Below are 72,089 nucleotides of genomic sequence, written 5' to 3' on the forward strand. Positions count from 1 at the left end.
CCAACCGATCGAGACGCTAACGATAAGAAATATCCTCAACATTGATATCATATTATTGATTCGAATTGAACTTATTTTCTATGCAGATGTTACTTAGAGATCTACAAGAAATTCCCGCAGCAACGCGCGGGGCATCAACTAGTTACTATAGTGCTTCTTATTACTGAAGATGAATCCTGAGTGACTGAATTTTTTTCACAACAATAATCATATTTTTTTGGATTGCTTGGCACTCCCATGCAAAGACAAATTTGTTCTCTTTCTTTCAGATCAGAAAGTCATTCTCACTGTCTCAAAAAATAAAGTCATTCTGCCAATGCATGATCCTAAATCTAGTTATCTTATATACATGCAAGTTTGTTGTTGTTGTTGCTGCTGCTGCTGTTGTTGCTGTTGTTGTTGTTGTTGTTGTTTCAAAATAGTCTGAGAAAACAAATACATAGATCCACCCAAAGCCACCTATTTGATGACCTATGTCGGCTGTACCGACCAGAAGTGCCTGACCTGGTGCCAAAGCACCATCTAATTTGGTGGCCTCCCACGACCGCCCGCCGGCGAATCAAGAGTACCAACTGGTTGAAACAGATGCTCGGCGTGCACCACATGCGCACGCTCTAGCCTCTGCCACCGCCATCTTCCGTTGTACCATCTTCAGGAGGGATGAATGCACCGGCGTTGCCAGGCCTCTCTGCCGTCAACCCACCACGACGCCAGACAACGCCATCCTCCTGCGCGAGTCCATGTACACACATCCGATGCCGATACTCCCCTGCGTCATGCCGAGATCCGCCGTCTTCAATGGGTTTACATGAGGAAAAGGGACTCCATGATCAGAAGTACTCTGTGGACGACACTCCGTGCCAGATTTTGAGACGACGTGTGATCCTAGGACCATGGAGACTTACTCCTACCCATTCATGGTTGGATCCATAGCATCGTCCAAAAATCCCCGAGCAGTGTCGTCCGTCTAGCAGCACTCCTCCATGATTGATGGGTGCACCTTGGCAGCTTCATCACATTTTGTTGTGCTTCCAAATGCAGTGAGTTGTGAATAGTTTCTAAACGGAATAGCTTCGCACACGACGTTCAGTGGGCGGCATGTGGGCGATGGCAGATCTCACGTTCACGTTCCTTAGTTATCCAGTGTCGTGCATCCATCAGCCTAAAAATCGTCTCCTGCGTAGCACTGCACGTTTCTAAATGTACTGAGCAGTAAAGACACTCATGAATCATCATGACTTGCTCTCCCGATGCCCAGTGCCACTGCGAATGTATTCTATAGCACCCCCTGGCCCCCAACACTGGTTTGCAGCCTACACTGGTTCTGCACACAAGATAAACCACATACACCACTACGAAGAAAACATCATGGGTGAGGTTGGACATTGGCATTATCGTCATCACTTCTTCTCGAGCAAGCGACTCTGAGTATCCCGCAAGCAAACAATGATGTGTCACTCAACATATTTCTCAGTTCAGCATAAATAATGCAAGATTTTTTCTGTAAGACCAGCAATTCAGTGCATTCTCCCCATGTTTCACAAGTCACTGACGTTTTGCACTTGCCTCTCATACACTTACTGTTAACAAGTACAATGCATGACAAAAAAAAAAGCTGATTTCAGTTTGGGAATAGGAGACATTGGGAAGACAACACTTGGTGGCAGCGGAAGAATTCAATATTCCTACACTTACGGAAAATATATACAGACACTTTACGGGTCCATCTCTGACTAATCCTTCCCGTGATTTTCAGTGGTGGGCCCTCCTATTCGACCAAATACCCAATCATAATTTTCCACGCCAGTACGTAGCTTCAACCCTGCAAAAAATTGTCCATAGCTCTAGCATCTCTCCGAAGAATTTGTAGTAAACGTTATGGTGGTCCCACACACTACCTTGAAGCCATTTGTATTCAAAGAATAATTTGAGACATTATCCACAACCGTTTTCAGTTTTAATTCGGATATGAATATTCACTTGCCATGTAGACATTTCTCAAATACAAATCACTGGAAAAATAGCACATTATAGCGTTCTGAGCAATGTGTCACTGAATAAATCAGTTTACAATGTTTGCCTAGCTAATAGCACACATATAGTTTATTTTAAGGGGGACACTATTTTGCTATAGAATGCTATTTTTTTCATTGACACAACTACATAATATTTTGGATTATCTACTACCCATTTCCACCCTCACGACTAAATAAACTAGTATTTTTAACAAACCACATAACTCGGGTATAAGAAGAGAGTACATCCAGATTTGGACCAATCAAGCAACCATGTCGCTCTTAACTTCTTTACTTATTTCATCCAGTCACATGGACTGATTACAACCATAATTTATGAAGATACTTTCATGCAAAGCATATCTCAATAAGTTGATCTATGATAAATGTTCTCAGCAACCACACCATCCAAGGCAATTTATATACCAGCACAGATCGAGTTTGTTTTATACATGTTTTGATGAGTCATTCAACACATTTCTCAATCAGCTGAAGCAATGCAAGAAGCTTTTCGGTAAGACCAGCAATCCAGCGTGTTCTCCCCATGTTTTAGAGCCACCAGGATTTCACACTTTCCTCTCACACGCCGTCATTGTTAGGCAAAACAATGCAAGACAAACAGAAAGAGCAAACAGATTTTGGTTCGAGAACGGGAGACGTCGGGAATGGAACACTTGGTGGTATATGAACAACTTGTAACGTCGTGGTGACCCAACCGGCAACCATAGAGCCCTGGACCACCACATGTGCGTGAGATGCACGACTATAACGTCCAGCCTGTCGAGGGGCAGTCACTGTCTTCGCTGCCACATCGATCATCCCCACCAGGGATTGAGCTGCTTCGTCAAGCTCTGTGCCACATGCACGAGGGTTGAGCATCTGGCCACGTTTGTCCACGCCGAGCTTGCAGTGTGCGCTCATGTGGCTCCGTCAACAAGTGTCCAAGGCATGTGAGCGACAGAACGCCTCATCAAGGGCAAGGCTCACTTGGCTACTCCCATTGATGTTGACTTTAGAGGGAAACAACCTACCTCATCCGTCTTCAGGAGATTTTGTGAATTCGTAGATTTTTTTTGAAAAGAAGGATAACCCCCGGCCTCCGCATGAGAATGATGCATGCAACCATTTTATTAAGAAAAAGATGTCCAACAAAGTACGAGGTCTAAAATCCGCTCACAAAATGAGCCTAACAAAATAAATAAAAGATGCCACAGCCGGCAAAAAAAAAAGTTCTTTTCAGATGCATTTCTTTTATTTGTTTTGTCAGTTCAGAACTATGCAAAGCTTCCTGTCGATCCTTCAATATTCTATTTTGGAATAAATAATGACAGACATATTAGACATGATGTTCTTTGCTGCCACAAATTGAGGTAGCTTGAATATATGTTCATCAATTCAAATCCAAGTACCATGCGTGAAAATATTGTTGATGTATAATTTTCCCGAGTGGATTATGCCACGATTTTGCATTCTCTACCCTCTCTGTAATAATTCTTGGTGATTGCTTGGTGCCATTGTATGGGATTTCATAGAATATTTTGCAAAAGTGTGCATTGTGCTGCGTAGTGAAACCAAGCTTAGTAAGGTGTTGGATTGTGATACTGAAACAAATGGTGGTCACTAGAACTTCCGTGCGTTTGCATTAGGAAAAGGAACTCCATAATTGATGGATGCACCTTGGTAGCTGCATTACATGTTTTTTGTGCTTCTAAATGCAGTGAGTTGTGAATTGTTTCAAAATGCAATGAGCAGTAACGACACTCATGATTGATGCACATTGGTAAGTCAGAATGACCAGCTCTCCCGACATCCAGCGCCTCACTGCATTTAGTCATTAGTACCCCTCTGAACCCCAACACTGGTTCGCAGCCTACCCTAATTGAATAAACTTGTGTCACTAGCACCTGAATCCTGATCACCGTAAGAAAGCCTAGTTTTGTTTATCTTTATCCTAGGCTATGTTACCTTCTGAATATGAACTTTTTTAAAGAAGGAAAATATTTTCTGCTTTCATAGATTAGAAGAAGAGTTGCCTTTGTATGGAATTGCAACATTGTGCTCTATCGTTCATGCTCAACTGTGGGCGCATCTCTTGTGTCAGGGTTCACGGAGGCGAAGCGGGGATGCTGAGGGACGGGGAAGGTGGAGTTCACGGTGTTCCTCTGCAACCCCAAGTTTGTCGGGACGTGCTCGAACACGACGACCTACGTGTTCTGGGACGCCGTCCACCCATCGGAGGTGGCCAACCAACTGATCACCAACACCCTCTTCGTCACCGGCAATGACCTCGTCACACAATAAATCACGCACTGGTCAGCTAACATCCTTACCGGTCGGAAGATGATGATGGCGTACGTACGCTTTTCAGGCGTCCTGAAGGGAACATAATGTGTACCCAGAACTCCCCTGCCAAGCGTGTCGGGTTACTTTCTCAGGCCGTGCCACTCACTATATCACCAGCGTTGTAGCTAGGGACTGGGACACATGGTTTATATTTAAGAGAAGCTCAAAGTTATGGGTGCATGGGGTTTATCCTCCAGCGACTGATTCCTATTTGGCGCCTTCTGCATCAGTTAATGTGCATTTCATTAATTGGGGCTGGAGGTGCTCCGACTTGGCCGGCCCATCTAAGGGTGCAACGAAGAGAGCTCTTCCTGGTTTTAGGATGCTTCGTAGCCATTTTTTTTTTCATTTTTTGATATGGTTTTGTTTGGTTTATTTTCTGGTTTTGAGCCACTCTCAAATAGCACACTATAGCGTTCTGAGCAATGTCTCACTGAATAAATCAGTGCACAATGTCTATTTTCAGGGTGACGCAATTTCGCTATAGCGTGCTATTTTTTTTAATTGACACAACTACATAATATTTTGCATTATCTACTACCCATTTCCACCCTCACCACTAACTAAATGACCAGTCTTTCTAACAAACCACATAATTAGTAATGCATCATCCTGCAACTAACTCATTAGTCACATTGCTTGCAAGGCTTATAGTGATAAGCATTACCGAGAGGGCCCAGAGATACCTCTCCGACATTCGGAGTGACAAATCCTAATCTCGATCTATGCCAACTCAACAAACACCATCGGAGACACATGTAGAGCATCTTTATAATCACCCAGTTATGTTGTGACGTTTGATAGCACACTAAGTGTTCCTCCGGTATTCGGGGGTTGCATAATCTCATAGTCATAGGAACATGTATAAGTCATGATGAAAGTAGTAGCAATAAACTAAATGATCATAGTACTAAGCTAACGGATGGGTCTTGTCCATCACATCATTCTCTAATGATGTGATCCCGTTCATCAAATGACAACACATGTCTATGGCTAGGAAACTTAACCATCTTTAATTAACGAGCTAGTCAAGTAGAGGCATACTAGGGACACTCTGTTTGTCTATGTATTCAGAGAAGTACTAGTTTCCGATTAATACAATTCTAGCATGAATAATAAACATTTATCATGATATAAGGAAATATAAATAACAACTTTATTATTGCCTTTAGGGCATATTTCCTTCATATATACATCCATGCACAAAGAAAAATCTCATGAAGTTGATCTATGATAAATGTTCTCAGCAACCACAACCTACAAAACTTCAAAGAAAAAAAGCCACCGCACCCTACACGGCTAACAATTTGTATACCAACACCAGAGTTTGTTATATACATGCTTGATGAGTCAGTCAATATATTTCTCAATTCAGCAGAAACAATGCAAGATTTTTTTTTGTAAGACCAGCAATTCAGTTTATTATCCCCATGTTTCAGAAGTCAGATCTTACACAGTTCCTCGTGCTCCGAGGCGCTCCCATGGGAGCCCTCGGGAGGAAAACCCTAGCGCGGCCCATGTCACCCCCTTCGCCTCAACCCCCTCCCCCGCCGCCGCCTGGGGCGTCGCCGGCCAAAGGCCGTGTGGCGTTGGCAGTGGCGGGGCGGCTCTCTCCCACACGCAGTTGGGGACTCCGCGGGGCGTTCCCCTCTGCCTGATGGCGCCGGGCGTCGGTCCGGCCCGGCCTTGGCTCCTTCTTCCCCTCCCGGTGTCCTTCAATGGCGCCGCCTCCTCCCCTTCGTGGTGGTGGGTGGCGGGGGATGCGGATCTGGGATCCTTACCCAGATCCGATGGATGGTGGGGGTTGGTGTTGGCAGTGGTGGTCGGCGGCCCAGGTGTGGTGGCGGCGAGTCTCGTGGCCTCTGGGCATCATGGAGGCGCCAGCGGCGGCGGGTGCTTAGCCTGGAGGTGGCGGCGGCCGTGCACGGGAGTTGGATTCCTTCGAACAGATCTGGGTGAAAACTTGCTTTCGGCAACTGCCAAGGTCGGCAGTGGCGGCGCTATCTGCATCGTTCCCTTCTTGAAGGCATCGCCGTGGAGAAGTTCAAGGCCACTCTCTGCTACCTCCGAGGGAAACCCTAGATCGGATGATCGGATGACGGCGGCGCTCTAGTGTCGTTTCCCCCTTTGGGGCGTCATTCTTGGAGGTGCACACGTGATCGAGGGACCAGAGGACGGATTCTTTGGTGGAGCGGTGCTTCATCTCACTCATTGATGGCGGCGGATCTCGGCGGCATGGCGCTGTGGTGACTCGGCGTCTGATGCGCGGAGATGGACTCGCGCAGGAGGGTGACGCGGCCTGCCGTCGTGGTGTCGTCGACGGCAGCTAGACCGGGCAAGGTACATGCAACAGTACAGTTCTAAAGATGGATTGGTGACAGGTGGCTGCGGTGGCCTCATACCCGGCACGCGTCCTGGTTGAGGAGTGCGCCGGACCGGTGGGTGCCCCATACCCGGCAGGCGTCCTGGATGGGACCTCAGGTCTTAGATGGTAGGTTTGGCTACGAGGTCTGTTTGGTATTAGGCCCGGACTATCAGCATCCCTTCATCAATTGGATAGGAGTAGCGACAAATGCTGCCTAGACGGTGGCTTTAGTCTTACTATTGTATTACTTTATAAGGTCTTGTGTGAACAATTAATAAAATGACTGCATGCATCGTCCAGATGCAGAGACCGGGGTATTCTTTCTTTTTTTTTAAATAAAAATAAAAAAATGTTTCAGAAGTCTGTGACGTTTTGCATTTCCCTCTTATACACTTATATTGTTAACCAAGACAATGCAGGACAAAAAGGCAGAGAAAACAGATTTCAGTTTAGACATAGGAGACGTCGGGAAGAGAACAGTTGGCAGGTGAAGAATTCACAGTAAGCGTTGTTGTGGCCACACACGGCACATTGAAGCCATTTGTATTCAAAAGATAAATCCAAATATTATCCATACGGTTTCCATTTTTAATTCAGATACGAATATTCACTTGCCATGTAGACATTTCCTCAAATACGAATACATAATATTTTGGATTATCTACTACCAATTCCACCCTTACGACTAAATAACTATTCTTTCGAACAAAGCACATAATTAGGCATAGAAGAGAGTGCATCCACGTGAGGACCAATCAACCAACCATGTCACTCTTTCCTTCTCTACTTATTTCATCCAGTCACATGGACTGATTACAACCATTATTTATGAAGATATTTCCATGCAAAACATATTTCAAGTTGATCTATGATAAATGTTCTCAGCAACCACAGTCTCCAGAGAAATTTATATACCAGCACTGATTGAGTTTGTTCTATACATGCTTGATCAGTCAATCAACGCATTTCTCAATCACCAGAAACACGCAAGAAAACATTCTATCAGACCAACAATCCAGTGTGTTCTCCCCATGTTTTAGAGCTACCGAGACTTCCCCTTTCCTCGCATACACCATTATTGTTTGTCAAGACAATGCAAGACAAAAACATAGAGCAAAGAGATTTCGGTTTGAGAACGGGAGACGTCGGGAAGGGAACATCTGGCCGAAAAAGAAAAAGTTGTAATGAATCACATGGAAGTATCTGGTGCAACGGGAGTGAGAGTAGCACGAAGCTTGGAAAATGTTGAGCAACCTCATACTGATGGTACTAGCAAGGAAACGACTGCACAGCTTACTGAAGAAACTAGTGCAAAAGCGATTAAGGCTGTAGAGAGTGAAGTTGAAAGCAGACAAAATGTGCAGGTTGATCTATGATAAATGTTCTGAACAATCACACTCTCCAGGGCTAGCAATTCATGTACCAGCACCGACCGAGTTTGTTCTATATAAGCTTCACGAGCCATTCAACTAGTTTCTCAGTTCCACAACTAGATTGGTGGAATCGTTGTTTATTGCTTGAGCCTCGAGGACATATATATATATATATATATATATATATATATATATATATATATATATATATATATATATATATATATATATGAGTACATGATCATCTTGGAGTACAAAGCAAGGCAGAATAAATCCTACGCTATCCTATGTTTTTTAAATAAACATGATACGCAATACTTTTTAACAAACCATAGAATTCGGGAATAGAAGAGGGTACATCCACGTTAGGTCCATCCAAGCAACCATGTCGCTGTTTCGTTCTACTACTTATTTCATTCAGTCACATGGACTGAATACAACCACTATTTATGAAGATCTTTCCGTGCAAAAATATCTCATGAGTTGATGTATGATAAATGTTCGCAACAACTACACCCTACACAACTCACACTATATATACTAGCACCGACCGAGTTTGTTCTATACACCCTTGACGAGTCATTCAACATATTTCTCAGCAGAAACAATACAAGATTTTTTTTGTAAGAATAGCAATCCAGTGTCTTCTCCCCATGTTTGGGAGTCACTGATGTTTGCACTTTCCTCTCATACACTGATTGTTAACCAAGACAATGCAAGGAAAAAAGAAAAAGGAAAGAGATTTCAGTTTGAGAACGGGAGACATCGGGAAGGGAACACTTGGTTTCAGCTACAGGATTAGTAATGAACGTTGTGGTGGGTGGTGGCCTTACGTGCCAACATGATGCCACGACTTTGTCCCTGGGCCAGCCTGGCGCGCACGCTGTCTTCTCTGCCATATTGATCTTCGCTAGCCGCAAACAACTTCTTCATCAAGCTGTACCAAGTAGCCATGTTTGTCTAGGTTAAGTTCGATGCACTAGCAAGGAAACCCCTTGTTAGCAGCATCCGATTATGCCCTCTAGCTTTAACTCGCACGCCGCCAGTGCGGCGCTGCTGGTAGCATAACACTAGCAGCATTTCGCCCAAACGCTGCTACTTATCGGCAAGTTAGCAGCGTTCCCACTCTAGACGCTGCTAGTTTCCTCTGACTTGGCGGCGCATAGGTCTGTAAGATGCCGCAGACGTGGAGAATCACTAGCAGCGTTTGATGGAAAGTTGTGCGCGGTGACTGCCTTTGGCAAGCTCTTCATCCTTAAGTTTCGAAACAATAGAAAACAAAGATCAAATGCGTAATTGAGTCTTTGGGTGATTGTCGTGGAGGACCAGAATGCAATTCTAGAGAGGAAACGTGTACATTCAGATTGTATCTAGTTGAATGTGGTGGTAGACTGTTGATGGTTGAACAATATCTTTGACAATACTCAAACTGCTGGTTTGTTGTCCTTGAGGCAGACCTGCACTCCAACCCTTACCGATGGAAAAGGATCAGTGAGTTGGGGGGACATGCTCTCTTTGTTGGCCAGCATGGCTCCAAGTCTCTGCCTGCTAGAGAATGCATTGGATCCCAGGAGGATTCCATGTACTTCATTTGTGACTATCCCCATCCAAAGTATTTTTCGAGTCCATTTCGTGACTCTGGTGTGTACAACATACGGAATGGTATGAACATGCCATTGATGTCTCAGACTGCAGCACCTGCACATGATGCTGGTCAGTGGTGCCTGACATGGTTTTTCCCTGCCGAACCTATGTGATCAGTCTGTCAGGGTGTTTGTTGTACTGAAGCTATTATGATCAGTGGGGTATGCAGATTCTCATATGTATGCCTAACTTGTTCTGCTGAAGCTTTGTGATCATGCCAGCATGGGTGCTGCCCATCTTTATCGTAGTGATATGTTATCGTGCAACTTAGGTTATTAGTTAGTATGATGATCAACCGTCCCGGTTCTGGCTATCTTTATCCTAGTGCTATGTTATGTACCGTTAATATGATGGTGCTTCATTTCCATGGGATGTATTCGGATGTGCAACTTCATCTTTCATTTGAGACTGATATGTACAACTTGAACAAGCTTTTCACCTCTGAAGGCGAACGAACTTGGTTGTGTCACTAACCCCTGAATCCTGGCCACTGTAAGCTTGCTTCTGCTTATCTTTATGCTACGTTGCCTTCTGACCATGGACCTTTTTTTTCAACTGAACAACCCCTTATTGACAAGAAACTATGGTTACATCGTTTATGAGTACAGGGATGATCACATCTGGTTATTCTTCCATCCAGCTATTACAAAGGGGTCTTCTAGTCGATTTAGCTAGTTCATGAGATACACAATTCTGTTCCCCATAACAATGTTCGAAAACCATATAGGGAAATTCAATAGCCATATGGTAGCAATCGTCAAAAATAACAACCACAACTCCTGAGGATTAATCTCCAGCCTTGATGGTTTCGTTGACCTCAAGATTATCAGACTAAATAATTAGTCAGTTGCACCAAAAGTTTCTCTGTGAATTCGCTCGTACAAACATCAAAGGTTTTCATGGATAAGTATAACCATTATCAAAAGGCTTTCACCCCGCTTTATACATAAAGCAATAACCACCAACAAACGGATCCGATACAAGCCACAACACATAACACGGGAACCACACTCACCCAGGGCCAGATACATAGGTGCCAAAGGGCTACAACAACACCACGCCGACAGACTCGATGTAGACTACAAGAGGAGACAGTAAGCATCACTACGGAGCCGCCGGAGCCCTTCCGAAGAGATCACGAAGGGGTGAAGTTGAAAATCGTCGAAGCCGTGCACTCCAAGACGGTGCCTACAGGAAGGGCACGACACCGTAGCGCCGGAACCGCCCGATCCAGAGATCGGATTTTCATCCGGAGCACGATAAAGGGAGGGAGCGACCACAACGGAGACTTCAGGAAGATGACGACGCCCACAAACGCCTGCCACCACGCCGCCCACATGGCCATGGCTCCTAGCCGCCCACACCTGAGCCGAGGCCTCAGCCCACGAGCACCGCGACTCCCACCACCTAGGACACCGCCTAGGAAACAAGACACCCGAAAGGACCTCCATGGCTGTAGGCGATGAGATGACCGGCAAGCTCCTCCGCCGACAGAGCCAAATCGATCAGGGAGTGGCCAGGTCGGAGAAGAGGGGAGGCGGGAGCGGACTACGTTGATGTCCGGCACCCCTGCTGGTGATGGGTGGCCCGACCGCATCGGCGCCACCCATGTCTCCCACCACCTCTCCAAACGTCAACCCTGACGCCCAACCCGAGCTCCCAGCTTGGACCAGCACCTGGCCCAAAACGGCCACCCACTCAATGGCGCGAGAAGCCAGACCGGTCACAACCTGCATCCACAAGAGAGACCAAGAGTATCCCCAAGGGACGCACGCAAACGGGACGACGCCGAAGAGCCCAGCCCCACTGCGCCATTGCCTGCACACCACCATGAGCCAAACCACGTGAGCCGGCCCATGTCACCCCCATGGGCTCCCACCATGCCGTGGCAACCCAAATCCACCGAGGAACACCACATCACCGGAAGCAGCCGCCTGCAGCAGCTGGCTATGCGCCGCCGCGGTCCATACCCAGCGCCATGACCATGCCCGGTCGTGGCCAGCCCCCCGCGCCGCCAACCAGAGGAGAGCCAAAAAATCCAGATCCTGATTTGGGCCCCCGCCGCCGCCAGGCCCGCACCACCGCCTCTGTCACCATGGGCGCATCCTGACAACCACAACATGTAGCCCTCCATGCCGGGGTAGCAGCCACCTGCGCCGCCGCCCACCACTGTTCGGAGAGGAGAGGAGGCCCCGCCGCCGCCCAAATCTGGCCAGGCTTTGCCCGCCAGCGAGCGCGGTGGCGGCAAGGAGAGAGGAGGAGGGGAGGGGGGCTAGGACCGGCGGCGGCAAGGGTTTCCCCTCATCGCTCGCGGGAGCCACGCGGGGTGGAGCTCTCTGTCTCATATGTGACCATTAGGATACCCATATCCACACTTGCTTTAAAATCCAAAACAGATTTCTATTTTTATTTACAGAATAATTCTGGATATTATCCACATTATTTCCATTATAATTCGGATGCAAATATTCGATTTCCATATAGACATTTTCTCGAATACCAATACCGATATGTCCGATTATCTACCTTCAATTTCCACCTTTACCTGTAAATGACTATTCTGCTTAACAAAGCATAGAGTTCGGGTATAGAGGACAGTACATCCACGTTAGGACCATCCAAGCAACCATGTCACTCTTTCCTTCTCTACTGATTTCACTCAGTCACATGGACTGATTACAACATTATTTATGAACATGTTTCCGTGTAAAACTATCTTATGAAGTTGATATATGATAAATGTTCTCAGCAACCACACCCTCCATGGCTAACAATTTATATACCAACACCGATCGAGTTTGTTCTATACACACTTGACAGTCGTTCAACATATTTCTTGTCAGCAGGAATAACGCAAGAAAAAGTTTTGTAAGACTAACACATCTAGAGTGTCTTCTCCCCATGTTTCATATTTACCGAAAAAGGCTTTCGCCCCACTTTATATATAAAGCAATACGGCTGAACCGATACAAATTGATGAGGGAACCTCTTACAAAGCAGATCAAAGATAAAACAAAATTACAAGAGTGCCCACATTCCATCAAGACACACCCGAAGCTACGAACTAGACGAGAGACCGCGCCTCCAAGAGAAACCACCGAACGTCGATGCAACACACACACCAAGTTGTCGCTGGAGAGGGCACCCCGCCCTCTCGCTCCGGACCGTGGAGCACCGATCCTGCCTGCAGAAAACCAAGGACCGAGAGCGATGCCCATGACGTCACGTGTAAAAGATAGGAAGGCAACAAGACCACCCAAGCCAGAGCCGAAGGAGCTTCGAGATAGGATCCGAGCTTGCCAGCCAATGTTGAAGAAATGCAACCGGAAGGCACCTAGGCTCCACGACGACGCCCCCAAGAGGGTGACGACGCAATACGCCGCCGTCGTCGAGACCGAAGATACGGCCAAGGGTTTTCACCCGGAGCACTGATGCGGGAGAGATGCCACAACGACGCCCCCAAGAGGGACACGACACCCACAGGCATCGCTGTCGTCGACGCCGAAGCGTTGAGATTTCACTCGGAGACTCTCTCGCGCCAAAGTACCACGGTCCAAGTCTGCCGCCACCAAAACAGGCCTCTGCACCACGACCATGATCCTAAGTCCTCAGATCGGCGCAGCCATCTGCGTGGCCAGATCTGGCATGACCCGGCCAGCCCACCCCTGGGCTGGGACGGGGGAGCAGCCGCACCGGCGCTGTGCAGAGGAACACCACGCCCCACGCGGACGCGAGGACGCCAGCCCCGCAGCCGGCGGCGCACCGACGGAACTTGGGAGGAGGAAGGAGCCCGAGATCCACTCCTGATGGAGCCTCCCCCGCCCAGCCGCGCCTCCGCCGCGACCAGCCGCCTGCACCACGGCCAAGCCCCGCCGCGCCACCGCGAAACGGCCGGAGCCGCGCCGCCTTGACGCACCAGACGAGCACCGCGCCGTCGCGAGATCCGGCGCCCCACGCCACCAAAGCCACGTGAAAGGGAGGGGAGGCCCCGCCGCCGCCGACGCCGCGCGGGCTTCGCCTGGCGGCGCTAGCCGGCGGCGGCGAGGAGGAAGAGGAGGAGGGGGTGGCTAGCGGTGGCGGCGGGTGGAGGGCGCCCGGGCCACTCGCGGGAGCAGCATGGGGCCAATACGTCTTCGTTGTCTTTCTTCCCCATGTTTCATATTCACCAAGGTTTTTGACACTAGTGTAGTATAAAAAACGCTCTTATATTGTGGTACGGATGGAGTATTTGCCAAATGAAGATATATTTGAACATCTCTACTCCTAATGGACGAGTTGGTTGAATAGTCCCCCCAGTTTCGTCTGGTTTTTCTTCGACTGGTTTTTTTCGTCCGTTTTTTCCATCAAATTACCCCCACCCCACGCCCACCCACCGAACCCCACCCACGCACGTAGCCAAAGAAACAGCACCCTGCCGCCGATCAGGATCGCCCTGACGCCCATCCCCATACCCCGTGATCAGGATCTGCGCAGCTGTGATCAGATCTGCGCAGCTGTGATCAGATCTGCGCAGCCGTGATCAGATCTGCGCACTCCACAGCGCCGCCGCCGCGGAACGACTCGACAGGGCCGCCGCCACGTTTCTGGATCGCTGGTAGTTTCTAGATCGCGGGGCGCCGCGGAACGTACGATCGCCCTGACGCCGATCCCCATACCCCGCTGCCGATCAGATCTGCGCAGCCGTCGTGCGATCTGCGCACTCCACAGCGCCGCTGCCGCGGAACGACTCGACAGGGCCGCCGCCACGTTTCTGGATCGCTGGCAGTTTCTAGATCGCGGGGCGCCGCGGAACGTGCGATCGGCGACGCTGTACGGTTTCAACCCCAGGTATGAACACACATGTCAATACTTCCGTGACCTAAAACGCCTCATATTAGTGTACAAAGGATCGCCCTCAATTTAGATAACATGAAAAATACTTTTAGTACTGAATCGGTTATCCTTCATAAAGAAAATATTAACAATCACTGAAACAGTACAGCATAGTTGCATCAATCAACACCACAACTTCATGTGCCCACGATATTTGAGGGTCAGAGCAGTCCTTGAGAGTAGTTTTCACTGGATTTTGACTGGATTCCAAAGTGATTTGGAATTTGGGATTAATACATGCCCGCGACAGCGCATTAGTAATGAAACAATTCTCGGAAAGAATCAGCAAAGTAGAACTTGTGAGGTTTCATTATGTCCCTCCAAACAACCTTGATGGACATCCTTGTCAGAATAGCACAACCGCATATGAATCAATTAACACAGCAATGGGAAGATAAAGAATTATTCTGAATAGCAAAGAATAGGTAAGTTCGCATGAAAATAGGTTACCTTTCTAAATTCTAAACCTGTACAATAGCAAGCTGCGCTTGTGATCTTCGACGGCCTTCATCTGCCTGCAGTCAGATGAACATGACATCTTAGCATCTTGGATTCTTAACATGTATCCAGCAGAGTCAGTTCGACATGTCTTTCTATTTTCATATATATAGCAAGAGTCATAAATCTGTAACAACCTGCCCTTATGGACTGAATTTCTGTACAATGGGAACAGGCCTTTAGTAATGTTGGTATTTCACGTGATCTGCTTGCAGAGTCAGTTTACAAGTTTTTGCGTGATACCTGAGTCTGTTGGACATGTCTTTTTTTAGTAGTTACATATGGGGACTCCACACAGCAAGCCAGCGGAACAGACGACTTCATCACATGTACCTCCAGGTATATGTTCACCTATAAATTGTGCTACACAAGTCAAACATATATATGTTCAACTATATATGTGTTGCAGGGCCGATGGAGGGGACAAGTGTTGACGACTCTAACGAAGGGATTATACCCGTAGCCGATGATGTTGACAAAATTTACCCACGTAGTCCAGGTATAAGGTTTATTTTTATCCTTTTTAGTTGAAAAATCATACCTAACAGACTTGGGCACACCCGATTCTAATGTATCAACATCTTTACTTCTAGGAGTCCATATTACTCCCTCCGAACGGATGATACTTGAGACCGATGGTGATAGCACATATGATACTCCAGGTATATATCAACCTCCTTGTATATGTTCAGCTACATATTTTGGTATGCATGTCAAACACCATCACAGGAGATGTTGCAGGCCCGATGGAGGGGCCAAATGGTGATGACTCTAATGAAGGGGTTATACCTGGAGCCGACGATGTTCACAAGAATTACCCAAGTAGTCCAGGTACTAAGGCTGTGCATATATACTGAGATTGCTTTTATGCTTTTTATGTGATAAATCAAACCTAACAGACTTGGGCAGAACCGATTCTAATAGATCAAGCGTGTGACTTGTAGGAGTCCATATTACTCACTCGGACAGGACGATACTTGAACAGGCTGATTGTGAAAGGACATATGTTCATCAACCTTCCCATCTGATTTCGGGTAAGTATTATGTTGTAGAAAGGTTAAGACCATGTGCCTACAACTTTGCCTTGTTTCGGTCCAATATATTGTTATGTTAACATGATGCAGACAACCCTCCAATCTCATTCCTATATAATGTAGATTCGTTGCCAGCTCTCAGTTATCTGACAAAATAACTAGCTAGCATGCAACGTGACAGTTGGCAAGAGAGGCCGCATAATGTTCCACGCCATCCTCACAGTGATATCACTAATGCAGATCAACCATCCTCTGTGGACCTTGACGAAAAAAGAGAGTTGATAAAAGCTCGGAGGCGAGCTGCTTATAGAAAGAAAAAAGAGGAGGCTACCGTCAAGCAACAAGAAGAAAATCTGTCTGCCCTTACGATATCAGGTAAGAATGCTTTATGGGAAGGCACTGCGATGATATTATATATACTCCCTCCATTCCACAATACAATGTTAATATCATTTCACATGCAGATATGTTGAATGTGGGTGGGTTACCTCTCGGTGATATCACTAATGTGTGTCAACCAACCACGGTGGACCTTGACCATAAAAAAGAGCAACTAAAGTCTCGGAGAAGAGCTGCTTATCGAAAGAAAAAAGAGGAGGCAACCAGCAAGCAAAAAGATGAAAATCTGACTGCCCTTACGATACCAGGTAAGGATGTTTATGTTTCAGCAATATGATGACCGTATGTATACTTTCTTAGTGAATAATGTAGGCGACATATGTTTCCTCACCCCAACCCCATGAATAATTGACCAAGAATAGAGAATAAAAATAATTGACCAATAGTTGACCAATGTGTTAACATACAATTCCTGATCATTTAGGTTCAATTCGATATATGGCAGACATACGACTTTTGAGTACATACATACTTTATGTATGGACACGGAGGGATTCTATAAAAAATAAACCCTAGATAAAGAAGTAGCTTCAACCAGCCATGTTACCTCTCGGTGAACAATGAAGACCCTAAACCCTCTGGGCAGATATGCAAAATGTTCCCATGTTACCTCTCAATGATACCAACCCAACTACATCCAGCTATACATCATTGTTTAACCTGACCGTGCAGATATGTAAAGTAAGCGTTTGTGTAGTACATGAAATCTTCTTAAACAATGAAGACCCTAAACCCTCCGTGCAGATATGCAAAATGTTCCCCTGCTACCTCTCGGTGATATCACTAATGGGTGTCAACCATTCTCGGTGGACCTTGACGAGAAAAAAGAGCAAATAAAGGCTCGGAGGAGAGCTGCTTATCGAAAGAAAAAAGAGGAGGCAGCCAGCAAGCAACTAGATGAAAAACAGCCTGATAAAGAACACAAGGGTGACTTAACAGACGAGCAAATTGAGCAGAGAAACGCGCGGAGGCGAGCAAGTTATCGGAAAAAAGTGGGTGACGGAACGATCGATCTTCAAGAAAAAATCAGAAGTTGCAAGAATGGCGCGTGCAACACCCTAAAACCATGACTGAGGATGAAAGGGGGTAGTCAAGTGCAAAGAGAAAGGCAAAGTATGCTGCAAAGAAAAACATGCCATGTGCTGAATCGATCGCAATGCCACGTCCAGATCTAACTAGCACATTGTCCAACCCTCACACACAGTGTCCGACTCTCACACTTTCAGCCCTCACGCAACAATTCGACGGTGAACAAATAGATCGTGCTCCTACGGTCAATGCGGCCCCCACATACATTCGCAACACCGAAACCGATGGTACATATCCTATCAACCATCATCTTTCATCATGTAATCATTCATGAGATATAAATAATGATGTATAGTGTTGTAGGTGCATACCTAAGCAGAACCTTCGGTGATGGTGCTGTAGATGGCGACCTCATCGAAATCAATGTGCACCTACAAAATGCCGACCAGCAAACCAGTGATCCGGTAACAATAGCGGATAATGGAGTGGACGAGCAGAGTCATGAGTCCAGAGCAGCGCCTAGGAGGAGAGAGCGAGCTTGCAAGGGTGGTATGGTGGCAAAGAAGCGTCAACAGAAAATTGTCAAGCAAAAAAAATGTACGCAGGTACCGCATGGTGAAAGGAATGTTCTACGCGATCGACGTAATGAAAAGTTTGCAGCTAGGGTGATGACCCCAACCGTCAGGTCCATCTCCATACCGAAAATGAGCTCAACTGGACAACCTACCGTAGTGGAAGCACATGGTGCCTCGACCTCATCTAGCACGCCGGAGTACACGATCAGAAGTGAAGGTAAAACTCCCATCCTTACTCTCCTTGCGTCCCTTGAGACTGAACCCTCATTTATTGGTTTCGCACCTGAGCAGACGACATGGACGCTTACCTTAGTCATCTCATGAATGATAATGTCAACCCTGATAGCCTCTTTGACGACGAGTATTACCTGTTTGCCGGTGTAGGTATGTACACCCACTTGAGCAACATCCACCCGTTTGAAATATCACACTAATTATAAACATTGTTTGCAGGCTCAGATCGTGATGACATGGAGCACGACGAATTGGAAGACTCAAGTCAGAATACCTATGTCGACCATGATCCATTGGACTATGTCTACTCAAACCTCCCAGACCACACACACATCCTGAAGCACGCCGCAAATTGCGATCACTGCAAGGCCAAGAAGTTTGTGTCTGAGGCCCCGGGATTCTGCTGTCACAGTGGGCAGATCCAGCTGAAGCAACCGGAGCCCGTCCCGGAGCTAATGAGGCTTTGGTCTAGCATGGATGCGGACTCAAGGCATTTTCGGGAGAACATACGGTTCTTCAACGGCCACTTCTCATTCACAACCCTCGGCGTCAGCCTTGATGAAAGCTACACAAACATGAAGTCTGGGGTGTACACGTTCCGGGCGCACGGCACCATCTACCACAACGTTCATTCCTTCGGGCCAACATCACGTCCAGATCATCTACAGTTGTACTTCTACGACGATGACCCAAGCCTAACCCATCGCAAGGCTGCCACCGAGCAATTAGACCAAGATGTCGTCAGAAAGTTAGTGGACATACTCAGGGAAAACCCGTACTCCTAGCAGTTTAGGAGTTTGGGTGCGCACAGGGACAACCTCGACGATTACAGGATAGACCTCAACACTGACCAGAGACTAGACCAACGGAAGTATAATAGACCTCTGTCATCTGAGGTCGCTGCAATTTGGGTGGAGGGCACTGACCTAGCAAAGAGGTTCGATCGTAGGATTACACTTTGCGGGAATGACAACCAGAGGCACAGTATACATGTGACGGCTGGCTCGTATGACCCTCTCTCTTACCCACTCTTCTACCCAAGGGGGGAGCTCGGTTGGCACCCGAAACTTCCTAAACGTGATGTCCCTTGGCCGGTTGTGCAACAACCAAGAGGTAGAGGTGATGATGATGATGATGAGGATGCAGGTAAGCCTTATGCATATTCTGTCGTTTAGATGAATTGTATACTTCTCATATGAATCCTAATGTCTGCGTTACTCATCCATGTGCAGAGGGGAATAGCAGGTTATGCGTCTCGGTGAGAGACTACTACTGTTACATGCTCCAGACACGACCTGGGATATTCAATCCCATACTCTGTGGAGCACGATTGCTCCAGCAATGGGGGGTGGACATGTACATCAAGATTGAGAGTTGTAGGTTGAAATGGTACAGGAAGAACTAGACAAAGATCCGTGCCGACCTGTATAAAGGAGTTGTTGATGCAATTACATCCGGGGAGACCCGGGCAAGCGCTGTTGGAGTAAGGATAGTGCTACCTGGAACGTACCCAGGTGGCGACCGCGACATGAAGCGGAGGCATATGGATGCCATGGCAATTGTCCATACCTACGGGAAGCCTGACATCTTCTTGACCATGACCTGCAACCCTAACTGGGAAGAGATAACGAATGAGTTGTTTCCTGGTCAGACAGCGCAAGACCGACCTGATCTTTTGGCTCGTGTGTTCCATGGCAAGCTAGAGGCTATGAAAGAGATGTTGTTCAAGAAGAATATCCTGGGTGTTGTTGTTGCACATGTATACGTAGTCGAGTTCCAAAAGAGGGGCCTCCCCCTCGCACACTTTTTGTTGATCATGGATTCTGCCTATAAGCTTGTCGTTCCAGATCAGTACGACTGACTCATTTCTGCCGAGCTCCCAGACAAGCAAAAGTATCCTGAACTCCACGCCTTGGTGGTGAAACATATGATGCATGGACCATGCGGTGCTCTCAACCCCAAAAATGTTTGCATGCAACAGAACGAGTGCAAGTGCAGATACCCGCAGTCGTTCAATGAAAACACGACACAGGGCAAGGACTCATACCCTGTTTATCGTCGTCGAGATAATGGTCGGCAGGCTAAGGTCCAGGGTAAAATGTTGGACAACAGATGGGTTGTGCCGTATAACCCTTACCTTCTGCGGATGTTCAATTGCCACATCAACGTTGAGGTTTGCTCCAGCATAAAGGCCGTCAAATACCTTTACAAGTACATATACAAGGGCCATGATAGGGCTTCTTTCAGGATCGACCAGCCCGACGCTGATGGTAACATTGATGAGATCAAAAAATACGTAGACGCGAGGTGGGTTACTCCTCCAGAGGCGATGTGGAGGATATTTGGCTTCCCCTTGTGTGCCAATGACCCGCCTGTACTACAGTTGCCTCTTCATCTCCCGAATATGCACAGGGTGGCATTCAATGAGCAAGCTCACTTGACCGACGTAGTCGCCTCCGAGAAAGCTTCCAAATCCATGTTGACAGAGTATTTCAAAGCTAACCAAAACCACCCGTGGGCTAGGAATATATTGTACAAGGATTTTCCTGGAAGGTTTACATGGCAGAAGGGTAAGAAGTATTGGAAAGAGCGGGTGGAGCGTTATCAGATAGGTCGAATTGTGTCTGCCAATCCTTCCGAGGGGGAGCGATACTATCTGTGTGTGCTGCTAAACCATGTTGCTGGCAAGACATCCTATGAGGACCTGCTCACCGTGGACGGTAGGCTATGCGGGAGCTTTAGAGAGGCTGCCGAAAGGTTGGGACTCATCGAGGCAGATAACACGCTCGACGACTGTCTTACCGAGGCAGAGCAGTGGGCGATGCCATGTTCGCTCAGGAGGCTCTTCGCAACAATTTTGGTGCACTGTGAGCCAGGCGACGTGCGTGGTTTATGGGATAGGCACTTCGAGCCTATGTCTGATGACTATCGGCGATCACACACATGCCGGATTGAGGTGGAACAGATGGTGTTGCTTGACATTAGGGGTATGTTGCAGTCCATGGGCAAAGACATAGCTGATTTCTCTCTTCCATGCATTGACGATGCATTCGACCCAACCGAGGGAGAGGCCAGAGAAGTGATCGAGGAATCCAACGTCGATTTTGACATCAACGACACTAAATTGGCTTCGTCGCTAAACTTGGAGCAGAGGGTTGCATACAACGAGATACTAGCTTCTGTTGAACGCGGTGATGGGGGTGTGTTCTTTGTTGATGGACCGGGAGGTACAGGGAAGACCTTCCTGTACAGGGCGCTGCTCGCCAAGGTTCGAAGCAAGGGAAACATCGCTATCGCTACCGCGACGTCAGGCGTCGCCGCTTCTATCATGCCTGGAGGCAGGACTGCCCAGTCGAGGTTCAAGATCCCATTGAGCTGCGATGATGGCGCCTCATGCACCTTCACGAAACAGAGTGGTACCGCCAAGCTACTGAGGATGGCCTCATTGATACTATGGGACGAGGCCACCATGACTAAGCGACAGGCGGTCGAGGCACTGGACAACAGCATGCGCGACATCATGGGAAGACGGGACCGACCCTTTGGAGGAAAAACTGTTGTGTTTGGCGGGGACTTCAGGCAGGTGCTTCCGGTCGTCAGGAGGGGGTCCCGGGATCAGATAATCGATGCAACCCTTCGAAGTTCACACCTCTGGAAGGGTATGCGCCAGCTAAGGCTCGTCACCAACATGAGGGCTCATAATGACACCTGGTTTCCGGATTACTTGCTAAGGGTAGGCAATGGCACCGAGGAAGTTGACGATCAAGGAAACATACGACTCCCTGAAGATATTTGTGTGCCGTCTACAGGCGAGGGTGACGACCTGGAGAAGCTGATTGACCATGTGTTTCCGAGACTAGATGACAACATGTCCGATCCGAATTACATGACTTCACACGCAATCCTCTCCACCACGAACGACAACGTCGAGAAGATAAACATACGCATGGTAGAGCGTTTTCGGGGAGAAGAAGTAATCTACCATAGCTTTGACAGTGCAGAAGACGACCCGTATGGCTACTACGCTCCCGAGTTCCTAAATGGATTGGCTCCCAACGGTCTGCCTCCGCATGCACTCAAACTGAAGCTCAACTGCCCCGTCATACTTCTGAGGAACATTGATCCGGCTAATGGTCTGTGTAACGGGACGAGGCTTGTGGTGCGAGGTTTCGAGAGGAACGCCATCGACGCAGAAATCGTGATCGGACAACACGCAGGTAGGAGGGTATTCCTTCCTCGAATACCCCTATGCCCGTCTGACAACGGCATGTTTCCATTCAAGTTCAAGAGGAAGCAATTTCCTGTAAGGCTTAGCTTTGCTATGACGATTAACAAGGCTCAAGGCCAGACGATTCCGATTGTTGGCGTGTACCTACCTAATCCTGTGTTCTCTCATGGTCAACTCTATGTCGCACTGTCTCGAGCCACCGCAAAGAGAAACATAAAGATCCTCATTGAGAAGGAGAAGGAGAAGGAGAATGCCAAGAAGCAAAGCGGTAAACCTAAGAAGCGAAAAAGACCTGCCTTGTCCTTACAAACCTCGATGAAGAACATCGTCTATAAGGAAGTCCTTACAGGCTGAAGTCCGCTCTTAAGAAGCTGGCGGGTTTTGAATAAGATAAAGGATTTACTCTTTTGCTACAGACAATTTAGTGCTCTTCCGTGTTCTTGTACAAATATTTATCTTTTGATGTTAGCAACTGATTATGTTTATTCAACAAGTCAAATATTAATAATATTGCCTCGGATTTGTGATTTTGCAAGTTGCCAATTTTTCCTGTATGTGACATTATTTCTCCTTTTGCCGGATTGCATGTATATTATTCTTTTGTTGTTTTGTAATTAATCATCTACTACATCTAAACTAGGCTTTGTTTTCCTACATAAGTATTGCACACTGCCTGGGTCACTCCGTTGTTGTAAAATTCACTGGAGTGTTCTACATTAGAGAAATATTTATGATGCGGCCCCAAAGCAGGCACAGTCAATGTTATTTATTTTTGTCCTGTATAGTCTCTTATTTGCCCCTTATTTGAATTTTATAATCCTGGCTTTTCAATACATATCTAAACAGACATGATGTGTTTCTAACTACTTAGTTGCAGGTTTGGCACAAGTAAACGGATGGATGCGTGTTGACATCTTCATGATCTCACAAATATTTCCAGTAGTATTATTTTCCTTTCATTGTGCCATATTCTGTCAGTTGCTTTTCCTATTGCGTGTATCTTGCAGATAAATAAGAGTTTTAATGAATTGTTGGAACCTGGACAGTACCACAATTTATAACCACCTATTATTCTGCCACGAAATGTCCATTTTATAGCATATCAGGTGCGCTTCTTTCTGTTCGTGCCTTCAAAATATCAAACCAGAGGACATCTATTAATATATTTTTGTAGCTCTGTTGCTTCCGATGGTACATGAGCTATCACTGTGGTTCATCTACTAATATATTTTTGTAGCTCTGTTTGCATGTGAACATTGTATACATGGCATGTACTAAGAAAGAACAGTATGTACATGTTGGTATATTTTTTTCTATGTCACAGACATCTGATCCTATCGTTCTCCCTATATGTCGTCCAAACACATCTATATGAACCTATATGTCGTAAAAGTGCATATGTACTTCTCAGTTCTTATAGAGAACGAAAACTGGGTGGCACGCATTATCAGAGTTGTGTATAATCATTTAGGGAAATGTCAAAAAGTAAAAATCCCGTGAATTGGGAATAGAGAAATTCAAGTAGGTAGGAAGTAATGACATACCAAATGATAAAGAATAGCACCACTGCAGCTACAAAATCGCAATCGTTTGCTCAAAGCTCTGAACTCAATTCACCCTGAAAAACATAGTCATCTGAAGTCAGACTGCATGATAGTCGGATGGGACAAAATCAATTGACTGTCTAAAACCTTCCATAGGGGACATACAAATATTTTGCGGTATATAGGTTCCTACTGACAGTTCAAGAAATGCAAACATATAGCACTATTATGTTAAATAGGTCACCCTAAACCATGCTATAGAGGCACCGTGGTCATGAGCCCAAGCATAATGACTACCCGTACCAAGCAAAAAATAGGACCTTGGAGATATGTAATGTAAAGTCAAAAATAATAATTATCATGCTTTCCTTTTGTTCCCTGAATCGATATTTTTAGAAAGCAAAATGGAAATACAAGGCACACATCATTAAGAAAGAGATGGTCATATTCTAATATTAACTCCTGCTCATTGTGGACGGAAGGCTATGTGGTAGAGCCAGCAGCCGACCAAAGCACCTGTATTAGGAGGGGATTTGTTACCTCGATGTGTTGATAAGGCAATGGATTGGTCATGTCCCACAGGATCACGCAGCGGACGTAGTCATTGACACATTGGGGAATCGGCTCGGGCTGGCCACTTCGTGGAAGCGACGGCGCGGCAGCACACTATGCTCGGCTGGGGTAAAGAACATCATGCGGTGAAATCTAATTATCTGGATGACATGATCTAATTACACAAAATAAGATATCTTAATGGTTTTGTTAACTCAGATTATAAATCATAAAATTTATAAGAGGTAGCAAATTGTAAAAGAGACAAAGTTCGACAAATCACCTCTTTTCGTTCCATAAATCAAGTGTTGTCCATATCATATAGCTTGGAGGATAATATCTGCCCATAGAAATGTTCAGAAAGAAGAAAAATGTTATTATCGACAAAATGAAATGTCGGAATGAAATATATTCAGAGCTCGAATGAAATCAGCAAAGTAAATAAACCCCTTTTCTTTAGATAATCAAAAAGGTCAGAGTAATGGACCACACATGACAATAACCAGCATAGTTAACTTCTACTATTTCATCTATCCCCAACGTATATATAACAAAATAGTATAGAGAGGTCGGATAGGACTGATATATTAACTTCCACATCAAAGATCTGTGTCAACACACACATCCGATTGACCTTGTCCAAGGCCAAAAGAACAGTAAGAAAATTGGGGAATGACAAGATAACTGATTTGAACATGCAGGACATTGTTACGTTCCTCACACGCAGAGGAACAGACTAACAATCAAGCAGGCAAGTAAATAAATATGAGGTAACAATATTATGTTTTTCGTTCAGCAGCTGGTCTGATAAAAAAAATAGTTGAAGAGTTAAGAAGAATATATATCCACTTGAGTGGTTCCTTGGCAGACGAACTTTTTTCATGGGGGTTGGCAAGCAAACTTAATTGTAAATGTAGGCAGCAATAGTATACAGTACCAAAGATATAACAGTGTCGATGTAGTAGTTGCGACTATATCTCATCTAACAACAATTCAAAGAGAAAAAACATGTATGTACGAGCTCACTAGGAAATCAAACCATTAGTCAACGTGGAGCACCATGAAAAGAGTAAACTTTAACTGAAGAATTGTTTGTTTTATTCTCACGTTGGTATTCTTCAGATCTGCATTAGGCCAAATTACCTTTTTTTAATCAATCTACCTTGCAAGTGAAGTGGACTTAACTTATGTTTACATGTAAAACTTAACATGTATTATGTTTAATTGGCTCTAGCAAATATTTCAAAAGCCCGTGGCAACCCTAATTCATGTTTATTTTTTGATGTTCTCTTTCTTGTTTGAACAAGGAAATGTAAGTAAATGTTATAGCTGGCACAAACTTGAATGAAGTGTTAATGCATTTGAAAAAAACAGTATTCAACATAGTTTTAAAAAAATCCCGTGTATAAGGAAATTTTAGAAGTGTTTTTGAAAAATGTACAATACGTGCATGTTAACTATTTTATTTGCTTCCTTTAAAAAAAATTCTAATCGGTTTATCACACATGAAATCTTAAGACAGGTTATCTTTTTTGTCTTGTAATAATATAGTAGGTTCTACTCACCGAATCACAAAATTGATCCCATTAATTAATATTTGATTGTGACCAAATCGGTCGATTTGTTTACCGATTTCGTATTCAGAGCTTCCTAGAAACGCTTATATATAGATCAACCGTTCCAGCGACCTTACCAGACCTCTCCATCCTCCTCTCACATGGCGTCATCCAACAGTTCAATTCACATGCTTCGTTGGCAGGAAGAAGAAAGTGAAGATTTCGGTGAACTGGAAGATCATGACGGCGCTACGCCGATGCGTCCCTTTGGTAAGGGTAACACACCAAAGCCAAAAAGGCTTAGGATGCATAATCACGTCGAGCCTATTAACCTGCCTATTAGTAGTAGATATCCCGTTACGAAAGTCGATAGGAAAGAAGGTTTGGGGGACGGTTGGGGTACTAGCAACGATCAAATTCTGCAGGCAACCAAGGAGAGCAACAAGCTGATGCAAACTCTCATAAAGAAGATCAATCAGTTGGAACATATGGTTGTGAAGCACATGCAAACATGCGAGAAGAAGACGGAAATGCCTTGAAAGGAGCAATCATGAGGAGTTATACAATATTCTTTACAGCTTTTTATGTTTTATGTTTCAACGCTCCTTAAGAGCATTTTGCATTGTAATCGATTTGGAGTCAAACTATGAAAGTATGAATAAAGAACAGATATTGTTTCATGCTTGCTTTCTTACTCTCTGTTTTTTATCTTCCCTTTGAGATTTGTCGCCGAACACGCTATTTTTTCTTTTTCTTATATGAATACGCGGTACAAATGCTGTAATCCGTACTTCCATCCAAATATTCTTTTTATTACAAATGGCACTTACTGCGTTTGTGCTATATTAACTAACTTACGTCACAAAACGCACAGGCTTCTCAATTAAGCATGCTGGTTTTGAAAGTGCGGCTGTTACTACACTGTGCATACAGAATCAAATTAAAAAAGAGACGCTAATTAAAAAAAGATCGAAGTTAGCTTTTCACGCGCATACTCAATTGTGCATGCAACCGCGACCAACGAATCAAGCCATCAAAGACCGACTGAACAAATTATTACTATTGCTAATAACTTTGATTTAATTTTTTGTTACTATTTTAAAATGCCCGTAAAATAGTCGTTGCAAAGTAACACAACGACGTCTCATCACATGTTATAAAATCAAATATGTTGGGATTTTTTTTAAAAACATATAGTATAATAAAAGCTGAGTAAATAATCGATTTTTGAAATTGATTACATGTTGGTAATTAATGGTAATATATTTAATCGACGAAATATTGGCGAATCCATGGTAATATATTAATTGCGTGACTACACTTACCTTAACGCACTATCACCTTAATTATTTTGATATATCCAATTATTGTGTTCCTAACTAAAAATCTAAAGTCATCATTATATTCCCGTAGTTTGTTATATTGAATATAGGGGATTCACAGGCGAAAAGGAAACAATGATACTGGTGAGATAATTGACATGATTTCGATCAGATTAAGAATCTGAAATATCTATAAATAATTAATTGATTCAAAAAGTTCTAGCAATAAATTTTTTGTTGCCAAAGAACTCTCATAACTTACTATTTATAATAGTTTCGATAGTAGAGGTTTTTTTTTCGCTAGATGGCCACATGCAAATAATTGAAAGAATTTTGATTTTCCCGCCTGTGGGCCCCTTGGACTATATATATAAATGCCACTACCCGTGCCCGTGCGCCTCTCTATCTTTCTTTAACACTTCATCCATTAGCTCCCTGACCATGGTGATACCGTACAGCTCGAGGCCCTCGGGGAGGGTGATGGCGAATCCACCGGATCCCATCATGCCTCTGCCGACCATCCCTCCAATGAACAGGCAAGTGTACGGATCTTCATGCACGCTTATCTGACATCACCGTTTGTTTATCCCATCATTTCGTATTATTTTATGTAGGTACCTGAATTTTCAAAGTGTACAGATGAAACATATCTATCAAAGATGTTGGATAATTCGAGCTAAGGTGATGTGGAAGTCCCATATCAGGGTGCATGCAATGGGAAACCCATACTTTCGTTGCATACTTCTGGACCAGGAAGTATGAGATTAGTTATCACTAAATATAGCAACCTTTTTTAATGTATATACACATGTGTTCTAAAGTCTTGTTATCTGAATTTTTAAATATTTCTAGGAAACAAAGATTGAAGCAATTGCCTTCAGCAACCAAGCTTATCGATTCAACGACATTCTGCAGACCGGGCTAACATATGACTTCAGTAACGTCGGGATAAACCCCACGGAAATGCTAGATGGTCACTTCTGGTATCTATGCATGGAGTTTGTCATTGAACTAAATGCTATAACCATGGTTAGGACATCGGTGCACAGTATTGCATCGACAATCTGTCCACCATTTTTCCCACAACTTGGTGCCATATCCTCGCTACGGGACAAAACCATTACCGGTGCAACATCTTTTAGTTTGTTTTTGCATATTTATCGATTTAACATTTTGTCTCACCCAGACTTAATTTTTCCCAGATGTTCTTGGTATTCTTGTCTATGCTGGTAGGATACAACATAGGTGGGATTCAGTATATAGACGGCAGGTCCATTTTGTTGAGATAGGCATCATGAATTTTCGGTAAATTCCAATCAGTACTTGAGGTTTTATATGATTATTAATATTTGATAGTTGCCTACCATCAACATATCTTTATCATTCCAGACGGGAGATACTGTTTATACGCCTAAGTCAAGAGCATGCTGGTCGTCACTTGTACCACTTGCAGAGCACTGAAAATTTGTTCGAGAAAATTGCAGTTACGTACATACAGGTAAACCAGAGGGATAAGTGCATGGAGACTATGAGGGAGAGCACATTCTTGTTCTCCCCCAACATTAATGATGATGTTCATCATCTTCAAGGTAAGTTATATAAACTATTTCGATTTTTATGGCTTTTTGTTCTTTTCTGTATTACGATGTTATTAGTACTAACAAATTGTTTTTACGTAGATATCCACGAAGCCTGCTTAATGACACTTGACAAAACACTATCATACGTCAATGCTGCAGTTGTAGCCAGGAAAAATGGACAGTAGATGACTTGGTTTTTCAACACGGCTCAATAAAAAGCTCGTTTCCCTCGGTCCTTTTATCTACATTCGGAATAATAATGTATTCACACAGAACAATCATTTCTGTTAAAGTGTGTTTTCTTTTTGCTTGTCAACTCTAAGTGTAGCCATTATGGCAGTATGTATTATTTGTACGCGTACTTAATTCGGGATATCTGGTTTTATACAAAGGTTGATTTTTTTTCGATTCGTTGAGATTGAACTGTAAATATGTCATGCCTTAGGAACAAAATATTCAACTATAAAAAAGGAGAAAGATCTGATACGCCCCCGTCATGTTTTTTTATAATTAGAAAGAATCATCTACGTCTTAAATACGACTTGGTATATTTGGCAGGCAATAAAAAGCATTAAAAATATATCCGTTTATATATATGCTGCATCGACATCCTAATTGCCAAGACACCTCAGTGAACGATCACTCACGCGTATCGATCAGCGATGGAGCCCATCATTAGAAACAATGCGCCGGCGATCCCTAACTTTTGGCAATTATTTATACACATATTTTAGCCTATTAGACTATTATTTAGATTACAATTGTGCCACACCCCTAGCTTTTGTACCAATGAACAGTTCTCACTGCCTAATTTTGCAATGCAAATTAAAATGCATGATTAGCACGTAGTGCTTTCCTGATCATTTTTTTCAGTGAATTATTTAAGTGAACAAATAAATTCATTAATATTTCATCGTTATTGTGTACGTCGTTAATTTTCTTTTGCTGTAGCTAATCTCGTATCGTATAACTTCATCCATACACGCACTGTTATACGATACGATGTATACTTTATTCTTCAGAAATAATCACATTCCAGCTATAGAATAGTAAATAAACATATGAAGGTCATACGGCACGTACCTTGCTTATATTATTTAATCCTGAAGTTGTCCTTGATCTTCCTCTCTCGCCGTTGCCTTAAATTCCAGCTAGCGATTAAACGCTGATTATTTTTATCTGTTCCTGAATAGAGTAAAAGAAAAATGATATATGCATGGTTTTTCTTATTGATCAGTACCCTACAGTACACAACTAGAACCACGTTAATAGTAGATATGTTAGCTAGCGATTAACTTTATCTAAATAGAATAGACATATGGGTAAGTAAAATTAAATTAAAAGAGGCACTAACGAATGATTCATAGGATGAAAAAAAAGCAATATGCATCTCAAAAGGTGTTATATAAAAAAGTGTAATCTCAAGATTTGTTAGCTGATTTACATCGAATTTTGTATTCCTCCTATTTTTCTGGCATAAGTAAGATTATTATTACGTACTTTGTAAACTCTTTATTGATGGAAAAACATATCAATATGTTTATTAGCTGTGTATATCTTGAAAATATTATGCAGAGATTTTATAGTCAGAAAGAAGCAAATTGGCATTGAATTAATGATAAGTAATTTAATTTTTTGGTAAGTTAATATGTCTGTCATCTTTTCTAAATTATTAATAGGTGTGTATTTGATATGAAAAGGAAACAGATCCTTGCCATACAGAAATATTAACGGCATGACTGGATCAAGGCATGATCTGATACCCAGATGTCCTCCGCATGGCATACTATATATATGTTAACATTAAAATGCTATGCCATCCCTCCTCTCCCTCCTTACTGTCCCTTCGCCCAGACCAGGAGGATGATTTGCAAGGACTACGTTGTGTAAGCAAGAACCATCAAGAATTGGAGTTCCTCTCGGTATGTCAATTTCTGGATCTTTCTCTTATATAATAGCGTGTTATTTATTAGATTAATAGTTTTTATATGTTTAGTTATACCATCAAATCCCAGAGAAAGAACACCATTGCAGATTATGCAAGCTTATATAAATATCATACCCAATTAAATTGTCTGTAGTGGGCTGGAACTACTTATAAATTGTTTATACACATATTTTAGCCTATTAGACTATTATTTAGATTACAATTGTGCCACACCCTTCGCTTTTGTACCGATGAACAGTTCTCACTGCCTAATTTTGCAATGCAAATTAAAATTCATAATCTTAAATACTTTTTATGTTGGAATACGGTTCAATAATTTAGTGAACAGTCCTAAGTTTAACAACAAGCTAAGTAAGCATAACAATTTACCAGAGATTCCTTTCCATTTTATGACCTCATTCTTTTATCCATGCCTGTCTTCTAAGTCCATATTACTGATTCCATGAAGTAGCTATCAGCCATAATATGTAGGCCTTGGGAATATCTGTCACGAGAAATGTAAAACTGTTATGGTATGTACATGTCTTCACTAGGCACTTGCATGTATGTAAATAGCTACAAGTAATAGATGAATACACCTGTTAAGTTTTCCTATTGGAAAATATAAAATATTTAAAAAATGTTCGAAGAGAGACAATTGTTTGAATTTTTACAATCAAAAACGAATTTTATTTGTAACAGAGTCATATTCCGAAGAGATGTTTCATGCTGATTCACATGGGTCATAGGGAAGAACAAATATTGATGATGATAGTATTACCAGGTCGTACTTAATACGCATATCAATTGCTAGCAAACTAAATATTCACAATCATGTGAAAAAAGTAGGCAATGTAAACTTTCAGTAAGAGATACAATAGTGTGGAATCAGCAAAGTTTATGTAACCATTCAAAATGACAGTTAGAAAGTATATTTATTTTATTTATCCATGGCAATCATCAAATGTAAACTTAATATTTTTTTGCTGGTAAAAGGTTAAATGGTTTTAAATTACAAGAAGATCAACAGATTATTTCGTGCACTCAACTTCTCCAATATTGCTCCATTATCTTTCTTCCCTTTGCTCTGTTTAGTCCCTTCATGAAAATCACGGTTAGTAGGAAAAAAATAATTAGTAAACTGAAGAAGCTTATCTCGAGAGATAATTTATGCATGTCAAAATGCAGTACTTTAAGAAACTTCCAATTGATATAATAGACTTTGAGTTATGTACAATAGCAACACCAATTATAATTTTTTTAAACTGACCAAAACTGGGTGATTGTCTCTCAATGCAATATTTAAGAGTGTTCTTTTAATTACAAAGCATCATGATTCATAGTTAAGTTCAGTATTGTTCAGACTACCACAGATCTTCCAAACAAAACAACAAAAAATCCAACTGGTCAATTTTTTGAGTGAGCAAGGCATAGTTTGGCAGTATAATTTAAGTAAGAACTGAACTACTGTGAAACCACTATTTTTTGAGCAGTGGGCAACAAATACTCTGGATGCTAAAAACATACATTTTCTGAGTACTGTCAAGTCCACCGAAGTGTTTTGCTGGTATTGTTTTCCTACAGTTTTTTCAGATAACTACTTCATGGCCAAATAAATTAGCATGTGCTAACTTAGCTTCGCCTAAGCAACATGTTGGAAGGATTAATCAGTGTGTGCTAACGGATTCCGGCTTAGTCAAAAAAACCAAAATACTTCACTCCCAAACGCACCCTAACTGGACTTCAACACACAAAGCAGTAAATGTACTCCATCATCGTTACACCCTCACATAGCATAGCCAAATAATGAAATGGTTATTGATAGTTAACCAGACACGCGACTGTATGAAATCAATGTGAACCGGTCATTTAAGTCGATATTTTGTTCTCACGTACCTGCTCCCATGCCTTTTAACATATTGGTGCTGTAGGAGTTGTAATTGTCGTCCCCCGGCTCCATCTCTCTGCTCTAAGTGCTCGTTCTCAACACCGCATGACACACATCTCGGCTCACACACAGAAATTTTTTGATTAGTTTTATTGATAGGCAGACTGAGAACCTAACTACTGAACCCTCTTCCCAAACGTTGAAGAAAGCAGTTTGCTAATTTTGTTAATTACAAGTCAGATCAAAATATAATGTTTAATCCAACTGAAAAATCTTGTGGAAGATCTGACCAAGTATTTTGTAGACAACTGCATGTACAAATACTATATTACATAATAACAGGTAGCTTTGACTACTTTTACAAATACTGAATTATGATAGGGTGAACATGATGCAGACGTACCATATAATATTCAAACAATAAGCAGATATGTCTGCATGAGATATTTGATGTATGGAGCATGAGATATTTGATGCATGGGGGGGTGGGGTGGTTAAGGAGGAGCTTACTCATGATGAGCAGCCAGGCATGCAAGTAATAACTGGATTTGTGGCCGTCGTCCGTGCATTGCCGAGACAGAGCTTGGGGTAGGCTGTCTCCCTCTCATCACAAATCTCCATCAACTTGGGGTGGGCGGTTGCAAAGAAATCATCAAAGCCGCGTGGTCGATAGACGGCGGAGGCTGCGGCGTTGAAACATGATTGCGGCGTCAAATGGAAAGGGCCGGGCACCCACCTGACTTACTTGAGCACGTGCTTGGTTCAGTTTATGGCGACGGCAAGGCGGAGCGGACAGGAGATGAGAGATATGTGGCATCGGATGACGATGGAACAAGGGGACTGGCGCTCGCTCTGCTCGCTACAGATAGCAGTAATCCAGTCCATCATCATTACACACACAAAAAATATGGTGTAAACCGAAATGGCCATGGGGGGAGCTGCTTACCGAGGAGATGGTCACGTTGACCTTGCTTCTCAACTCCATCAACGCGGATCCGCGCTACTCTCCTGGCGCATCAGGTCGTCCGTCGAGGAGGAATAACACCCGTCGCCCGCTAGATCTACGGTGCGACCGTCGTCGCATGGATTCGAGCGATTCGGTGAGAGCCGTAGTCGTCGGTTTTGCCGCCTTGGGGGCGAGAGCACAGACAGTACAGTGGGTGAGGGGAGGAGAGTGGAGAGGATGCCGCCGCCGTCGGGTCAAGAGCGGCGGGAGTGGAGAGAGGTAGGGGAAGGAGAGTGGTTAGGTGTTAGTGTGACAGATCCGCCGGCGGTCGGAGTTGTGCGGCAGCCGGCTGGCCGATGCAGGCGGCATTGCTGCGGGGGAGGGGAGAAGTCGAGGGTTGGGATGCGGCGGGGGAGGGGAGAAGTGGATAGGAGAGTAGTTGTTGACACTCTCAACGCGCATGGGACAGATCCGGCGGGACGGCGGCGGCGCATGGGACAGATCCATCGCTCGGCGGGCTTAGTCTCCCGGCTGGCGGTTGCGTGGCTGGTGGATGCAGTCGGCGTTGCTGCAGGGGATGGGAGGTGTCGAGACTTGTGATGCGGCGGGGGAGGGAAGAAGTGGAAAGGAAAGTAGGTGTGGAAGTGAGTTGGTGGAGGGGATAAATGAGTGTGGCTAGGGTTGCAGTGCGGCGGGGGAGGGCAGACGGCTAGGGTTTTGTAGCCTATCTTGTGGGTTGTCGGGTCGGGCTGTGATCCAGCTTGGGCCTGGCTGGGCCGGTGAGGCCAGCACGTGTGCCTGGCCCGTGTGATCCTGGCCGTGGTGGATATCTAATTTTATGCTCACGTGCAAATTGTGCTCGACGTTAGAAATGCTATCCTGACATTTGTACTAATTTATTAAAAGAAATCTTATATATTAAATGTATAGGAAACTCATATAAAAAATTATATATATGTTATTAAATATGATTAATAAAAATAATTCTGAATACTAATTGTATGACAATAAAATAGATAGGAAAAAATTATAATACTTTGTTGTAGAAGTTTTGTTTGCAAGTTTCTGTAATTTTTTGGCTAATTTTTCATGTCCTATATAAAAAAGATAAGGTAGGCGGCGTGGTAGGTGGAGAGGCGGGGAGGTGGGCCGTCGGGCGGGGAGGTGGAAAAAAACTTTTCGAAGACAATTATGGAAAAGCCAACAATTTTTTCAAACACAATTTTTTTTAATTTTGAGAAGAAACTTTTAAACAAATAACAATTTTGATAAATTTGAGCAAAATTGGGACCACGAACAGTTTTTGAATCTTTAAAAAACATTCGAAAATGAGAACCATTTAAAAAAACTGAACAATTTTGGAAGCGTGAACAGTTCTTTACAAGCACAAACTTTTTTTGAATATTGAGAACAAACTTTGAAAATCGTAACCTTTTCAAAAAATCCATAATATTTTCATAAACGTGAACAATTTTTAAAATATGAACATTGTATTAAACTTGAGAACTAATTTCAATAAACAATAACTATTTTTGAAACTCCAGTACAATTTTTGAAAATCCAGTACAATTTTTGAAAAGTCAGAACATTTATTGGTAAATCCATAAAAAATTTCTAAAAAGCAAAAACATTTTTCGAATTTGAGGAACAAATTTTGAAAATACCTAACATTTTTTGATAATATATATCAGTTTTCTTTAAAAAGCAATAACACTTCCATAATTTGAAAAAAATATTATGAAATATCAAAACATATTCTAGAAATCAAGAACATTTATGTAAAAAGCAAAAATATTTATCAAATATCATGCACATTTTTTGAAAATTCTGACCATTTTTTTAGAAACATGGGGTATGACATTTATTTAAACAACATATATTTCTAATAATATCAAATAGGTTTTTTTTTTGCATAGAAATAAGTTGTGTTACAAACATTATTATTTTTATTATATACTACATATAATAATATGATGCAGTAGGAAATATCATTTATATTTTATCATATATATTTCATCATGGTATACTTGTTATTAATGCTGGGATGTTTTTTTTGTAATTATTTTTGTACCTCACAAAATGATATTAAACAAAAAAATTGTAATTTTTGATTTGTAATTATAAAAATTATATATATATAAACATGGTTCATAAAAATAAATATTTTTATGCTTGTTACATATATTAAGGGTATCACAAAAAAAACATAGAAAAAGCAAATAAAGTTTGTTAATGTTGGGTTGTTTGTTTTAGTTTTTGTTTGTAAATTTTCCATAGCCTATCATTTAATTTAAAATAGTTTAAGCAATTTCAGACGCCTACTAACTTATATGAACATTATAGTTAGTTGTTTTCCCCGAATTGTTCTGTTTGTAAAATGATTTAAGCAGCATATTTTTCTAATATAACCAAATGCTTTTCTTATTATCAGATAAAACAGTTGTTTTAGTTTCAGATACAGTTCTATTATATATTATATATAGTTTTATGATGCAGTCAAAAATATTAAATATATTTTAGCATAGATATAAATTGATGGGTTCCGACATACGCACTGATGCAACGATGACAGACCGGACTGAAACACCGCGAGAAGAGGTGCATATAGCTAACCTTACTCTGCATCTATATTATATACGATAAAATGAATGATGTATTTATATTTTTGTTTTTTCAGAATATAGTATACATGGATATGGACTCTGGAGATGCACGGAAAGAATCCATTGAGGGTTCAGATGCAATGTCGCTGCAAGGGGCCGGAAATTCACAACATAATCACGTCGAAGAGGTTATATCTCATAATAAACCAAAAAAATGATGCTAATTTACATGTTATCCCACAAGGTATTTTTTATATTATTATCAACATTTTTTTGTGATATTGCCTTTTGTATTCAACTAATTTGGCTTTTATTGTTTACTAAGCTGGCTCACCTTTTTATGAATTTCATAGACTATGTTTGTACCCTAGAGATATTACAGTCATCGAATCAATCAAGTCTGCCCCTAAGAATACCCAGTTTGTGGACATTGGAGATGCCTTGTTAGCAACTGACGATTTGGAATGCCTTATTAGAAATGACATGTTCTTACATGACGGTGTAAGACCTATTGCACAAACTTTGTAATTAATTGATTATATATAATATCATAATTTATAAATATAATCTAAATATTGTTTGCAGGTGATAAATGCTTACATATATTGCATGCTTGCTCACGATCATCTACAAGATAGGGCGGGTGAAAAGGTACACATTATTAGCACATTTGTATCGGGCCAGATAAAAGAAGATGGGGAAAGAGACATAGACCCATCAAAATATCGTCGCATCGTGCGTCATGTTAATACTTATCTACAACAAGATATGGTTAGTTTTTTTCTCGTAATCCATGCATATAATTATGGATTGTTTTTATTTAGATCATATGTTTAATGATTTAATAATAACTATATCTAATTGTGACTGTGACTTGTATCTTATTTACACCAGTTATTCATTCCGATTAACATGCCGGGCTACCATTGGTATCTAGCAGTTGCCAACGCCAAAAAACGAGAGATCCAAGTATTGGACTCACTTGGTGAGAATGTCAAACGCAATGACCTTGCTACGACGGTAACTATCTATTTCTTTTCTCATCTTAGCATTTATTTTGTTTGACTTCATCCTTAGCATTTCTCATATATATATATATATATATATATATATATATATATATATATATATATATATATATATATATATATATATATATATAGTTACTAGGGCTCGAGAAATGGCTGAAACTTGCAGAGCATTGTCCGGAGTTTATCAGAGGTCATAAGTGGCCTGATCTCAATGTTACAAAATGGACGGTTGTAGAGCAAATTCAGGAGGCAATACAAACCGATGGGTAAGCACTTGTTACAATGGTTTGTTTTTAGATTCATCTGTGTGATATTCTAAAGCATTATTTTATAATATTATAGCATATCATGTGGATTGTTTATGCTAAATTTTATGGAATACTGGACATCACATGGACTGTCAGACCAGTTTACGCAGGTATTTCAGTTTTATATATTATCCCATAATTTTTTATCAAAATATCTTATAAATTGTTTTCATATTTTTTTGTAGGAGGATATGAAACATTTTCGACAAAAATTAGCAATTATTTTGCTCGATTCAGAGCTTAATAAGCTAAAAGGATGTCCCATGTACCATCAACCTCTAAACAAAGAAACTTTAGCTAATTCTGATCTTGAGATCCTGGATAATCCATCTGACGTGGTCGAAGACAAACGTCCCGCCCCAATCACTATCATTCCCACAGACCAACGTGAAATACTTGTCGGCCTCTGCAGCTACATCATGTCGATCAATGATGCTGGGTGTTTGGAGTAAGTATCATATATCAATATTTAATGTGCGAATGTATATTATTGTTCTTCTTACCATCCAAATTACAGGAAGGTATATATGGGTCCGGAGCTCCACACCCGATCCAATGAGCTTAAGTCTTAAGAAACTTCAGTGCATACTTAACATGGAGCAGCCCATGGACAATGATTGCTTCAACAGCCGTGCTTATGCTGGCATGTGATGAGGGATTATTGTTCACAGACCCTCCTATACACTACATGGATCTACGATTTTGTGTAAGTTACCGTAACTATTCATTCTAGGTGCCATTAGTATCAACATGTTGAAACAATATTTTTTCTTTTACTTAGTCCATGCTACTAGAGTCAACACGAGGTCAGAAGTTTTGTGAGAAGGAAACTATCCAGACGTTGGCAACATTATTTGATAGCTGGCCTGGGATGGAGACCAACATCTCATCTTGCAATAAGGTAAATAAAATATTTTGACCATTGTTATCATGGTTTGTTTTTGTTTCTAATAGCTCCACTTGTAGATTTATCTTCCCTATGCATCCATCGGCCGATACATCCTGTACATCATCGACAAAGAGGCACGTCGTCTATATATTATGGATCCTATTCAATCATCACAATCGTCAGAGGATAAAAACTTGAGGCATTCACTGAAATTAAAAAGTTTTTCAAGGGATTTCAAAGAAGCACTCGAAATAAAGTTGCCTGGGTGGAATTCTGATATATCTAAATGACATTGTTTATTTCTGGCCGGTGTTCCAACGAGTATAGACGGGTAATGAATTCATAACAAGAATATTTACTTTTGTTATCATTATATTATTTATATTATTAATTGAAAGTTTTCCAGGAATGTGTCTGGCTATTTTGTTTTTCATTTTATGCTCTGGTGGAACGGTAAAGAATTAGTCAAGCCGGTTTGCGCGGTGAGTATTGTGGGTTACATGTTTTAAGACCTTCGGCGTGAAATTTTCATACTAACTACATTTATTTTTTCTGCAGGATGGGTATGAATTGAGGAAGCATTTTTTATTATACTTGCTAAAACATCATGGGAATGAAGCTAGAGGAAACTTTCCTGATATTGTGAAAGAATTTCTTAAGCGCATCATCTAGATATTAATATTTTTGTAATAGATGTTAAGTTGTAACATCACTCAGTTTGTTACATTGGAATAATGGACTTCAGTCTGTGTTATATTATTTGTATGTGTGGATTTTAACATGTAACTCTGGTAAACTATTTCAAGAGCCCGTGGCAACGCACGGGCACTCTACTAGTTCAAGTAGTGCTACACTTGAGCTCTTTGAGGCAGACTTGATCAGTCGTTCAACATATTTCTCATCAGCAGGAACAACACAAGAAAAAAGTTCAGCAAGACTAACACATCTAGAGTGTCTTCTTCCCATGTTTCATATTCACCAAGGTTTTTGACACTAGTGTAGTATAAAAAATGCTCTTATATTGTGGTACGGAGGGAGTATTTGCCAAATGAAGATGTATTTGAACATTCAAGGAGTGCTACACTTGAGCTCTTTGAGGCAGACTTGTGCACCAGGCCTGATCGATGGAGGGCCAGTTAGTTGGGTGGCCATGCATTCTTTCTTCGTCAACATAGCTCGAAGTTTCTGCCTGCTTCCGGATGTAGTGGATACCATGAGGATTGCATCTACTTCCTATGTGACTCTCTCCAGCCGACCTCTTCTGCGAATCCTCTACGTGACTCTGGCGTGTACAACATCAGGGCTGACACAATCATACCATTGATGTCAGGGGTGACAGAACTACAGCGTGTTGAAGCTGTGTGATCAATCCAGTAGGGTTTGCTCTACTGAAGCTTTATGTCAGAGGGGTGTGTATGCAGATTCTCATATGTATGCTTAACTTCTTCTGCTCACGCTTTGTGATCGTATAATAGTGCGACTAAAATTACTAGTTAGTGTGAGGATCTTTTCTCTAGGGCCAGGTTACCTTGTGACTGTGGACTATTAATCACTATAGAGTTTCTTACTGAAGGTGAATCCTGATTGATGTCGCTGGGAGCAGTGACTTTGTTTCACAGTTCTGATCATTTTTTTTTTCTTGGCACTCCCATGCAAAGACAAATTTCTTCTCTTCATTTGAGATCAGAAAATTGTTCTCCCTATGCAGGATCCTAAATCTGATTATCTTATACACCTGCAAGTTTGTTACTTAAAATATATTAATATATAGGGAACACAACATGAGAAATTTGTGGATAAAAAGAATGATACCACAGTTAAAAAATATATGATGAATGCTTATATGCGTACACACCACACATCTGTCATCTGTGTGATGAAGCCAAAAGAAGTCAGACGTTTCCTGAAATACGAATACATGATATTTTGGATTATCTACCACTACCAATTCCGATCCTTACGACTAAATGACTATTCTTCTTTAACAAAGCACAGAGTTCGGGTAAGAAGAGAGTACATCCACGTTAGGACCAATCAATCAAGCAACCATGCCGCTCTTTCCTGCTCTACTTATTTAATTCAGTCACATGGACTGATTACAACAATTATTTATGTGAAGATCTTTCCGTGCAAAAAATATCTGAAGAAGTTGATCTATGATAAATGTTCTGAACAACCACACCGTCCAGGGCTAGCAATTCATATACCAGCACTGACCGAGTTTGTTCTATATAAGCTTCACGAGTCATGCATTCAACTAGTTTCTCAGTTCAGCAGAAATATTTTGTAAGACCAACAATCCAGTGTGTTCTCCCCAAGTTTCGGAGTCACTGATGTTTTGCACTTTTCTGTCATATACACTTATTTTTGACCAAGACAACTCAAGACAGTATGAAAGAGAGAAAAGATATTTCAGTTTGGGAATAGGAGACGTCCGGAAGAGCACACTTGGTCAGACTTGCAGAGTTCGTAATGAACGTTGTGGTCGCCCCACACGCTGCCTTCAAGCAATCAAGCCACGGCTTTGAGCTCCAACCTGCCAGGGGCGCTCACCGCCTTGGCTGCCCAACAGATATTCTCTGGCGCGAGCGCGCTTTCTTCACCAAGCTCTTAGTTATTGAGTATCATGATTAGTTAGGAAATATGAGATAAACTACAATTTGTTCTGTGTTGTCTTGTTGCTAAGTTAATCATGTTATTCCTATATATACGCCCATAAGCCTCAAGCAATAAACAATGATTGCACCAATCCCTTTCTTTTTACATGGTATCAGCCTAACCTAGTTTTAAAACCTAGCCGCCGTCGCTTCCGCACCGTGCCGCCCCCGTGCCGTCCACGGAGCGGTCGATCTCCGTGATCGCTACCGAGGGCCGCGCAACCCGTACGTAGGGTTCGTCCGCCGATCAAGTTGATCAGCTATTCTATAGTCTTTTTTCGATTGGGATTGGTTTTCTTAGATCGGTTTGCGCATGCATCTCTACTTCGACCTCGATGATGACTATTTCCGACTGGATCCGGATCAACTTCCGTGACTTCCATGCTTAACGCATGTATGCGGATCTGCCGGGTCGCGTACCCCTGCCACGGCTGGCTGCACGACGCATGTCGCTGGTCCCTCTTCGTCTGTTCGAGCCTTCTCGATCACGTTGGGCGCGTCTTCGGTCGGTTCAGCCGTCTGTGTGATCTTTGAAGGTTGTCAGCAACTATAAGCATCTCCTCACCGATCAAGCAACGAGCTATCGCTGTGTCGTCCGGTCGGATCGCAATACCGCCGCCCTGTAGTTCTCCCGCGGCTGCATTGACCCGCGCCCTGCTGCTGTGTCGCCCCTTCGGGCCGTAGTGCCGCGGCCCACGGTCCACTGCCGCCCCGAGGACGTCCGTTCCAGGGTGCCACGTGGTTGCACTGACCCTCGCGCTGCCACTGTGTCATCTCATTGGGCCATAGCAAGTGTGACACGCGGTGCCTGCCTCCGCCCTGAGGTCATCCCGTTGTCGCCCCGACCCGCGCGCTGCCGCTGCGTCGCCCCTTTGGGCCGTAGCGCCGCTGCACGCGGTCCACTTTGTTGTCCACGCGTGTCGACTTCTGTTTGTTATGCGCCGGGCCGCCTTCCTAGGTGCGGGAACGCCACCGTTCGTTATGGTCTTTGTCATGTTGTCGAGTTCTTCCTGTCTACTTCGAGCATCACCGCTCTTATTCTGCGACTCCACAACGACTACCTCGACACTGGCCACCCCTACTCGACATTGATTATGGCGTCCCTCGACCACGATTACACCACCCTACGCTCTCGGCTATGTCGACATCGGCGCAAAGGGCTATCACCTTGCTTGAGCAACCTCATCGGTTTCCACTCCAGCCACAACTTCCGCGATGCATCAATCGTTACGACGCGGGGGTGGGGGGTGGGCGGTATGTCCGTCGGCTTACCATCTCCGTCGCTACCTTTGTGACTGCAGGGAATGTTCAGTATCGTGATTACTTAGGAAATATGAGATAGACTAGGATTTGTTCCGTTTTGTCTTATACTCCAAGTTGATCATGTACTCATATATATACGCTCACGAGGCTCAAGCAACAAACAACGATTTCTCCAATCCTTCTCTATCCCTTCATATATCAGCGATGCACATGAATCTTCTCTATCACATTTGTTGACACCAAGCTCCATGTGTGCACTCTTATGGCGCAGCTCAAGTGGCTGGAGCATGTGAGCGACCAAACGACCCGTCAAAGGCAAGGTTCAGTTGGCTACCCACGCTGATGTTGACTTCAGAGGGAAACAAGATAGCTCATCCATTTTCAGGGGATATCATGGATTCATAGTTATTTTAGTTTTCCCAAATAATCAGTGAACTCATTTCATGTGCATCTCTTTTATTTGTTTCATCTGTTCAGATATATGCAAAGCTTCCTGCAAATCCATTGATATTCTGTTTCAGACTACGCACTGTGACGTACAGATTAGAGACATGCTATTTTTGGGTGCCACAAATCGGAGGAGCTTTAATATTCCCTAGTGGGTTATGGACGTGATTTGCATTCTCCTAACCCACCATAAGAATTTCGGGCAATTCCTTGGTGCCGTTGTATGGGATTTGTAGTATATTTTGTTGTGCTTCCAAATGCAGTGAGTTGTGATTAGTTTCTAAACGGAATATGGTGTTGTGCTGTGTAGTGCTTAATATGGTGTTGAATTATCATATTGAAACAAATGGTGGGTACTAGAACTCCCGTGCATTTACATGAGGAAAAGGGACTCCATGATTGATGGGTGCACCTTGGCAGCTTCACATGTTTGTTGTGCTTCCAAATGCAGTGAGTTGTGCATAGTTTCTAGATAGAATAGCTTCGCACACGACGTTCTGTCCTGTGGGCGGCATGTGGACGATAGCAGATCTCACTTTCCTTAGTTATCGAGGAATTTAACCTATCGGTGATTCGCTAGTGTCGTGCATGCATCGGCCTAAAATTCGTCGGCTGCGTAGCACTGCACGTTTCTCAATGTACTGAGCAGTAAAGACACTCAAGAATCATCATGACTTCTCTCCCGTCATCATGACTTGCTCTCCTGACGTCCAGAGCCACTGCGAATATGTATTCTATAGCACCCCCTGGCCCCCAACACTGCTTTGCAGCCTACACAAGATAAACCACATACACCGCTGCGAAGAAAACATCGATGAGGTTGGACACTTGTGTCATTGTCATCACTTCTTATCGAGCGAGCAAGCGACTCTGACTACCCAACAAACAAACAATGATGTGCCATTCAAAATATTTTTCAATTCAGCATAAATAATGCACAAGATTTTTTCTGTAAGACCAACAATTCAGTGTATTCTCCCCATGTTTCACAAGTCACTGACTTTTTGCACTTCCCTCTCATACACTTATTGTTAACCAGTTACAATGCATGACAAAAAGACAAAAACTAGATTTCAGTTTGGGAATAGGAGACGTCGGGAAGACAACACTTGGTGGCAGCGGAGGAATTGAACATTCCTACACTTATGGAGAAATACATACAGACTCTTTACGGGTCCATCTCTGACTAATCGGCCCCTGTGATTTTCAGTGGTGGGCCCTCCTATTCATCGTATTCGACTAAATACCCAGCCATAATTTTCCACGCCAGTCCGTAGCTTCAGTCCTGCAAAAAATTGTCCGTAGCTCTAGCATCTTCCGGAAGAATTTGTAGTAAACGTTATGGTGGTCCGACGAGCTACCATGAATCCATTTGTATTCAAAGAATAAATTGAGACATTATCCACATCCATTTTTCAGTTTTAATTCGGATATGAATATTCACTTGCGATGCAGACGTTTCTCAAATACAAATCACTGGGAAAAATAGCACACTATAGCGTTCTGAGCAATGCCTCACTGAATAAATCAGTGTACAACGTCTACCTAACAGTACACCAATAGTTTATTTTAAGGGTGACGCTATTTTGCTACAGCGTGCTATTTTTTTTCATTAACACGAATACATAATATTTTGGATTACCTACAACCCATTTCCACCCTTACCACTAATTAAATGACTAGTCTTTTTAGCAAACAACATAATTCGGCTATAGGAAGAGAGTACATCCACGTTTGGACCAATCAAGCAACCATGTCGCTCTTTCCTTCTTTACTTATTTCATCCAGTCACATGGACTGATTACAACCATTATTTATGATGATACTTTCGTGCAAAGCATATCTCAAGAAGTTGATCTATGATAAATGTTCTCAGCAACCACACCATCCAAGGCAATTTATATACCAGCACGGATCGACTTTGTTCTATACATGTTTTGATGAGTCATTCAACACATTTCTCAATCAGCTGAAGCCATGCAAGAAACATTTCTGTAAGACCAGCAATCCAGTGTGTTCTCCCCATGTTTTAGAGCCACCGAGATTTCGCACTTTCCTCTCACACACCGTTATTGTTAGCCAAAACAATGCAAGACAAAAAGAAAGAGCAAAGAGATTTTGTTTTGAGAATGGGAGACGTCGGGAAGGCAACACTTGGTGGTATATCAACAACTCGTAACGTCATGGTGGCCCAACTGGCCACCATAGAGCCCTGGACCACCACATGTGCGTGAGATGCACAGCTATTCCGTCCAGCCTGTCGAGGGGCACTCACTCTCTTCACTGCCACATCGATCTTCCCCACCATGGATTGACCTGCTTCATCAAGCTCTGCGCCATGCACGAGGGTTGAGCATCTGGCCACGTTTGTCCACGCCGAGCTTGCGGTGTGCGCTCATGTGGCTCTGTCAACAAGTGTCCAAGGCATGTGAGCGACAGAACGCCCAGTCAAGGGCAAAGCTCACTTGGCTACTCTTATTGATGTTGACTTTAGACGGAAACAAACTACCTGATCTGTCTTCAGGAGATTTTGTGAATTCATAGATATTTCAGTTCTCCCAAAGAAATTTCTTTTCAGATGCATTTCTTTGGTTTGTTTCGTTAGTTCAGAACTATGCAAAGCTTCCTGTCCATCCTTCAATATTCTATTTGGAGTAAATAATGACAAACATATTAGACATGATGTTCTTGTTTGGCTGCCACAAACTGAGGCAGCTTGAATATATGTTCATCAATTCAAATCCAAGTATCCTGCGTGAAAATATTGTGGGATGTATAATGTTCCCCGATGGGTTATGCCCGCGATTTTGCGTTCTCTACCTCCTCTATAATAATTCTTGGCGGTTGCTTGGTGCCATTGTATGGGATTTCCTAGAATATTTTGCAGAAGTGTGCATTGTGCTGTGTAGTAAAATCAAGCTCACCAAGGCGGTGAATTGTGATACCTCGGGTGTGTGTGGTGTCGTGTTGTATTGTTCGTTTGTATGGTGGTTGTTGCTTTATATATAAAGCGGGGCCAAGCCTTTTTCGGTTATTGAAATGAATGGTGGGCAGCAGAACTGTCGTGCGTACGTTTGCATGAGGAAAAGGAACTCCGTGATTGATGGATGCACCTTACCAGCTTTATTACATGTTTGTTGTGCTTCTAAATTGAGTGAGTTGTGAATTGTTTCAAAATGCAGTGAGCAGTAACGACACTCATGTTTTTCACGAAACAGATGGTACAGATTGCTACTTTACCTCACTGAATTGTTCTCTTTTTAGTTCATCTGAGCTTTGCAATAGAGTTTATTTCGATCTGGTATACAAACAGCAAATATCGAGTCATATACTTTGCTCGGATGCAAAGCCACTGTGGCACTTCATTTTCGACACATATTGATGAATCCCCTTTTGGCCCTTTTCATCTAACAAGAATGGAAATGGTCTGTGTGATCACTGATGATGAGGCATTGCAAGAACACAATTCTATTACAGCTCATTATACTCTGCTCCTGTTGGTGTTTCTAGCCAGAGGATGGCAATCGAAGGATCCTTCTTTTCTATTTTATTAGTCATGCATATGTGTGTACACCTCATTCTCTGTAAGACATGCTGAGCGAACTGTTGGGTTGTCCTCGAGGCAGACTTGCACTCCGACCCTTGCCGATGGAGAAGGATCAGTGAGTTGGATGGCCATGCTCTCTTTGTTGGCCATCATGGCTTCAGGTCGCCGCCTGCTGGAGAATGTAGCGGATCCCAAGAGGATTGCATCTACTTAATTTGTGACTATGCCCGTCCAAAGTTTTCTTTGAGTCTTTCACGACTGTGGTGTGTACAACATGCGGAATGGGAGGATCACACAATTGATGTCTCAGACTGCAGCTCCTGCACATGATGCCGGCCAGTGGCGCCCGACATGGGTTTTCCATGCTGGAGCTTTGTGATAAATCCAGCAGGGTTTGCTCTACTGAAAGCTTTATGGTCAGAGGGGTGTGCAGATTCTCATATGTATACCTAAATTGTTCTGCTACAGCTTTGTGATCAATCCAGCCTTGGCGCTTCCCATCTTTATCCTAGTGATATGTTATCATGCGAGTTAAGTTATTAGTTAGCATGATCATCAACCAAACTGGTTCTGGTTATATTTATCCTAATGCTATGTTATGTATCGTATAATCGTGTGAACCTTTAATTAGTATGATGATGTACGCTTCAAATCTTATGAATGATCTCAATGGGATTTATTTGAATGTGCAACTGATCTTTTATCTGAATGATATCTTTTACCTGAACAAATTTACTTGCTCGTGTCCTAGCGCCTGAATCCTGGCCACTGTGATAAGTAAGCCTGGTTCTGCAAAGCCAAATTTCCTCTCTTCATTTGAGATCAGAAAACCGTTCTCCCTATGCATGATCCTAAATGTAATTATCTTATATACCTGCAAGTTTGTTACTTAAATTATACTCACTCTGTTCCTAAATATAACTCTTTTTAGAGATTCCATTATGAACTACACACGGAGTAAAATGAGTGAATTTACTCTCTGAAATATGTCTATATTCATCCATGCACAAAGAAAAATCTCATGAAGTTGATCTATGATAAATGTTCTCAGCAACCACAACCTACAAAACTTCAAAGAAAAAAAAAAGGCACCGCACCCTACACGGCTAACAATTTGTATACCAACACCAGAGTTTGTTCTATACATGCTAGATGAGTCATTCAACATATTTCTCAATTCAGCAGAAACAATGCAAGATTTTCTTTTGTAAGACCAGCAATTCAGTTTATTATCCCCATGTTTCAGAAGTCAGTGACGTTTTGCATTTCCCTCTTATACACTTATATTGTTAACCAAGACAATGCAGGACAGAAAGGCAGAGAAAATAGATTTCAGTTTAGGAATAGGAGACGTCGGGAAGAGAACAGTTGGCAGGTGAAAAATTCATAGTAAGCGCTGTGGTGGCCACACACGGCACGTTGAAGCCATTTGTATTCAAAAGATAAATCCAAATATTATCCATACGGTTTCCATTTTTAATTCGGATACGAATATTCACTTGCCATGTAGACATTTCCTCAAATACGAATACATTATATTTTGGATTATCTACTACCAATTCCACCATTACGACTAAATAACTATTCTTTCTAACAAAGCACATAATTGGGCATAGAACAGAGTGCATCCACGTGAGGACCAATCAACCAACCATGTCACTCTTTCCTTCTCTACTTATTTCATCCAATCACATGGACTGATTACAACCATTATTTATGAAGATATTTCCATGCAAAAAATATTTCAAGTTGATCTATGATAAATGGCCTCAGCAACCACAGCCTCTACAGAAATTTATACACCAGCATTGATCGAGTTTGTTCTATACATGCTTGATGAGTCAATCAACACATTTCTCAATCACCAGAAACACGCAAGAAAACATTCTATAAGACCAACAATCCAGTGTGTTCTCCCCATGTTTTAGAGCTACCGAGATTTCCCCCTTTCCTCTCATACAGCGTTATTGTTTGTCAAGACAATGCAAGACAAAAATAAAGATCAAATAGATTTTGGTTTGAGAACGGGAGACGCCGGGAAGGGAACACCTGGATAAAAAAGAAGAAGTTGTAATGAACATTGTGGTGGACCCATGAGCCACCAGAGCCCCGAACCACGACATGCACATGATAGTCACGGCTGTGTTGTCCGGCCTGCCGGGGGTGCTCACTGTCTTCGCTGCCATATTGATCTTCCCACCACGCAATCAGCTTCTTCATCAAGCTCTGGATGATGTACGAGTGCTGAGCATCTGGCCACATTTGTCCATGCTAAGCTCCGAGTGTGTGTTCATGTAGCTCCGTCAACAAGTGTCGGGGCATGTGAGCGAGGGAACGACTCGTCAAGGGCAAGGCTAAGTTTACTACTCCCATTGATGTTGACTTTAGAGGGAAACAAACTACCTCATCCATCTCCAGGAGATTTTGTGAACTCATAGTTTCATTTTTCCATAAAAAGACTTCTTTTATATGCATTTCGTTTGTTTGTTTCACCTGTACAAAAATATACAAAGCTTCCTGTCGATCCTTCAATATACTTTTTTGGACTATCTAATGTCAGAAAGATTAGACATGATGTTCTTGGCTGCCACAAACTGAGGCAACTTGAATATATGTTAATCAATTCAGATCCAAGTACCCTGCTTGGAAATGTTGTTGGATGTATAATGTTCCCGGTGGGTTATGCATGTGATTTTGCATTCTCTACCCCTATATAATAACTCTTGGCAATTGCTTGGTGCCATTGTATGGAATTTCGTAGAATATCTTGGAAAAGTGTGCACTGTGCAATCTACTGAAACCAAGCCTATTAAGGTGTGGCATTGTGAAACTGAAACGAATGGTGGGCACTAGAACTCCCGTGCATTTATACGAGGAAAAGGAACCCCATGATTGATGGATGCACCTTGGCAGCTTCATTACATGTTTGATGTGCTTCTAAATGGAGTGAGTTGTGAATAGTTTCAAAATGTAGCGATTGTTGGAATTGTCTCGAATATTATGAATAGGGTAGGTTACAATTGGACTCTGAGTAGTACTATGTATATAAGGTACAACTTGTGTCCTAATAGGACACTTGTATCATAGGCCTCTTATATAATGTGACAGTAGACACACGATGTAACCTATGCCAACATAATGACACAGGTACGTAGGGGGAGCCAGCGCACTACAAAATCTGCTCTGTCCTGTGACGAAAACACTGGTGACAAAAACAAACCATCGCATAAGCTCTTTTCTATGACGGAAACGGTCACTAGGTGATTTCGCCCCGGCATAACTCCCTGTGGCAACTTTGGTGACGTTCAGACCTGATTTTAGGCAACACTTTTGCCCATAACTAACTGTGTGCATTTTTCACGACGGATTTGACTGTCACAGAAAATGTTGAATGGGCAAATTTCTGAAATATAAATAGAAAAATAACTAATTGTTTTTGCCGTTGACTTATCTAGTGGTGATGGACATATTTTCTGAAAGTGGTCAATCTACTTTCTGATAGTGCTCCTGAAAATTTTGGAAGTGCTTAGAATATTCAACAATGCATGTAAGTTCATTAGCAAACATGAACACACCACACGTAAACTAATACATGTACAAACAAACCACATGTAAATAAATTAATACTTATTCAAACATATTGGCGAACACCTACTATCTAATTTAAAATGGGCAAAAAACTGAAACTTAGAAAAAATGTGTGCTTCATGTGGCTCAAAGGCAGGAAGTGGAGCACACACTACATACTGCAATGCCAGTACGATTTTGATCTGTTGTCGATTAAACTATTGGTACTCATTTACTTATAGTCAGTTTAGCAGAGTCTACTGGTCCGCGCGGCTCATCTCGTCGCCTAAGGACGACGCCACATTTCAATGCAGCAACATGGCGATTGATGATGGCCGACCGTGTGCCAACCGCCATCGGCCATTAACGCCATTTCCCCCCTCCACCCGCCAACTTTTGCTACCACTTTTCCCGCCCGCCTCCCCCCACTATAAGAAGATCGTCGCCATGACCAAAGTGCTCATCCTCTATCCTCACAATCTCCACATCTCTGTGCATTGCCATGATCGAATAGGTGACCACCTCCATGACCAAATAGCTCATTCTCTTTCAGCCTTAACATCCCACTCTATCGCCTATAGGTCACCCTGGGCGCCTTCTATCCTTATCTCCTTGTAGGCTGAAAGGGCCTCTTACTGGGCCAATGGTCGCGCTCCAAATGTAGAAGCCACCCCGGTGTTTAGCACCGTTGGTCATCACCACTTCCTCATTGGAAATGGGTAAATCTTGTAGTAGAAAACCGATAATTCATCGTGCTAAGGCCCCAAAGGAGTAGTGAACTAGAACAACAGCTGTCACTCACGAAGAAAAGTGTAGTCCAGAAGGATCCAACCTATAAACACACGAACATAGATGACAAAGACCGGATCCAAGCAGATCCACCGAAGACAAACACAAACCAAATCTTGTGAGGTCCATGAGAGACACACCCCACATGCCCTCCGACGAAACTAGACCTACCGCCATGATGGGGACTAGGCATGGAAGACCTTATTCCATCTTCATGAAGCCCCTGCCACCTCGTCTTCCTGAGCTGAACACAATCGTAACCAAACTAAAAAAACCACCTTTTATGTGCCTCCTTGACCCTAAGACCATAGGATATGAGGCATATTGGTGGTGGTACCGGCAGAAGGTGCGAAACCCCTAGCGTGGGACTCGCTTATGAAGGAGAAAGCAGAAAGTGTTTGACATTCGATGATTGTATCCAACAGCGGCTACACTTCGCGTGTTGCTTGATTTCCAAAGGCCTTTCTGCTTTCTGGTAGTTCGTGTATTGTCGAGAGCAGTGGATGGTGTTGCTGATTGTTGCGTGTCGTTGGTTGCGTCGACCGTCCTTATTTTACCTTGTTTTTCTTTCTATTTTTTAATCGTGTGCATCCTTAGTGTCTTGAATGATACTCCTATTTGATATTGTATCGTCGCAGAGGCTAGAGGTAATTGGCAGCATATTGATATGAATACGTTATTCTAGGAAAGAAAAATGCTCATACTTACATTGTGATCCCCAGGATCCCCAGCGCACTAAAGTATTCTCTTCAGACGTTGTTAAAGAAGACTTTTTCTCCAAGCATTTTCTTCCCTTCCCAACGGCGGCTAGGGCAAACTCTTGCTTCGCCTGCGAGCATGTGCATTCGCCTTCCCTCTGCCGCCTCTTTGGCGGTTGGTGATGAAGAGGAGGGTCCCGATGTATTCGCTTTGGCTAGTAGTTTAGGTTAGGGTATTTTAGTCCTCGCAAATGCGGCGCATGGATTGGTGGCGGCGTTTCTTCTTTGTGTTTGTCTTTCAGACTCCGATCCATATTGAGTTCGTTCATCTATATGTAGTCCAAGGAGCTTCGACGTAGATCCTGACCGTCTCCTTGGGAAAACAAGGATAGGGTTTCTCGTCATGTGTGCGCGACGACGAGAATTGATGTTTGCTGTTTCAGATCTATTCAAGGGTTCAACGACGATGACTGCAGCTCCAGGGCGTTGGTCCTTAGGGGAACGTGCATGAAGAATTCCTAGCTCTTATCGACAAGTTCAAGCCCTCTCCGGTAGGGGAGCAGTGACAACGGCATATTGTTCGGCTCATTCTGGCGACGTTAGTGGTCATTCGGCAGTTCAGACACCTCAATGTAATTTTTATTATGTTTGAGATGTTTTTATAGTACTTACGACAAACTTTTCTAATACTCCATGCATTCCTAAATATAAGTCTTTTCAGATATTTCACTATGGACTACATATGAAGCAAAATGAGTGAATTTACACTCTAAAACATGTCTATATGCATCCGTATATAGTTTGCAGTCGAATCTCTAAAAAGATTTTTATTTAGGAACGGAGAGAGTAGATCTGAATCTTTTTTTGAAAAAGGTGTCGTCAAAGAAATCAGACTAACTCAACACGACTCAAGAAAAAAGAAATATTCCTTGAGACAGTGTAAGACAAATTATTATTGGGAAATGTTTGCATACGACCGACCGGCGTAACATTGCGCCGGTTGCATGCAAGCAGCACGATCAATCATAATCATGCGGCCAGAAACATCGCACCCACTCCCTTATCTGCAACACAGGTTCCTTCTTCCTCCTCCAGTGCAACTCAGCTCCCTTCCCGCCCCTGTCCCCATAGCTCCGTCCCCCCCCCCCCTCATGCACCACCGGCATCGCTACAACTCTCATCTCCTGTCCCGCACCTCCTCCATCGCAGCCGCGGCCCAACTCCTCCTCCTCCCGCCCCCAATCTCCCTCCTCCCTTTCCTTTTCTCTATGATGGCCAACACTCGGTCCAGAATCCCATGATCCCTGACGACCATCTCTCATTGGAGATGGACACACCGGTACGCGTCGGTGCTATACAAACGGTTTTTAACACCTTTCCGCGACGACATTTGGAACCGTCGCCAAGTGAGTGTGGGCAATAGGGAGGTCCTTCCCACACGACCCAGAAACCGTCGGGGATAGGGATCCAAGATGCATATACAGTGCTCGCATTGCCATCGCAGTCGGTATTCTGTGGTGCTACGTTTACGATGCGCGGCCCATCACAAACGGTTTGCTATTATAGAACGTGTATGATAAGCATACAATCACACACATTTGCTTTTCCCAAACCGTATGCGAGAACTAATTAAGAATATTAGCTAATCATCGTACGAGTGTCGGATAGGATTACGAAACGTCGGACCGTCGTAACATCGTCGTACACGACAACTATCGCACACGCTATTATGTGGTGCAACGTTTACGATGCATACTTCATCAGAAACAGTTCATGGTTGCGAATCGTGTACGATAAGACAACTATAAAAAACGTTTAGTTTGCCCGCACCATTTGTGATATTGTCTGAGATCGCACACGCTTTGCAAACGGCAACTGTGTGCATGCTTGCACACGTTTTCTCTCTGTGAACCGTCTCGGATTATGGTGTATATCGCAGACGTTTGTGTTTTACCAACCGTGTGTGCCGTAACAACTTGGAGAGTGTAATTTCACCGTAATTTAATTGCTGCTATTTCAAATTGTACCGAATTTGAATTTGAATGTATGCTATAGCTTTATTGATATCCATCAGGTTCAAACAACCAATACATTATTCGATTCATAGGTACATATCAAGAATTACATAAGAACCAAATAAAGAATGATGAACCACAATTGTATACTTGTACTATTAAAGACAGTAAAGAAAGAGGCGAAATACATTATGGTTGCTGAACAAGGTGAAGCGGAATGCCCATATTGTGCCCTCCTCAATGCAGAAGGCACGCACGACTCTAGTCCAACCCCTTGTGATGGCCGACCGCCCATCCTTCACGGTCTTCATGAAAATATCTAGATAATCATCGTGTTCTGATAGAAATACTTTAACCTTTGCATGCCCACCAATCATGTAGTTTGAGAGGTAATCTTGAGTAAACTGCTTTGGGAACCACTGCAAAGGGAAAAATATCCAGACATTGTCATCTAACACAACTCATTATGGGCAGTAAAAAGAAGGCCGCAGAGTTCTTACTTACCATCCTGCAGTTCGCTGTTGTATTCGATAAAGTGTAAACAAATAGTTTAATTGCCATCTTTTGACCCATTTTACTAACCATCTTTATCAACTTCCTCACTTGATGTTGGTTCATCGATATCTCATTTCCTCATACGCAGAAAGGGTCAAAGCATGGATCTTTAGCAATGACATATGTACCTAAAAGCACCAAGTTAATATTAGAAGCTAAATACCAATTGCACAATGATGTAGTACAACACTCTTTTATAATATCTTATAAAATCCAATATACTCACATATTAGATGAATTAACATCTTATATTTTGGGCTGAAAGGAGTTTATTGCATTCTTACAAATTATCGGCTGATTAACTACTGCTGTATCCATGGGTTAGAATTAGTTTGAGCTAGTTCGGGCTCAAATAGCCCTAAAGTATATCTAAACATAAGGACTAGTTTGAGCTAGTTGCATCTATAACCCACCCAAAAAAACTATCCAACCCAAGAGGTGCTAATTGGAGCTAGTTCTCCTAGCGCATTTATTGTCAATCTAACCCTGTCATCCAAGCACCTCTTTGAATGGAGTTAGTTCAGGGTTAGTCATGAGCTAGAAACTAACTCTAACCTCTAGCTAAGTTGAGTATCCAAACAGGGTTGTGTTGTTGTTGTTGTTGCTGCTGCTCTTCTACGTATATCTAGACATCATTAGAACATTAAGGTAACACTCTTCCTTGTTGCTATGTAGCCTAGGATTGCATATTTAGACATTAAGTACAGTGCATGTTGCTATGTAGCCTCAAATATATTACATATGGCCCTAGTTAACCTAAAGATAAATGGGTTGCACATATATTCAGTTAAAAGTCTGATTCACCGATTAGTCCCTTATCAGCCCCGGGCCTATATGGTCCCAGCTACCGATATCCTGAACAGTGAGCATATATAAGCCATGGGATGAAACTAACCTCGATGGAAAATAGCAGTCGTTTCCAAAATTGTCATGTGTAGGCACATCGAGAAGCATGTTAAGCACAACAGGCTAAACATCAACCGAAATTATCCATGGCAGACAAAATAATCTCCAAAAGATAGCTTCAGTGTGCCGGTTTAAGCATGCTAGTAAAGCAAAACAAGTGGAAAGGTGTGTTAACTGCAACAGGCCTAACATTTAACAATAAGCAAACATATTCATTCAAACTGGTATTGTGCCGGTCTAAGTACACTGGTTATTGTTAAATAAAAATGGAAAGGCGTGTTAACTACAAGATGCAGCAACCAAATGTAGTCATTCATAGTGGTATTGTCGAAACTGGTACTGATGAAATTGAACTGCACAGTTCATACTTGCACATATAGAACATCACGTTGTGAATAACTGGAATAAACAAGGCATACTACGAACAACCAAAGATAGTATTTGAAACTGGACATATGCTAACTACAAACAACAGAACAATCAAAAAACTTAAAAGGAGGCATATGCTAGCTATAACAGGCTTAACAGCAAGCAAATATATGCATTCCTATCGGTATGTTTAAAAATGGATTGATGAAATTTACTGCACAGTAAATAATTGCACATATAGAGCATCACATTGTTAACAACTGAAATAAACAAGGCATACTGCAAACAACCAGATATAGCAATTAAAACTGAACATATTCTCACTACACTACAAAAGGGACTCGACAAAACAAATCATGGGTTTCCCCCTGTGAAGAGGAACGGCAAAACAAATCATGGGTTTCCTCACTTGTCACAGATGGGCTCGTTCCCGTGGGAAGAGCACGGACCCTGGATGCGCTCCATGTTGTCGTAGATGGGCTCCTTCCCCTTGGAAGAGCACGACTGTAGGGTGCCCTCCCTGATGTCGCAGACGGGCTCTTTCCCCTTGGAAGAGCAGATGGGCTCTTTCCCCTTGAAAGAGCCAGAGAGGGTGCCCTCCTCCTGGTCGCCGTCAATGCGGTCTGACTTGGAAGCTGTGGATCCCAAGCCAGCGCCGCAGAACGTGTCCTTCAGAAATGCCAAAAGGGGCTCGATGGCGATGTAGGATGGCAAATTCTTGACAGCGAGCCAGAGGAGATTAGCAGCGGGGTCGTGGATGAGATCGACGGCGGTTGAACCCGAGGGGTTGGTGTCGGTGTACAAAAAGAGGGGTGCGTTTTTGTACCCCTATATCTGTGCACGGGCAGTCGGAGCCGCGCCTACGGTCAAGCAAGGCAGAACAGGGAAGGTGGGCCAAGGTAAGACCGAAGCCCAAGATAATCAGAGCAACGCCAAGGCCAAGACCACAAAGAGCAGAGGGACGAAGTAGGTTCCCCCGGCAAGACCCTTGCCGGGGCAGCCTCAGCAGCCCCGACAAGATCCTTGCCGGGGCAGCTCGCCCCACACCAACAGAGCGAGCCACCCTTGAGCCCACGGTCCCCAACGCCATCATCCACGTGGGCCAGGGCTCGGGAAGGCACCTCTGTGGTGGCATGCAGATCTTTGTGAAGACATATTCAAGATTAGATGAGGATTACAAGACGACGGTCCTCGGCAAGATCCTTGCCGAGGAAGACCACCAGACCCCCGGCAAGGCCCTTGCCTGGGACGACAGCGCGCCATGGCAAGACCCTTGCCGGGCCACCCGGCAAGGCCCTCACCAAGGACGCCAGCAGGGCCATCGCCAGGCCCACGCCAACCAAGCTTCCACCGCCGTTCACATGCAGCTGCTAGCCCAACCAGCTGGCCGAGCACCTGCGTGGCAACATGCAGCTCCCAGGCCAACTCATCGAGCGCCTGCGTGGCGGCACGCAGATCTTCGCGAAGGCTCCACCACCGCGCCACCTCAGCTGCATGCCTGCCTACATGGCACCGCACACATCGCTGGCCAGGGCGCGTGTCGAAGCGAGGAGGAGCGGCGACGGACAGGACGGGCCTCGCCCCCGTCCCCAATAAAGCAAGGGGACACCTAAGCTACGCATTAAAAATGCGTCTTGTCCTGTAATACGAGCGATAAGCTCAGGGCACTGTACGCCTTTCCACCTCCCGTGTGCCATTCTGGCAGCCCCTTCTGACTATAAAGGAGGCCCATGGCATACTAGAGAAGGATTCGGCTCTTTCGAACCACGCACTCACTACAGCTAGTTCGAGAGCTCAAGAACTCTCTGAAATACACCCACCAAAGCAGGACTAGGGTTTTACGCGTCCTCGCGGCCCGAACCTGGGTAAATGATCCTTGTGCTGTCTACTGATCCTGCTCTTCTTGCAACCCTGCACCCCGGCAACCGTAGTAGGGATTCTTGTGATCCCATAGGTGTCGTTCCACACCGACATCTTTGGCGCGCCAGGTAGGGGGCGCAATTGTGAGAATCCGGTCTAGTAGTTAGCCTAACAGTTCTTCGTCGCCATGGCTCCTAAGAAGAAGACGGCCACGGCGGTCGGCTCGTTGGGAGCCGAACGGCCCGTGCCGGTGCGGGCGGGCAGTGGACCGGTCGCAGACAGGACCCGGGCCGCAGTCCGCGAGCACCAGCATCGCCCGGGTAGTCACAGCCTGGCGAGCGGCGTCATTCGCGCACCAGACGACAGGCTACACGTAACCGGATCCAAAGACGGAGCTGGGCCCCCCGCAGGCGGCGCGGGCCCCTCGAGGAGTGTCGTTGTGCCACCTCCGGGCGGCGCGGCGACCTCCAGGACGCCCACACCGGCGACCACTGCGCGCTCTTCCCATGGTGTGCGCTCCGAACAGCGTCACCACGCTGGTGACCCTGGAGAATGAAGGGGTTCAGCACGCCCGCCGGAGTGCTGGGGAAAATGGCACGCAGCCGTTGGGTTGTAACAGAGCTCCTTCTAACGTAGTTAGAAGTCGAAGCGCGCCGCGATCCACGCAGCTGTCGCCGCCGCCCACGCCAACAGAAGCTTTGGCGCGCGCGCACCTGCTCCTCGACTTCCCTCCTGCTGCGGAGAAGCTCGACGAGTGGAGGGCCACTATCCGGAGCCTCGTCGCCGTCGCCAACAAAGACCGCGACCGGCGGGGCCCTCGGGTCGGCGCTCTGCCGAGCCACCACCCGCTGGCGCTGGGAGGACCGGGGGAGCTGCGGCCACGGTGCATTCTCCTCCTCCTCGCCAGCCGCCGCGGGCGTCGGCCCGTCGTGACGACGCTTGTGATAACATCTCCATAGTGTCGTCCGACCCGCAGACCCTCCGCGACCAGCGACAGGTCCTTCGGGAACGAGTTCACGAAGACGCTCGAACCACCATCGAGCGCCGGCGCGAAACGCGCCGCTAGTCGGACAAGCGGGCGGGACCCGCTATGGACCACCTGGCACCGGGGGGCTCCGGCGGCCTACCTTATGAGGTGGGTTGCCCGGCCTTTACCCGTGAGCTACGGCAGTTCCAGTGGCCGTCCCACCGCACGTTCAAGCCCGACGTCGGCGAGAAGTACACTGGCAAGACCCATCCGTCCGAGTTCCTCGATGCAGGCCGCTGGAGCTCGCGATGACAAGGTGCTTGCCAACTATTTCCCGCTGGCGCTCAAGCCCAATGTGATGTCTTGGTTGATGCACTTGCCGGTGGATTCCATTTCTTCTTGGTCGGATCTGTGCCATGAGTTCGTTGGCGCCTTCACAGGAGGCCACCAAGCTCATGGCCAGGCCAGTGATCTGCATATCATTCCCCAGAAGGAAGGGGAGACCCTGCGCAAGTACATCGAGAGATTCAGCCGGGTGCAGTACAACATCCCCGACGTTCATCCCACCGCTGTGATTAGCGCGTTCCACCAGAACATGCGCAATCGCAAGATGCGCGAGGAGCTGGCGATGACCAAGGTTAAGGATGTGGCCGAGCTCTACGTTCTGGCCAATGGATGCGCCCGGGCTGAAGAGGGAAGGAAATACCCCGGCGAAGACGCCGGCGCGGAAACCGACTCTACCGATGAGGATGCCGCTACCCCGACGAAGAAAGGTCGGCGTCGCAACAGGAAACGCAAGGGCAAGGCCGTGCTTGCCGTTGAGGGATCTGACGACACCGGTGCCGGCAAGAAGGTCAAGGCAGGCGCCCCCGACAAGGAGATTGCCGGGTGCGCCGCCTGCCGGGCCTTGGCGGCTACCGACAAGCCAGGGAGCTCCGGCAAGCAATACTGCAAGATCCACCGCACCAAGGGCCACGACCTCCAGAACTGCCGACAAGTCGAGCTGCTTGCTGAGAAGCAAAAGGCTGAGTACGAGAGGCGGGACAAGGAGAAGGACCAGGACGGTGCTGAGGGATCCGGCAAGAAGCGTGGCGGCCAAGGAGGCCGCCCCGGCAAGGACAACCAGCAAGAGAGGCCCGCCCGGGGCCGCGACAAGAAGCAAGAAGACGATGATCACTACGAGGACGACGAGTTTGGTGAGCAAGGGTTCCAGAAGGCTACGGAGGCCATGTGCATCGATGGCGGCGCCTCGCTGCATACCTCTCACCGCCAGCTCAAGCAGTGGGCGCGTGAGATTACAGCAGCAGAGCCGTCGTTCGATGCTCAGAAGCCGCTGAAGTGGTCCAGCATGCCCCTCATCTTCGACGCCGAGGACCACCCTGACCGCACTACCGCGGTCGGGTGTTTTCCATTGTTGGTCTCACCAACGATACGCAACCTCAGGGTGAACAAGATGTTGGTTGACGGCGGGGCCGGCCTGAACCTGATCTCGCCTGTCGTGATCAAAAGTTGCAAATCCCTGATGGAGGCCTCTAGGAAACAGGCACGTTTCAAGGGGACAATCCGAGGAGGAGCCAGCCGAAGGGAAAGGTCACACTGCCCGTGACATTTGGAGGAGAGTTGAACTACAGGACGGAGAGGATCGTCTTCGACGTGGCCGAGATCCCCTTGCCCTACAACGGGATCCTCGGCCGCCCGGCACTAGCCAAGTTCATGGCGGCGTCACACTACACCTACAACATGCTAAAGATGCCCGGGCCGTTGACCATCATCTCCGCCCCCTCCGACAAGAAGGACGCGCTGATCTGCGCCGACCAACTCTACCGGGAAGCAGTTGCAGCAGCTGCCGTCAAGGCACCTGCTCCTGCCGCTGAAGGCCCGGGAGGGAAGAAGAAGCCCGGCAAGACCTCTCGCACCCACTCTGGCAAGCGCACCTCCTCGGAGTGTTGTGCTACCGTCGAGGACGTGCCAGAGAGCTCTACCGACGAGAGCAAGAGATCCAGAGCCGAGCCGCCGTAGATCAAGAAGGTGCCCGTCAGGGAGGATGGCACGGGAGGGGCCTTCACCATAGGCTCCACCCTCGACAGCAAATAGGAAGGCGCGCTCGTCACCTTCCTGCGGGCGAATGTCGACGTGTTTGCGTGGCAAGCATCCGACACCCCCGGTGTGCCCAGGGAGGTGATTGAGCACCACCTAGCTGTCTGCCCCCACGCGCGGCCCGTCAAGCAGAAGGTCAGAAAGCAAGCTCTGGAGAGGCAGGAGTTCATCACAGAGGAGATCAGGAAGTTGGAAGCGGCAGGTTTGGTAAGAGGAGTGCTCCACCCAACGTGGTTGGCCAATCCGGTAGTGGTGCGCAAGGCGAATGGGAAGTGGAGGCTGTGTATTGATTACACAGATGTCAATAAGGATTGTCCTAAGGACCCCTTCCCGTTGCCGCGCATCGACCATATTGTTGACTCCACAGCCGGGTGTGATCTGTTATCATTCCTCGACGCCTACTCAGGCTACCACCGGATCTTCATGACAAGAGAGGATGAAGAGAAGACAACATTCATCACCCCATGTGGTACGTATTGCTTTTTACGGATGCCTTTCGGGTTGAAGAGTGCTGGCTCAACGTTCGCAAGAGCAGTCCAAATTGGTTTTGAACCTCAGCTCCATAGAAATATGGAGGCATACATGGATGACATAGTGGTCAAAACCAAAGACGGGCCCACTCTTGTGCAAGATCTGGAAGAGACATTTTCCAACCTGCGCAAGATCAACCTCAAGCTGAACCCTGAGAAGTGTGTCTTCGGCGTTCCGTCCGGCAAGCTTCTCGGGTTCTTTGTGTCGCAGCACGGGATTGAGGCAAACCCAGACAAGATCAAGGCTATTGAGCAGATTGAGGCGCCCAAGCGGATCAAGGATGTGCGTCGGCTCACCGGCTGCGTTGCCGCCATGAGCCGATTCGTCTCCAAGTCCGCTGAGCGCGCCCTTCCTTTCTTCAAAATCTTGAAGAAGGCAGGCCCAATGGAATGGACCCCAGAAGCCGAGGCGGCATTGCAGGATCTGAAGAAATACCTTTCATCCACGCCAATACTGGTTGCGCCTAAACCACAAGAGCCGTTGTTGTTATATCTAGCGGCGACGAATCAAGTGGTCAGCGCCGCACTGGTGGCACAGAGGGAGGTCGACGAGGAGGCAGTAATGGCGGCAGAACCAGCGGATGGCAAGCCAAAGATTCCCCTGGCAGGGCCTGGTGCCCGCAAGGCGCGGCCCCCGGCTGAGTCTGATGCCACCAAGGCAGTGCCCGCGCAGTCGAGTGAGGTGGTGCAGAAGAAGAAGATGATGCAGCACCCGGTTTACTTTGTCAGCTCCCTCTTGCAGGGGGCTAGGTCGAGGTATTCCGGTGTGCAAAAATTGCTCTTCGGCCTCCTTATTGCCTCGAGGAAGCTGCGTCATTACTTCCAAGCCCACGAGATCACTGTCGTCACCCGCCTCCCGTTGCAACGGATACTGCATAACCCAGATGCAACCGGAAGGATTGTGGAATGGGCCTTGGAGCTATCAAGTTTCGGTTTGAAGTTTGAAAGTACCTCGACAATCCAGAGCAGAGTCTTGGCGGAGTTCATTGCAGAATGGACCTCAACGCCTGACGAAGAAATCCAGGAGACCACTCTCCCGGGCAAGGAGGCAGACCGCGACTGGATCATGTACTTTGATGGGGCTTTCTCGCTGCAAGGCGCCGACGCCGGTGTGCTGCTCGTCGCGCCCACCGGAGAGCACCTCAAGTACGTGATCCAGATGCACTTCCCCAGGGAGATGTCCACCAACAACACTGCTGAGTACGAGCGATTGCTTGCCGGTCTCAGGATCGCGGCAGACCTCGGGGTTAAGAAGCTCATCGTCAGGGGTGACTCGCAGCTCGTTGTCAGAAAGGTCAACAAGGATTATCAGAGCCCATTGATGGAAGCTTACATTGATGAGGTGAGGAAGCTGGAGGAACGCTTTGACAGTATCCAAGCGGAGCACATCCCCCGAGCGGAGAACGACACCGCCGATTACCTGTCAAAGCGTGCCGCATTCAAGCTACCTGTGGAGCCAGGTAACTTTTTGCTCCGGCTAACTCAACCATCCGTCGGACCATCAGCGGGGCAGAACAAGCGGAGGAAGTCAGGTCCCGGCAAGTACTTTCCTACCGAGCCCCCTGGGGTTGCCGATAAGGGTGCTGCCGCGGACGCTGAGCCTGCCCAAGAGCAACTGGCTCCGGCAGGGCGTCAAACCCTGGCCATAGAGACAACCGCTCCCATGGTGGAAGAAATGCCTTTGGCCCTTGCCGTCGAGCCCCAGGCTCCGGCATGGGCACATCATACCGTCCAATTCCTCCAAACAGGGGAGCTTCCTGAGGAGCAGGAAGAAGCGGAAAAAGTAGCCCATCGGTCCGCCCTGTACCAGTTCATCGATGACGTCCTGTACAGGAGAAGGCCAAACGGTGTGAAATTGAAGTGCATCCCCCAGGAGGAAGGACTGGAGCTGTTGGCGGAGATACATGGAGGCATATGTGGCTCCCACATAGGGTCGAGGGCCCTTGTCGGGAAGGCGTTCCGGCAAGGTTTCTTCTGGCCCACCGCTCTCCAGGATGCGACGACACTAGTAACCAAGTGTGAAGCATGCCAGTTCCATTCAAAGAAGCTTCATCAACCAGCCCAAGCCCTTCAAACAATCCCTCTCTCCTGGCCATTCTCGGTCTGGGGACTCGACATACTGGGCCCTTTCCCCCGCGCTGTCACTGGCTTTGAGTACTTGTACGTTGCAATCGACAAGTTCACAAAGTGGCCAGAGGTGGAAGCAGTGAGAAAGGTGACTGCTCAGTCAGCTATCAAGTTTTTCAAAGGACTAGTCTGCCGTTTTGGTGTGCCAAATAGAGTCATCACCGACAACGGCACACAGTTCACAAGCCACACCTTCTTGCAATACATTCAAGACCTCGGCAACAAGGTCTGTTTTGCTTCTGTGGCACAACCACGGAGCAACGGCCAAGCGGAGAGGGCAAATGCTGAAGTGTTGCGAGGCCTGAGGACAAAAACTTTTGACAAGCTGCACAAGAGCGGAAGGCGCTGGATTGATGAACTACCAGCGGTTCTTTGGTCGATCAGGATGACGCCAAAATCGAGCCACCGGCCAGACACCTTTTGCCCTAGTATACGGGGCAGAAGCAGTTCTCCCCACGGAACTCATATACGGGTCACCTCAAGTGCTCGCTTATGATGAGCTTGAGCAAGAGCCATTGCGCCAAGATGACGCGACGCTCCTTGAGGAAGATCGTCTTCGGGCAGCTGTGAGAGCGGCACGCTACCAGCAAGACTTGCGCCGCTACCATAGCTGCAAGGTTCATGCCTGAAGCTTTGAGGAAGGCGACCTTGTTCTTCGGCGCGTTCAGTCGGCCAAGAATTCCAACAAGTTGACGCTGAAATGGGAAGGCCCTTATCGGGTGATATGAGTCACCAGGCCCGGCGCAGTCCGCCTGGAGACCGAAGATGCTGTCCTAGTGAGCAACTCCTGGAACATCGAGCATCTTCGCAAGTTTTACCCGTAAGGCGCGGCTTGGCGGGCCTCCCGGCAAGCCACCTTTTGTACAAGCTTTGCCGGCAAGGCATGTAACCCTTCGTACAAAGCCAGGCGCAGACCCTGAGCATAAGTAAATGAAGCGCTGGCGCCCTAAGTCATAGCATGCATGCTAGGTTGAGTCTCTTCCTTGGTTAGGGTTGATAGTGCTCAACAGCGACTAACCCCTAGCTTAGAGGTCGAGTGTGCGTCTATCTGTTTCTCTTCTGTCCTCTTTTGGTTCGTAGGGCACATGAGCACTTCTGCTGAGCTACTTGGAAGAAAGAAACGGACAGGCGTCCCGACCCCGGCAAACCAGAGTTGCCGGGGGCTGCAAGCACAAGGATCCAACCGCGGCAAGATGAGATTGTTGGGGGGGCTACAGATCCAGATAAGTCTTTTATCCTCTGTCATGCATTTCGGAACATGACTGGGGCATGTGAAACCTGTATTTTATCTCTAGGCCGCCGTGCTCCTTTTTTTCCTATACCTAAGGATTATTTCCTGGGTCCGGATTTGGTTGTAGCCATGGCGGCAAGGAGGTAGAACGAGGAGCCTAAAGCCCACTTCATCCATGCCTCCGCCAAGAGCGCGAGAACGGTCGAGTGGAGTGGGGGACAGCAAGGCCTGTTGCCGGGCGAAAAAACGTTTATCTTAAACAATAACAAGGATTCGCTCCTTGTCGCGGGATTTACCCACGAACGAAAAACCCGGCAAGCATCCCTTTTTCATTAAAAACATCCCGTACAGGTACAATTCATACGGAATGAAAAACATGAGCAAGGGGATTACAAGTTCTAAATTTAACGAAGGCCCGCAGGCTTATAGATTAAAAAAGAGATAAGGTGCCCGTGATCCCTTTCTTGTCCCTCTCCTCAAGAGGCAAGTCAAGGACGCGAGAGGACAAAAGGGGCGCCTAGGCGAGCTACGAGCAGCAGAAAGCGCCAAGAGAACACCTCGGTGGCCGTCCACGGGTAGGTCGGTGATGACGGTGCCGGGAAAGGAGCTGGAAGACGAGGCGGCAGACCGGCAGTACGCGATGAAGGCGTCGGTGCCCGTGTACTCCGAGTTGACGTCCTTGCCGCCCGCCCTCTTCCTCTTCCGCAGCCTCCCGACGCCAGCCGCCCAAGGAGACGGCCCCGAGAAGTTCAAGGAGCTGGCCTCACCCCCGGCAAAACCCTGCAGGAGGACCGGCCAGGTGCAGATGTTGCTGCCGCCGCACCCGCCCAGGCGCGGGGCGTCCGACGCCTAGTCGGACTCATCCCCGTCATCTGCCCCGCTGTCCTCCTCATCACTTTCGCTCGAGGAAGAGCTTCCATCGTCGGAATCTCCATCGGAGGAGCTCTCCATGCAGCACTTCAGACAAGTTCCAAACCCTCCGAAGACCTTGACGGAGAGCAGGCCGTCCTCCATTAATTTGAAGTAGAGGACGAGCCCCGCCGTCAGGCTGTGGATGCGAGCGAACGTCTTCCATCCACGGTGGAGGTACATAACCCGAGGAGCCGGGAAGTCGACGTCGACCCGCGTGCCCCCGTTCCCACAGCCCGTCATGTGCAACCTGAGGGTCTGGGGCGGGTCGCGCTCCATCACCCGAGCAAACGGGGCGGGGAGACGAAGACAACGACGCGGAGGCCGGCGCAGCCTGATGAAGAACTCGCAAGGCTGGTCTTCAATGTGGCCCTCCATCGGGAAGGGCATCATTGGCAGGGGCAAGGCCGGCGCGCCGCCCCGTCCTCCTCTTCCCCGAGCACTATGTCCTCTGCCCCGGCCTCGCCCACGGCCTCGCCCCCTCCCCCTTCCCCTCGCGGCCGGTTCCACCACCGCGGGCTCAGGAGGAGGAGGGATGCGCTGTCGAGCGGCGACCCTCGCCGCCACCGTCAAGGGGCCAGGATTCCCCTTCTCCATGGCGAGTGAAAGGGAGAAGCAGAAGCAGGAGAAGATAGATGACAGAAGAGTGCGGGGCGCCATCCCCCCTTCCCCCTCTTTATAAAGAGGCAGGGACGGGGCTCGGCCGCCCCGCTCGGCCAATCCAGCCACCAGAGGCACAGGGAATCAGGACCGACCCGCTGCCCCAACCAACGACGGCCCAGTTTCCCGCCTCCACCGCTTACCACCCCAGGCGCATGAGGGACGCGTGGCGGGCATGCAGAACCGAGGGGATGGGTGAAGCGACCTCTCCTCACCCCGTGATCGTGGGGAGTGGACGCCTTGAAGACCGCGACCCGGCCCCGTTCAGTAAATGAGCCGCGCCTCCACGCCTCCCTCTTTTTACGGGGAAGGCGCGAGCCGCCTCTTTACTGCGATGTGACGCATGCGTGTGGAAACCGCCCCACGCATGCCGCCCACGTCACGCACATCCCTCCACGCCGTGCCGCGCGCGAAAAGTTTTACAGCGTTAAAAACCGCCCCGCCTGCCCGCACACCGTTTTGGGCCTGGCCCAAAAACGTGTCGCGCTTATGTGTGGCCCAGGCCCGGGGGCTCCTGTCGGTGTACAAAAAGAGGGGTGCGTTTTTCTACCCCTATATTTGTGCACGGGCAGTCGGAGCCGCGCCTACGGAACGCAAGGCAGAACAGAGAAGGTGGGCCAAGGTAAGACCGAAGCCCAAGATAAGCAGAGCAACGCCAAGGCCAAGACCACAAAGAGCAGAGGGACGCAGTAGGTTCCCCCGGCAAGACCCTTGTCGGGGCAGCCTCAGCAGCCCCGGCAAGATCGTTGCCGGGGCAGCTCGCCCCACACCAACAGAGCGAGCCACCCTTGAGCCCACGGTCCCCAACGCCATCATCCACGTGGGGCCAGGGCTCGGGAAGGCACCTCTGTGGTGGCATGCAGATCTTTGTGAAGACATATTCAAGATCAGATGAGGATTACAAGACGACGGTCCTCGGCAAGATCCTTGCCGAGGAAGACCACCAGACCCCCGGCAAGGCCCTTGCCTGGGACGACAGCGCGGCATGTCAAGACCCTTGACGGGCCACCCGGCAAGGCCCTCACCAAGGACGCCAGCAGGGCCACCGCCAGGCCCACGCCAACCAAGCTTCCACTGCCGTTCATATGCAGCTGCTAGCCCAACTAGCTGGGCGGGCACCTGCGTGGCAACATGCAGCTCCCAGGCCAACTCATCGAGCGCCTGCGTGGCGGCATGCAGATCTTCGCGAAGGCTCCACCACCACGCCACCTCAGCTGCTTGCCTGCCTACATGGCACCGCACGCATCACTGGCCAGGGCGCGTGTCGAAGCGAGGAGGAGCGGCGATGGACGGGATGGGCCTCGCCCCCGTCCCCAATAAAGCAAGGGGACACCTAAGCTACGCATTAAATGCGTCTTGTCCTGTAATACGAGCGATAACCTCAGGGCACTGTATGCCTTTCCACCTCCTGTGTGCCACTGTGGCAGCCCCTTCCGGCTATAAAAGGAGGCCCATGGCATACTGGAGAAGGATTCGGCTCTTTCGAACTACGCACTCACTACAGCTAGTTCGAGAGCTCAAGAACTCTCTGAAATACACCCACCAAAGTAGGACTAGGGTTTTACGCATCCTCGCGGCCCGAACCTGGGTAAACGATCCTTGTGCTGTCTACTGATCCTTCTCTTCTTGCAACCCTGCGCCCTGGCAACCATAGTAGGGATTCTTGTGATCCCATAGGTGTCGTTCCACACCGACAGTTGGGGGTGGGCCACTTAACCTGTGACATAGCCCGCCTCAGGCCGTCGCTGTCGACGACCTCGATGTCGTAGCCGGCGTCCGCGACATACCCACATACTCTAGCCCGCTGATTGAGTGTCTGCGGCCAGTAATGGTCGTCAGCTTCCTCGGCGACATCGGGCGAAGAGACCGCGATACACCTCTTTTGGGCCAGTCGCTCCTCAAGCTCCACGGGAAGCGTAGCCGGGCTCAGATTGCGACGCTCTGCAGTGGGGTATGGGGATGGTGATGGGGATCTGTGGGAAAGGGGGCGTTTGGCAGGCGTCATCTAAGAAACTCAGGGCAGCCTGGTTATGGAGATCGGTGGGTAAGCTGCACGGGCAAACCGGCAGATGTTGACAATGAAGGCCTTGCGGCGGCGGCGGCTGGGACCTTGCTAGGGTTTCAAGCAAGGGAGGGTGTGTGTGTGTGTGTGCGCGGGGGACCAAGGAGGTTTTGGTGTGTGTGTGTGTGTGGAGGGGGGGTGTTTGAGGAAATGACGCGGGTACTGAAAATTTTACAACGCGGGAGTCAAACACGGGAGTGAAGTGCCGGGGCTATTGAAAATTTTGATGATGGTGCATCGCACACGGTCCAGAGATCACAACTGTTTGTTATGAAACAGAAAAACCCTCTAGGTGGGCATATATTTTCTAGAGATGCAGGTGGGATTGGGAATAAGAAACATCCCACACGGTCGAAACAGAATAACCGTGTGTTATCAAACAGAAAAAAGCTGCAGGCGGGTAGATATTTTTGAGAAGGGAAGCCTCGTGGAGCCCTATGCACTGTGCGGATGTGTGCGTGACAGGGGCACCAGCGTGGCACACGGTTAGTTGAGTGAATTGTGTCTATTGCGTCATCTGACTTGTCTAATGTTCATAAATTTGACGAAAAATGATGCGGGAGAGGGTCAGTACATGAACACACTTGCATGTGGACCAAATTTATGTATGAAAAGGGTGGTTTGATTTTCAAATACCAAATGCAACTTCGATGTCGCACCTATCTCACAAAGCGACGGTATTGTTTGCCCCCCTCGTGTCGGCACGAAGGGAATCCTAAGCTATGAATGCATGCCCCCCGCCAAACCGAGGTTCGCCTAGCAAAGTGCAAAGTAGCTAGCAACCCCCCTCCCTCGTGTCGGCACGAAGGGAATCCTAAGCTATGAATGGATGCCCCCCACCCCCCAACCATGGTTCACCTAGCAAAGTGTGAAGTAGCTAGCAGCCCCCCCTCGTGTCAGCACGAAGGGAATCCTAAGCTATGAATGCATGCCCCGTCCCCCCAACCGAGGTTCACCAAGCAAAGTGCAAAGTAGCACCCCCCCACACACACACTTTCAGTCGGCGGGCCAAAGAGGCATCTCACCAAGATTGATCATAAAACGGACCAAGAATAAACCACCTTGGTCGTACAACCTCTCTCTTGTTGTTGGTCAAAGTGATGGTCGTCCATGCGACCTCGGAGATAGGCTAGCTCACCAATAATCACGCAAGTAGCTAGTTCCCAAAGACAACCACTGCATGCGTGTGGCCCAAACATATGTATGGAGAGGTGTGTTTTTGAGTACACAATGGAACAACTTTGATGTGGCATCGTGATATCGAACTAGAAATCCCCACACTGAGTGAGGGTTAGGTTGACGATGCATATGTATGTTACACCACACTTCAAGCCGACGATGGGGATTCATGCATGCATGCGTGCATAGTATATGCACTGAAACTTAATTAGGTATGAATCTCACCATGACCTATACTACGATAACACGAACCAAATGAAGAATCTTCCATGGTAACCTATCTTGTTGTCACTCAAGGTGATCATGGATGTCCACGCGGGCCCATGAATATATAGGCTTGTCGCCAATAACCACGCGAGGGAGTCTACCGTTCGAAGAAAACCACTACATGCATATGTATGGAGGTGATGCGTGCATGCATGTTTGAATACCATTTCACAACATTGATGTGGCGCGTGCATTGAAAATCGTACACTCCCACACAAAGCGAGATCGGTTCATGACGTGTCGTTGTACTAGCCACTTCGACTCAATGAGAGGGATTCATGCGTACACATGCATGTGTGTGTGCTCAAACTGTATCATGCATGTCATCCCAGAGCATGACCTATACACACACACACACACACATATATATATATATACGTATATATATATATACCGTTACAAGCAAAAAAATAATCCCCTCCTAAGTCAAATTAACCTCTCTCGTTGTGAGGCAAAAAGTAGTGATGGACCAAGCGGGCCCACAGATGGAAAGCATCGATATAGTTGGTTAATCGCTTAAGTGGGTGCGAGAGGACAACCACCATCGCTTTGCATGTGGGCCAAACATATGTTGAATACCCAAAATGCACAACTTTGATGTGCCACATGCCTCAAAAACCGTAAACCATGCACCCACACAGAGCGAGGTTCATGAAGCGTACTTGATACGTCCATTTTGCATCATGTTTTCTTACTGTTATTTATGATGTTTTTATGCATAATAATGCTTTTTGGAGTAATTCTAATGCCTCTTCTCTCATAATTTGCAAGGTACACACAAAGAGGGAGAATTCTGGCAGCTGGAAATCTGGACGTGAAAAAGCTACGCCAGGCTACCTATTCTGCACAACTCCAAACAAGCTGAAACTTCACGGAGAATTTTTATGGAATATTTGCTGAATATTGGAGCAAATAAGTACCAGCGGAGGCCCACCAGGTGGCAACAACCCACCAGGGCGCGCCAGGGAGCCCAGGCGTGCCCTGGTGGGTTGTGCTCACCCAGGCCCACCTCCGGTGCCCATCTTCTGGTATATAAGTCATTTTGACCTAGAAAAAATAAGGAGAGGACTTTCGGGATGGAGCACCGCCCTCTCGAGGCGGAACTTGGGAAGGAGCACTTTTGCCCTCCGGTGGAGCGATTCCGCCGGGGGAACTTCCCGCCCGGAGGGGGAAATCATCGTCATCATCATCACCAACAACTCTCCCATCTTGGGGAGGGCTATCTCCATCAACATCTTCAATAGCACCATCTCATCTCAAACCCTAGTTCATCTCTTGTGTTCAATCTTGTTACCGAAACTATAGGTTGGTGCTTGTGGGTGACTAGTAGTGTTGATTACATCTTGTAGTTGATTACTATATGGTTTATTTGGTGGAAGATTATATGTTCAGATCCATTATGCTATTTAATACCTCTCTGATCTTGAGCATGATTATCATTTGTGAGTAGTTACTTTTGTTCTTGATGTCACGGGAGAAATCACGTTGCAAGTAATCATGTGAACTTGATATGTGTTCGATATTTTGATAGTATGTTTGTTGTGATTCCCTTAGTGGTGTCATGTGAACGTCGACTACATGACACTTAACCATATTTGGGCCTAATGGAATGCATTGTGGAGTAGTAATAAGCTGATGGGTTGCGAGAGTGACAGAAGCTTAAACCCTAGTTTATGCGCTATTCCGTAAGGGACTGATTGGATCCAAAAGTTTAATGCTATGGTTAGAATTTATTCTTAATACTTTTCCCGTAGTTGCGGATGCTTCGGGAGGGTTAATCATAAGTAGGAGGTTTGTTCAAGTAATAACATCACCTAAGCACCGGTCCACCCACATATCAAATTATCAAAGTAGCGAACACAAATCGAATCAACATGATGAAAGTGACTAGATGAAATTCCCTTGTACCCTCAAGAACGCTTTTCTCACTATAAGAGACCGTCTTGGCCCATGCTTTGCCTCAAAAGGATTGGGCTACCTTGCTGCACTTTTGTTACGACTATCATTACTTTCGTTACAAAATATCCTGCTATCAAACTACTCTGTTACCTACAATTTCAGCACTTGCAGACATTACCTTGCTGAAAACCACTTGTCATTTCCTTCTGCTCCTCGTTGGGTTCGACACTCTTACTTACACTAGTAGAAAACAGGGCTTTGGTCCAAGCAGGGCAAGCCCATTAGTCCCGGTTCTGTCACGAACCGGGACCAATGGGGGCATACGTCCCGGTTCGTGAGCCCAGAGGGGCCGGCCGGGCCTCATGGGGCATTGGTCCCGGTTCGTCTGGATTCATTTGTCCCGGTTCCAGGCACAAACCGGGACCAATGGGCCTTGCTCCTGGCCCACCACCTTTAGACCCGGTTGGTGTCTGGAACCGGGACCAATGTATTATTTTTTAAATCCTCAAGCAAAACTGTAATATTCTACAATAGCAAAAAGAATCAACTAAAAAGCTTTAATAAAACTCTAAAAATAATCAATAAATAATAAAATTTATGCAACTTAAATTATATAAAACTTATGCAACTAAAATGAATCATTTTTTTTGTTATGATCAACTAAAACAAAACTATAAAAAATTCAACAGCTTAAGAGACTCAAATCAAAAGATTTTAGAAACCTCTAGTTCAA

At 45.7% G+C, this 72,089-nt stretch overlaps 1 long non-coding RNA gene across 1 annotated transcript; it reads right to left on the reverse strand.

Moving 5' to 3' along the window:
• Positions 1 to 14,848: 14,848 nt before the first annotated feature.
• On the reverse strand, positions 14,849 to 24,800 carry LOC120968251 (uncharacterized). Its single transcript, XR_005762541.3, has 3 exons — positions 24,694 to 24,800; positions 24,154 to 24,227; positions 14,849 to 15,127 (listed from the first exon to the last, which is right to left on the reverse strand). It is a non-coding gene; the product is annotated as an uncharacterized lncRNA (long non-coding RNA).
• Positions 24,801 to 72,089: the final 47,289 nt, after the last annotated feature.

This window comes from Aegilops tauschii, chromosome 7 (assembly GCF_002575655.3).
Source record: "Aegilops tauschii subsp. strangulata cultivar AL8/78 chromosome 7, Aet v6.0, whole genome shotgun sequence".
Lineage (NCBI taxonomy): Eukaryota > Viridiplantae > Streptophyta > Magnoliopsida > Poales > Poaceae > Aegilops > Aegilops tauschii.